The 65157-nt window shown below is 35.1% G+C and overlaps 3 protein-coding genes across 3 annotated transcripts; 2 read left to right on the top strand and 1 right to left on the bottom strand.

Moving 5' to 3' along the window:
* The first annotated feature begins 1211 nt into the window (after positions 1–1211).
* Positions 1212–30436, top strand: MS3_00008184 (uncharacterized protein). The gene is made up of 8 exons (XM_051216536.1): positions 1212–1435; positions 4495–4529; positions 11851–11964; positions 17263–17409; positions 20859–21012; positions 24058–24313; positions 25957–26197; positions 27916–30436. The coding sequence occupies exons 1-8, from the start codon at positions 1335–1337 to the stop codon at positions 28059–28061; spliced, it is 1194 nt and encodes a 397-aa protein (XP_051067133.1). The 5' UTR covers positions 1212–1334; the 3' UTR covers positions 28062–30436.
* A 7172-nt stretch (positions 30437–37608) lies between these two features.
* MS3_00008183 (uncharacterized protein) lies at positions 37609–61796 on the bottom strand. The gene is made up of 7 exons (XM_051216535.1): positions 61074–61796; positions 57160–57860; positions 52498–52698; positions 46823–46992; positions 45129–45698; positions 41381–41632; positions 37609–40036 (listed from the first exon to the last, which is right to left on the bottom strand). Exons 1-7 carry the CDS (start codon positions 61550–61552, stop codon positions 39731–39733), a joined length of 2679 nt encoding a protein of 892 aa, XP_051067132.1. The 5' UTR covers positions 61553–61796; the 3' UTR covers positions 37609–39730.
* A 111-nt stretch (positions 61797–61907) lies between these two features.
* MS3_00008181 (uncharacterized protein) lies at positions 61908–64707 on the top strand. Its single transcript, XM_051216533.1, has one exon. It carries the CDS (start codon positions 63410–63412, stop codon positions 64286–64288), a length of 879 nt encoding a protein of 292 aa, XP_051067131.1. The 5' UTR covers positions 61908–63409; the 3' UTR covers positions 64289–64707.
* Positions 64708–65157: the final 450 nt, after the last annotated feature.

Genomic DNA, 65157 nt, shown 5'->3' with positions numbered 1-65157 from the left:
GTTCTTCAAGTACCAACTAATGCTAATTGGTTAAGAATTAACCAATCAACATACAGCAACACAATTATCCATGGAATATGCTTTAATTCAATCTATATCCCCTGTTAACATATCTGATCATTAAACTTTCATGCAATAACTTACAAAATAAGTCCTACTAAGATTTCTAAGGTTTTCATATTTACTATTCAAGAAAGAATTTTGTTATCTCCTATTAAAATGGTTACAAATCTCGAGATGGTGGGGGAAGATTTGTAACTCAGGTGGATGATTTTGATGAAGTTTTGTTCTCTGAGCTGGATGATTTGGTTGTGGCGCTTTCATTGTTCTCCTTCTGAACGACATCATCATTAGCACAAACTTCAGATAGAAGTGAAATGTTCGAATTTCTCCATATGTGTTTCAAAGCTTATTCTGTACACCTTGACGTTGATTGGTTCTTATTGACCTTAAATTTGTCATGGTTTACTTCTTTGTTTTGATTGTATCTCACATTGGTTTGATTTTTGTTCCTATATTTGTGCATAATTTTCCTGATTGATTGATAAATTGTATCAATATCAATGTACTTGTTGATTGCTGATTACAAATCTCATATAGTTAATCACAGCCATTCAAATGAAATAGTTATACCCTATCAACTAAACTGACATAATAATGTTATACAAATTCTATTGGAAATAATTATGACATTAAGATCAAAGGTGAATGTTTGGTGAGATTCTAATTTATGGATGGCCTTTAAGCGACGTTAGACTAACCTTGAGTGTCCACTTAACAATCAGGACCAAATGAGAGTTGTGAACCTGTGTAAGGCATTAGAATTATAATTTACAGTTGATGATTAAGCTTAGAAATTAAATTTGGGGGGTTTTCATCAGGAGGCAACATCAGTTATAATACCGAATCTTTATTTATCTAAATGGATGAGTGAATTTCACGCCAAAATTCGAGACCTATTATCCTATACATGATTGGTCCGCCCATAAATTGTAGTCTCGCCGAATGTTTTTTTTGTTAGTTATTTGTTAACTTACAAATTTATTCCTCTTTGGCAACTAAATAAAATTTTCTCTCTATATTTCGTACTATTGAGAGTGGTATTAAAGGGAAAATAATCAAACTGCAAAATGATTGGCTCACTAAGATACATATATATGTACATATATATACATAACTGTATATATTATAAACTGACACTCTCTATGACCATTAAAACATGAAATGAATTCATTGTCAATTCTTACTACTTATTAATATCTTTATCAGTAGTATAAATTTGAAGACAAAATTTATTAGACTCATATTGAAAAACAAAAAACAAAACAAAAATTATGAATAAACATACTGATAATTATCATTATGGTTATGAACAAGAAAAAGATCAGTTAGAAACGATTACAAATCAATTAAATGTTTCATCAAATTATGAAAGGTAATTCATATTTCAATAGAATTGTTCTATACTACTTACAAATGTAATCGATACTTTTATTTGATATGACTGGATAATTTTTTCTGGTTAGCGTTTTTTTTAGCGAGTTCGTTTTCTACGGGATGGGGTCGCTAACCTCATGCCAAACCCTCCTCTTTAATCCGGGCTTGATACCGGCAGTAGCCCTTGGAGGGACTCCAGGCGGAGTTATTTGATATGATTACGCAATTTTATTAGTAATGAAAAAAAACAACCTGCAATATACACTAAATTCCTATTATTAGGATGATGGGTGAGATTATAATGTATGAACAACCTTTGCACAATGTCAGACTGACTTTGAGAGTGTTCATTTAGTAACTAGGACCAAATGAGGATTATGAATCAGTGTTTTCATTACGAACTGACATTAGTTATTGATGCTAAAAGTCTATTTAACCAAATAGATGAATGAATTTTGCATCAAACTCTGAGACCATTTATTTTATACCTGATTGATTCATTTATAAAATTATAGTCTCTCCGGATTATGTTCCCTAATTCATCATTGGCATAGGGTATCATAGATAGATAAGTAAGTGTTAACTGACAAAAATGTTTGTTTCCTACGGTACATTTAATAATCTTAGTGATAGATTATAATGATACATTGATTGAAGAAATAGATTTTAATATACAAAGTATTAAATATGATTTCATTGTATTGTGGTGTATGCTACTGATATCGACAGAGATAAGTAGTATATATCATCAATCAAAAGTGAGATGTCTGGAGGCAAAAGATCAAAGAGAAGAGAATGAGAACAAAGAGTGATTGGTATAAAAATGAAGGGACATGCTACAAATGAAGTTTTTACTGTATGATTCGAAGTTTTTACTACGAGAACAGCTGGACAATGTGTTTTGTGAAGTAATTGTTTGGGCTTATAGTATTACGGACAGTAATTAGGCCTTGTTTTTCGTTAGTCGTTAAATAGTATATGATAACTCTCATAATCCCCATATTCACATGACTGTTTGTCAATGGAAAGTTTTTACAGACATTCTGTTTGTATCGATGGTGAACTCTTAAAGTATAAGTCAAGTTGACAGATAACTTTAAAAGTCATCTTTACATCAATTCACTGTTCATTATCGATGATATGTACAATATTGGAGATTCTTAACTAAACTATGAAAATGAATAACATCCAATTCTAGTAAATGTTAATTAAAATACAACTTACTCTATGATAACTTTCATGACTACGAAGTTGATCAGTTTTCAGTTCCTTCGAGATTGTAACCGTACTTGTTATAACTTGTGACCGCCGATTAGAGGGCAGTAAATTATCGATCGGACCAATGTCGCATAAAACCCATACGAGCAGTCTAGAGTACTTATCGGTTCAGCTTCCTACTTAGCCCAGCTATTTAAGTCCAGAGCACCAACCTCAGCCTCTGCAATATGAATCATATGGAGTTTATATACCACTCAAACAGACCACAACACGTACCACAAAATAGAAAACAACATTTGTACACGATTTGGCCCAAAGTGGCTGTGAATGTGGGAAGTAGTAAGAATAGTATAATAACAGTTCATAGATCAAAATAAAGCTCATAATAAGAGGGACATGAATATGAATAGTCTAGTTATTGAACAATTATACGATAAAAATATACGTATAGTACTAGTCCATAAATGGATCCCAAAAGTTACCATTCATTATGCTTATCGGGACCTAACAATACTTCACCATTAATCTATGTGAACTACTATGAAACCATTGTGTAAGTAATCAGTTCTTAACAACCGCTTATCATCACTAAACCTTATACGTATTGTATCTATCAAATAGTGAGATATTTTCATCTTGACTATACAAAGTATTTGAATAATTAATCAAAGATAAGATCAAAGACATTTGAGATGATTTCACTTTTACGTAAATTTTAAAATAGAATATATCAAATCATTACTTTTAATTCATATAAGTAGTTTATTCCTTACTTTAAATTTAAAGTGATCAGAGGTATTTCCTGAAATTCTAAAGCGAAGCCGTGACCAATGTAGTTCAACCGGGTCTGTTGTGAGATAGTAATTCACTGAAGACAATGATGAACGGTGGCGTAATTTCGTGAATTGGTTGAAGTTAGACATTGGCACCGTTGAGTGCCAGCTCAGTGTTCTAGAGGTTAGGTGTTCGTGCGCGAGGCCGTTAGGTCCTGGGTTGAGATCGCGCAAATGGAATCATGGATGAGCACTGCTGAGGAGTTCCACACTATAACGAAACAGCTATCCAGTGCTTCCAGGTTCTCCATGGTAGTCTGTCTTCAATCAACTCATGAATTCAACAATTAAATTACTATAATATCCAAAAAACTTCCTTTCTAATAATGATACTAATGAAGGTTATTTTATTACTGAATTTTATACATGGAAGGATTATCTACGGTGAGAATCAGAATGAAAAAAACATTCTACTGTTTCATAAGTATTCCAAAACAAATTGGGACAAGGATGTTTGTTAATGATTTAAACTATCTACACTCTAGACAAAACCCTTATAAAGAATATCTACATATTATTTGATGCATAGTGACTGATTCACTCGAGGGATATTATCATAGTCTTTATGAGATACTAAGAAATGTGTATTCAGTCAATCGGGATTCATTCATCTCTGATTGACAATCATTTTCAATAGTTGTGATCATGAGTCATTTGAAGTTACACCACCACAGAAAATCTTGAAGCATTGGACAGTCGTTTCGTCCTATTGTGGTACTCTTCAGCCGTACACATCCGCAATCCCACTCATGGTCTAGCTTCAATTGACTCATGATCTTAACTAGTGAAATTACTACAATTTCCACAAAAAACCCTTCTGATCCTAATCATTTTGAAACAGGTTTTATTTCCAGATAATAAGAGCACAGTTATCAGAGTATAACTAAATGTATTAAACCCTAATCTCTATAAACTAATGGCCAGATAAATTATTCAATGATCTGTGTTCTAAAAGAAGATACGGTACTGCCTAAATTCTTTATTTTACTTTCCTTTAAATATCTAGATTACCTTCTCCTTTACCAGTTCAATCATCATTAAGTAAGTCCCTCTTTTTCTAGTTTGATTTTTATAATTATCAGTATGGGGTTGTGGAGATTATTAATTTTTTGATTAACATCATGAATCAATTGATGTTAGACCACCATTGTCCTATTGTGGGACTCCTCAGAAATTTGTATCGACGATCCTGCTCACGGGATTCGAACCCAAGACCTTCACTTTCATATGAGAACGCTTAACCTCTAGACCACTGAGCAAGTATCCAACGATGTTATTCGTACTTAGAAAAGATAATTAGATTTAATTACAAATATCATTTGTTTTATTAATTTCATCTAATACAGTTTACTCAATGGTAAACTATGTTTTTTGTTTAAACACAAAAGTTGGTTCAAAAGAAATAAGAAATGGAAACATAGTTCCTTGTGTTATATTGTTGTGAATATCTAAGTTTAATTGACCTATGATCTTGAGTAAGCTTTCATCTATTGTTTGAGGTGGATAACTGTCTCCAACCGACATGGATTGGTCTAGGTTAGATCGACTCATGAATTTAACTATTAAACTTATTACAATCTTCATAAATTCTCATTTTGATAATAATCATGTACACATTAGTGACTAGCTTTAAGATAGATTTCTTGGAGTTCTAGTGAGAAACCATAACCACTGAAGTTGAATCTGTGTCGAGTGAAGATAGTTATTCACTTCAGACAATAGGTAAATGATTGTGGATGATCATGGATCAACTAAAGTTAGACATTAACATCGTTGAATACCAGTTCAATGGTCTAGAGGTTCAGTGTTCTAGAGCAAGTCTTACATGCAGGATCTTGGATACGCACTAGTGTGAAGTCCTATATTAGGATGAAACAGCCATTCAGTGCTTTCAAAGTTACTATGATGGTCTAACTTTAATTGAATCATGAATTCTACTATAAAACTATGGTTATATCAATTAACAATCCTTTTTCACAATCATGAATTAGAAACTGTCATGTACTATCCCTTTAACTCAATGAAGTGTGTTGTATTTAAGATAAGAATAGATGTTTTCTTTCAAATTTGTCTTCACTATTGTTAAATGTAACTGAATGACATCAATGGAATAAACTGGTTCTGATAAAGATAATCGATTACTAATGATCATGTTGTTATGGGGTTATATAGATTGTTTAATATCCATCAGAGAATTAACCAGAAAATGTACCCTGATTATAAACAAAGATGGATGGTGATTAGCAGTAGAATCCAAGATGCGCGTTTCACCCTGTTTGGGACTCGTCAGCTGAATGTACCTACATCTCAGAATTGTTATTCACTCCAGGTCTCGAACCCAGTACCATTCGTTAAGTGAATATTGGGATAATGTTTGAAGCGAACAGTATTGAGTTTGAGTCCCAGTGTAAACATCAACTCTGAGATGAAAGTACATCAATATGACAAGTTCCAAATAGCATGAAAAGCACATCTTGGATTCTACTACTAACCACTATTTCATAAGACAAAAAGAAAGGATTAATCACATATCAGTAACCTGTTACAGGCAAATGTCATGCATTTAATGTTCGTTGTACTTGATACACTGAACAGTTTAATCATTTTATTTAAGTAATTCAGTAGATTAAACATTTGAATTCAACTCAACTTCATTGTAACAAAATCTGTTTAAACAGATGGAATGTATTTCAGTAATCTACCGAGGAATAGGTTATAAATAAGATTTTTGGTATGGTTCCAATGATCTAATTGATCAATTAGATAAGATCATTGAGAATTTGTCTATTCAGATTACAATTGATTTATCATTAGTTTTCATAAGACTGATTTTTCTAATTAGAATGGAGAGTGTATATTCTAATGTATGTTCTTTTAATGGTTAACATCATGAGTCAATTGAAGCTAGACCACCATGGAAAACCTTGAAGCACTGGACGGCCGTTTTGTCCAATTGTGGGACTCCTCAGCAGTGAGCATCCATGACCTAGCCCCCTGCGAGATTTAAACCTAGGACCTACTGGTTTCGCGCGCCAGCACTTGGATGCGCATTGCTGAGGAGTCCCACAAACGGCCGTTCAGTGCTTCCAGGTTTTCCATGGTGGTCTAACTTCAACGGACTCATGATCTTAACCATTGAACTTACTATGATATCCATAAAACCCGTTTGATATATTCTTTTAGCTGGATAATTTGATTATAAAGCTTTCATTGTTATTCTGATGATCCATATCCAGTACAAACTTTAAATAGAACAATTAAAACTGCATGACTAAACCATCTAATTCAGAGAATAAAATTCTACCTGAACTATAATTCTTTTCCATCATCAACAGATGTAAATTTAGTATCTAATACTTAACAGATAGGAGGAATGGAGCTGATGAATGGGCAAACTTGAATGCCCTCTTCTTTCCTATAATGTTTACAATTGAGATCTAGTTTAGAATTATGTAACACTACAATAATAAGTCTTAACTATTTGGTTCTACTTATGTTGTTATGTTAATTCACATATACAACTACATTCAATACACCATTCAAATGAGATGAATTAATATTGATTGTTTTATTGTATTGTCCATGATAGATATAGCACGTCTTTTAAATTTAGATTTACCCGTATATAAGGTGGTAGTAACAACAAAACAAAAGTGTAAATGACGTAACTATTTTAAGGGAAATCTGTCTCTTTTTCAAACGTTATACCCTTTTCAATATTGATCGTCTTTATATATAATTCGAATAATATACGGGTGTTCGTATACTATTTACAGTAATCATTTCAGTAGTATGTAATGTTTATTATACATTTAACATCTTGTTAAGATTGAATATGACATCATAATGAATATGATTACTTTTGGTGGAGTTTTGTTCTCTGAACTGGATGATTTGGTTGTGGAGCTTTCATCGTTCTTCTGAACGACATCATCAGCACAAACTTCAGATAGAATTGAAGTGTTTGAATTTCTGCATATGCATTTCACAGCTTGTTCTGTACACCTCGACGTTGATTGGTTCTTATTGACCTTAAATTCGTCATTGTTTACTTCTTTGTTTTGGTTGTGCCTCCCATTGGTTTGATTTTTGTTCCTGATTGGTTGATAAATTGGATCGATTTCAATATACTTGTTGATTGCTGATTGACTTGAGTGCCAAGTTTCTAAAAATTCTTTGGTGTTTTTGGAATTTCCTTTGTCCAAGATTTCCACATTTTTCCAATCGAATAAGTGTCCGCAGTTGTCCACGTGTATTGATATAAGTGAGGAAGTATCATGATTACTCTTTTCTTTTTGTTTTGCTTATTCATTGTTATCTAATAACTGATTACAAGATCTGGGACTTTCAAGCAAATGATTAATTTCGGTCAGGACTTACTGTAATATTTGATGATTCCAACTATACAGAAACGGAGTTATTCTTGATGATGATGATGATGATGACGATAATGTCAAGCTTAAGATTCTAAATCAACTTGTGGTGTATGCTACTGATGTCAACAGATATATAAGTAGTATGTATCATCAATCGAAAGTGAAATACCTGTTGACTAAAGGTTAAGAGAATTGAAGAATAGAGAACGAGAACAAAGAATGATTGATGTGGAAACAAAAGAACAATGAAATCTGAGACGACTGACTGATATTTTACAAATGAGGAATTTACTGTATGATTCTGACATTTTACTAAGATGTTCCGTAATGTTATATTCAAATACATTCGATTGTCTCCATTTGTGTTATCGTTCACTACAAACCGACCAGTCATAACATAATATACATGAGTGTTACTCCGTTAACATCAATCAGTAGTAATGTCTAGAATATAACATTTCGTATTCTTTAGTCATTGAGATAGAATTCTGCAATATAGATTGCCTACGATATTTATCTACACTAAACGATTTTAGTCATTGAATGCTAATCCAGTGGTTTGAAGATTAAACGCTAATTGTGAAGCGTGGAGGTCAGGGATTCGATCCGTCATGTTTGCACACTGGTGAGAAGTCTCATACTAGGATGAATTATTTATTCAGTATTTTCTGATTCTCATTAGTTACTAACTGATGGAAGACCGTAAAATAGATAGTGCAGTAATGTTGTTGTTGGTTCAGTTGAAATTCCATTCGTATTAATATTCTTACAGGAATATACGTATTTCAGTATGCTAGTCTTTTATAAAATTCACATTATTCATTGTCTGATCAAAGGTAGTTATGACAAAACCCTGGTCGACATAGGTTTCGATCGGGTTAGGACTTGTCAAGAAGAGTACCTGGAATCTTGAATGAATTAATTCTCCTTCTTGTATTCGAACAAAGTTATCCAGTTTGGCATTTTGAGTTATTACTAATGAGGTATTGTGCCAGCTACTAACTTTGTTTCGGATTGAAATACTTACAATTGGTCAGTCAAAGAGTCATTACCAATGTTAAGTTAATCTAGTCTTCAAAAATTATAAAATCTTACCTCCGAGCACTTAACATCAAAACATTGTGCCGGAGATATCCAGTCACATAGACTAGTGACCAAACACTTTAACTTGATCCAAGACAGAGTTGGATGACGAATGCTGGTGGGTAGCTTGTGCTCCTCCACGAGGGGTAACAGGCGTAAGTAAGTAGGTATAGAGTCCGACCATCACTAGTGACTAAACAAATATGTATATTTAGTGGAGTATATGAATTGTTTATTTAGATCTACTCCCACAGTACTGAATATTCAATCCTTTTCAACACAACATATAGCTGTTATTAAATAAACCTTATTTAGAAGGTACTTCTCATAGTAGCATCTGGATTTAAAAGGATGACGGTAAATTAAATGCGGGTATGAAGAAGATTTTCATCATAGATTGAAGAAACATGAGATTATTGAAAATCAAGAAATAATTCAAAAAATCGTTTCTTTCAGTTTAAGACTTTTCTGAAGTACATATCTAAGATCTTCTGAAGGATCAAATCTAGTACCTTTGGATTTAGCGGTAAGCAATTTGAGATTGATACTATCGAGTTGGTATTTAATAGTCGACATCTCCTACTTCTACCGATATATATATATATATATATATATATATATATATATATAACTGGTCAGTTTAATGGCTGGCTTTTTGTTCAGTACGACGTAACAAGACTTGGTTTTCTTTGCGCATAAAGTACACTAGCAACAAACTGATTTTTTGCACATAAATGACAAGAGGTAAAAATCTATTCTCATATTTGTCTGATATTATTGCCAAAGAATATATTCACAAATAATGATTATTATCAAAACGAGAGATGACCATTTCGTTCCAGTATAGTACTCTTCATCAATGCGCATTCATGACCCTGCATGTGGGACTCGAACTCAGGACCTTTGTTCTCGCTAGTAGACACTTAACCTCCAGACCAACAAGTCGGAATCTAACGGCTTAAATGTCTCATTTCAATCGGTCCATGATCTCATACAACATCATATTCATCATACAAGTCCAGTGCATCCAGGTTTTCAATAGTGGTCTATCTCAGACCAATTCATGAATTCAACCGTCAAAATAATGCTTAATTTAAATGCTTTATTGATTTTCTTTCAACAAATAACTTACTTACTTACTCCTGTTTCTCTCAATGGAGCTTGGGCCACCGACCAGCATTCTCCAACCCAGTCTGTCCTCGGCCTTCCTTTTTAGTTCTATCCAATTGATGTTCATTTTTCTCATTTCTATCTCCATTTCTCGACGTAATGTGCTATGTGGTATTCCCCTTCTCCTTTGGCCTTGAGGATTCCATGTGATTGATTGCCTTGTGACTCAGTTTGGTGATTTCCTCAATGTGTATCTTATCCACTTCCAGCGCTTCTTCCTGATTTCTTCTTCCGCTGGATTTTGGTTTGTTCACACGTACAGCGAGTTGTTGATGATAGTGTCTGGTCAACGGATCTGAAGTATTTTGCGTAGACAGTTGTTAACAAACATTTGTATCTTGTGGATGATGGCTTTCGTAGTTCTCCAGGTTTCTGCCCCATACAGTAGAACTGTCTTGACATTTGTATTGAAAATTCAGACTTTGGTGTTGGTTGACAGACAGTTGTTTTGAGTTGCACATGTTCTTCAGTGGTAGATATGCTGCTCTTGCTTTGATGATCCTCACATTCACATCTGCTTCAGATCCACCGTGTTCATCAATGATGCTGTCCAGATATGTTAAGGTTTTTACATCTTTCAAATCTTCTCCGTCAAGTGTGATTCGAGTGCTGCATGCTGTGTTGTATCGGAGAATCTTGCTTTTCCATTTGTGTATGTTGAGACCTACGGCTGCTGAGGCTGCTTCTACATTTCTATAAATAGTTTGATAGAAATTAGGCACTGAGTATGTAGAAGATACTATATATATGTAAAAATTATGTTTGGAATATTTTCGGCGGCTGAAATTACAGTGATCTTAACTTCTCATTCATCAAGCTTGTCTGAGCTTCTTTGAAGTAAACTAATGAAAGTTGAAAGTATCTAAGAAAAAAAACGCATAACACTGGATAAACAAATCTGTAGACTTAAAGTTTAGAGACGAACCAATCCGATTTCTGATGATGCCTGTAGAGCTTGTACGCAACATTCGTTCATCCATATCTTTATGTGTCTGCGTGTGTGTGAGAATAATCAGCTACTTTCGATTGTTCAATAAACGTGAGACATCTAGTAATTTCAAGCATTTTTTTCTTTCAGTTAGTGGGTGAGTGTTGGTCATGAGAGCATAATTTTCACTGAAGATTTTAGCTGAGTGATCTAATGACATTTAGCCTTAAGTCATAAACTTTTTAAGCAAAGATGGATAATGAACAGTAGTGGAATCCAGTTTGACGCGCGTTTCGTCCTATTTGGGACTCGTCGACTGAACGTACCTGCATACTAGAGTTGATATTCACTTCGGGACTAGAACGCAGAACTGTTCGCTTAAAACGTCATCGCGTTATCCACTTAGCTACTGAGTCCTGACTTAAGGCATCCTAACAGGATGCACATATGCCAACATGAGGCCAATCAATTGCAGTCCTAAATAACAATCGAAAGATACAAGTAAAGCAACACCGAGTGAATTCAAACTTCATCCGATTGCACAAGTAGGTGGCTATCAGGACTCTGTAGCTAAGTGGATAATGCGATAGTGTTTGGAGTGAACGGTACTAGGTTCGAGTCCTTGAATGAGATACAGGTACATCCATCTGACAAGTCTCAAATAAAACTGAAACGCAAATCCTGGATTCCACCACTAACCACTATCCATCTTTACATAATAATATATAAGCTATTTCATGAAACTATTGACCATAAGAGAATACAATAACTATTGTAACTTATTTTGTTTCTTTTTAATGAATAGATGATCATTGTCATGAACATTCAACAGTTAGTTCAAATATAGATAAAAATGCTAGAAGAAAATTAATACTTGCCAGTGGTTTATGCTTATTTTTTATGACAGGTGAAATAATCGGTATGTTTTTTTAAAGATTTATCTATTTTACTACTTATGAACTCTATTTAAGTAATATGTTTAACTTTTCATGAAAAAATGAAAAAATATATATATGAATTTGTATAACCTTTTATGAATCAGTTTGATTGATAAGCAAAGATGGATAGCGGCTAGTAGTGGAATCCAGGATGTACGTCTCATTCTATTTGGGACTTGTAAACTCGGTGTACCTGTATCTCAATTTAGGACTCGAACCTATTACCTTTCAATTCAAACACCATCACGTTATCCACTTAGCTGTTGAGCTCTCATAGCCAATCTAAGATGTCTTATGATATTATATGATGAAAATTAGATTGGGATGTTCTAGAATAGTCACTTAAAACACTTAACAAATTATCAGTATAGGGTTTTGGAGATGATTAAGTTTTTGAATGAGATCATGAACCGTTGATGTGTTAGACCATCATCGAAAACCTGGAAGCATTGGATGACCGTTTCATTCTATTGTGAGACTCCTTAACAGTGCATATCCACGAACCTGCCCGCGGGATTCGAACTCAGGACCTTCAGTCGCGCGAGCGAGCTCTTAACCTCTAAACCACTGAGCCAGCATACAACGTTGTCAATCATTGGTGTTATCGTTGGACAATTCTTTATTTTTCTTCTCGAATTCGAAGTTATCTCAATAGCTCAGAGGAATCGAACCTATTAGATAAAGAGAAAGCAATAACATACAATGAATTCATTGTATTCTGTAACTAGTTTAAGATCTTACTTTATTCAAATTTGTGAACAAGATCAATTACATAGAGCTCATTAACAATTATATGACTAATGATTAATATTATTGAATAAGTAATGTGGAAATATAACTGATGAGGATTCCATATGGAGGGTTATTATTTATACTTTTACTGAGTGATTAGTAGACGCTTATGTTTGACATTGCACATGATCCATTGGGGTTAATCAGTTCCCTAAACACTACAGGTGCATCTTGTTGGCGTAGAACCAAACAACACAAAACCTAAATTCAGGGTTTTCTGATGACTACCTTCAACCAGCTCCTTAGTGAGAGCTTTACATTTATGTTCTTTTTGAATGGGTTGAGTTTGATTTCAATGATTTGATAGCGATGGCGTCGAGATAACGAAGTAAATTCAAACAAATTAGTTTGAGCAGTATTAGAATATCAACATTGTGCCTGCTATCATCCTAATCTTCTACATTTGGATCAAGAAAACAGAAGTAATATTGAGTAAGAATCACAGTGAATAGAACAATATAATTTTGTCTTTTCATCTTGTTATATCACTGAAGAATCTTATTTTTATGTCTTTTTAGTCTGTCAATATAACACCGGTTTATATGACATTGGCATTGCGTTATACCAATGATACATTAACCAGTAAAAGCAACCGAAAGTCATCTCTAAGTTCTTATTAGTCCTCTGAGATACTAACTTCTTGCCTAACTCGACCAGTTCAGTTCAGAACAAAAAGATCAACCTCCACTATATGAATCATGTATTTCAAACATACACACAAGCCGAAAGTGGCTGTTAGTATGGGATACTGTAGCTAATAAATAGGGGATAACTCAAGAATGGTAGCCAATAGGTCAAATGGAAGCTTATGATAAAAGGAATATAAATATACATATAATCTAGTTGCTTAATCATTATCCAATAAGATTATCTGTAATAATAGTCCATAAATAATTTCTAGCGGTTTCCATTCATTTATTCTTTAGTTTATTTATATATATGAACACATAAATATTGGTACAAAGGGGGCACCGAACACATATGCACCACAAAAGTCATTTGATTTGTGTGTGGAGTATAGTACTGCCCGGTTGACCAAACCAAACCAGGCGATTTTCTTAGGGGGGCCACACTCGAGGCCTTCGATCTAAAGTTCTGATCCACAAGACAATGTGTCAACGTTAGGAGATGCAGTCTCATGGTAGCCGGTGACCAACAATAGGTTCTGATGCCGTATGTTCCTTCAGGATAATGGTGCACCAATGGTGTACAAATAAGGTTCTTTAACTCCTCTAGGTGAACTCTCCATGTCCCGTAACCCAGTTCAAGTACCGGATATTAGTTTTTCGTCTATTCAATTTCGTGAACAACACTCGCGCCATGAGAAGTCAGTAAGTAGGACTTCCATGGAAGTGGTTGTATGCATGTAGCCATGTGAGAGCATTTGAAGAGAGAAAGCTGACCCTCCCCACCTTTAACCGTACTAAAGTATTTAGGGTGATCATTAATAACAAGACTAAATAGCCACCCAATACTTCCAATGATTATCTAACTAATATCCATTTATGATTTAAACTTTGAAAATTCATCAATGTCTACAACTTCCTCATTAAGTATAAATTACTTATTTTAAATAAGTAGTATCGTAGGAAGTAATATAATCATTTTGTTTATTCTGTCATCAAACCGGAACTTAGTAATTATGATAATTAATTTAAAATTTTATGTTTATTAAAATGATAATTATGATTAAATGAATTTCAATTCATTGGGTTTAAGACTACAATTGATCAGTCTCTCATCGGTATATGTACATCCTGTGCAGACTGCCTCGATATTGCCTTAATTCACAAGTATTATAAGCAGAGATGGATAACGGCTACCAGTGGAATCCAGTTTGACGCGCGTTTCGTCCTGTTTGAAACTCGTCAGCTGGGTGTACCTGCATCTCAGAGTTGAGTCCCAGAGTGAATATCAACTCTGAGATGCAGGTACACTCAACTGACGAGTCCCGAATAGAACGAAACGCACGTCAAACTGGATTCGACTACTAGCCACTATCTATCTTTGCTTATAAATGAATTTCAGTTAAGATATATGAAATAATCACATTCTAAATTCATTTGGTATTATTTGCTTGTATTATGGAATATGCTACTTGTGTTGATAGATATAAGTAGTATATGTATCATTAATCGAAAATGGAATGTTTAATAGCAGGTTAATAAGATCGAAGAATAAAGAACGAGAACAAAGAATGATTGGTGCAGAAATGAAGGAACAGTCAAGCCTGAGACAATTGATGAGCGTGTTACAAATGAAGTATTTACTGTATGCTTCTGAGATTTTACCAAGGCATTCTATAATTTCATGCTGAAATACATTGTTCCTCGCTTGTGTTCTTGTTCACTACAGCACTATTGTTGTTTAGGACTGCAATTGATCTGTCTCTTGTTAGTAGATGTGTATCTTGTGCGGATTGCTTCCATATTGCCTTAATTCACATGTTCTATAAACAAATACGGATGGTAGCTAGTAGTAGAATTCAGGACACGAGTCCCAAGCAGAGCGAAACTTAAGTCCTGGATTTCATTGCTAGCTACTTTATATATCTCTTCTTATAATAAAATTCCAGTGATGATGCAGTGAACGATGGAATTCAGTTGGAGAAGACCAATTTACGGAGTACAGTATATATTTCATCAGTTGTCTCTTACAAACTTCATCGTCACTTCTTTCCTGTTGTTATCACAATTTCTCTTTGTACACATTTCTGTTCTCTCTAATTCAATCATCTCAATCTCTTTCTGTCATGTATTCCATTTCGGATTGATGTTATATACTACTTATATCTGTCGACATAAGTAGCATACACAAGTGGTATTAAGTAGTCATTTTCAAGATTGTCAATATGGAGATGTGATTGTAGTAAGCATGACTGATTATTTGACGATACCATTGTTTAGAGAATATCGTTTATAAATTAAACATGAATAATAATTTAGACACAAGTTAACTGTGTCTAGACAGCCGTTTGAAAATTCGATGACAGAAGATAGCGATCGTTTAATAATGTGGGACTTCTCAGCAAAGCATATCAATGACTCTACTAAAAATAGCATCCAAGACCTTCAAACCAAGCCCAAAGCCCGTTACCTTTAAACCACTGTGTTGGAATTCAGCTGTTTGAATTGACTTATGGAATTATCCAGACCACAAATTTTCTAGATGTCAATGCTTAGATGACTAAATTTATGAAAACCAACTGCAAACCATATTCCTTTGTTATGACAGACTAGATACAGCTCAACTACATTGTTTGCAACATCTATGACAATCATGTTAAGTAAAATGGTTTCAAATCTTACAGTAAGAGTGATTCTTATCAAGAATACAGATACTTAACTACTTACTTACGCCTGTTACTCCTTGTGGAGGAGCATAAGCCACACACCAGCATTCTCTATCCAACCCTGTCCTGAACAATTCTTTCTAGTTATTATTCATGCTTTTCATATGTGATTCTATTTCCTGGTGTAATGTTTTCTTTGGTATTCCTCTTTCCCTCTTCCATTCACGAAATCAAGTTAGGGCTTGTCTCGTGATGCGGTTTGATGATTTCCTCAATGTATGTCTTATCCATTTCCAACGTCTATTCCTAATTCCTTCTTCTGCTGGAAGTTGGTGCTGATGTGTATCCAGTCAATGAATGTCGAGTTTCTTGCGTAGACAATGGTTTATGAATACTTGTACACTTTTCATGATCATTGTAGTAGTTTTTCGTGCTAAGACCAAACGCCAACCAGATTAAACAAATTAAGAAATACAGATACACCTGGTTATTTACAACCAGATATCAAGGAATCTAGTTAGAATATTGTTGAACATGAACCATTCAATCGTTTCCCTTTCATTAAAGATATTGTTTGAAGGATTCATTCAAATAAATACATATCAGAAAAGTTTTAGTGGATGTTATAATAATTTCAATAGTTGAGATCATGAATCAATTGGATCTAGACCACCATGGGATAACCTGGAAGCACTGTCTGGCGGCTGTTTTGTCCTATTGTGGGACTCACTAGTGACTGGTTTCAAGAGGTATTTCTTGGAGTTTTAGTGAGAAGCCGTGACCACTGGAGTTCAACCGAGTCTATTGTGAGATAGTGATTCATTGAAGACAATAGTGAATGTATCACTGAATTTCGTAGATTTATTGAAGTTAGACATTAACACCGTTGGATACCGAGTCACTGGTCTGAAAGTTAGGTGCTCACACGCAATACTGATAGGTCCTATGTTCAAATCTCACGAATCGTGATCATGGATGCACACTACCATTGACGAGTCTCACAATAGGATGAAACGATCATCCAGTACTTTCAAGTTACCAAATGATGATCTCACATCAATCGATTCATGATCTCAACTATTGAAACTAAATCCATACAACTTTCAGAATGTTTATTGTTGAACGATACCTATGAAATCACAATGATCATGTTTCCTTGTTTGGATTTTCTTTTTTTTTTAATATTTTTAAATAGGTGGTGCATTAGCTCATAGTTTGGCTATTATGACAGATGCTGCTCATTTATTAACGGATTTTGCCAGTTTCTTAATCAGTTTGTTAGCTTTATATTTAGCATCAAGACCATCTACAAAACGAATGAGTTTTGGATGGCATCGTGCTGGTAATTCGTTTTCTATTTCATATCATGTATACAAGGTATTTAAATGATCTAGATTATCATAATGGAATGGTGGGAAGGAAGAGGGAAGTGGTTATTGAATGTTATAGGGATATTCAATAAGTTCTTTGTTATCCATGTTTAATGATTACCGATCATAGAATTGATCATAAATTGAAATCAATCAAATAATCAATAGTGATCAGATTTTTTTCTATCATTATTTTATATTGATTTTCCGGTTAATCCTTCATGTATATTCATTACTCCGTCAGATGATAATTTATTATGGATAACCTTTGAGCGATGTTAGACTGATCTAGAGAGTGTTCACCTACTAAACCAGGACCAAATGAGGGTTACATTTGATGGTTAAGATTTTTATCCCGATTTAATATCAGTTATAATGCCGAAATTCCATTTAGCCAAATGAGTGAATGAATTTCACGCCAAAATTCAAGATCTATTGTCTTGAATCTGATTGGTTCACCCATAACCTATAGTCTCGTTGAAATCATGAACAGTGGAGTTCAACTATATCGAGAATTAACCATATTGATTGAGATCTTGAACTGATTGATTTTAGACTACAATTGAAAATCTGAAAGCACTGGACGGCTGTTTTGTCCTACTGTGGGACTCTTCAGCAGTGAACATCCATGACCCCGTGTCGGGTAGAGACAGGTATCTACCTTAGTACAATGGGAGATGGTCGCGCAATTTCGTGGATTGGTTGAAGTTAGACATTAACACTGTCGGATACTGGCTCAGAGGTCTAAAGGTTAAGCATTCGCGAGCTTGACCGGAGATCCTGGGTTCGAATCCTGAGGGAAGGATCGAGGATGTGCACTGCTGAGGAGTCCCACAATAGGACGAAACAGCCGTCCAGTGCTTGCAGGTTTTCAATCGTGGTCTAATATCAATCGGTCCATAATCTCAATCAGTAACTTAATAATCTCCACAACCCTATACTGATAATTTATCGTATATCAGAGGCAAACCGATAAAAGCTAGAACTGTAAAGAACTTATAGTGTCTAGTGCCGCATCATGTCCATGTGGCTTATTCTATTTTCTGAACAGACCAGTTTAGTCATTCTTCTTGATTCACATTTTGATTTGACTACATATTGGCTTATTAACCCTGATTGTTTTTAGATGGTTGTTATGTGTGTTAATTACTTACGCTAATCATTAGGCGTTTGTAACTTATTTATGTTTGACTATAAATATCGAGTAAGGAATGATTAAATCAATATGGCTCATATATCATCTCCACCTCGCATAATTTCCTTTCGATTCTTCATCCCTTTCTTTACTTCGTTTCCCTGATCGTCTTTTTGGATCAACAGTTGAAGTCAGGTACACATAAGCCACTAAACTGATGAGTCTAACAATGAACCTAACTCAGCAAACTACGTCAATGAAGAACTTTTCACACTTCATACAAATTCAGTGCAGTTTACTTTATGGAAGAACTGAATTCCATCTCTCTGGTATAAGAATATCGTGTTCATTGAAAGAATGGAACATCCTGTGTTCAATTATGTCTACGATCATAGATATGCACTAGTTAAAAGTTGTTCAGATGACTCTTTCTGGTTGAAATTATTTATTATCCAAGTATGTAAAGTGTTATAACGCTCGGTTGTCTTCGTCTACACGAATGGGGCGTTAATTTATCTTAGGACGAATATCTACATTAGATTCCATTCTAGTGTCTATTCTACAGGATTTCGATATGACTCGAATCAAGAAGAAGTGACTCGCCTGACTAGAAAATATGTATATTTCCACACAAAACCTACAATAATGATAATATGGGTAGGAGATTATGTAACTTATCTAGTACCAGTCAGACTAACTACTACTCTGACTAAGGATACAATCAGTCGTTATTATCCTCACCTACACATCATAGAAAGTGGAATTTGTAACTATGCTTATTCTATAACAAAGAGATATACTGGAATGAGTAAAATAATGCAAATGACAAGAAATTACCCCCCCCCTCGCAGTACCAATTAGCTAACCAAAACCCATACAATACCAATATCAAGTAACTGATGGTTAAAGGTAAATCGAGGGTGTTTTTGGAGTACAAATATACATGTAGTCATGATGAAGCATCCCTTTCAGTATTAGTAAATGTATATTGAATGAAGTGTTCAAAGGTGTTTAGGCATTATTCATATTTTTAAGCCCAGACAGTATAAATATGATACCTTGATCATTTACTTATCGTTTCTAAGGTTCTGTTAATGTTTACACTTTGGATCATAGAGATGAATCCAAAAAAAGGAATATTTATTTCACAGAAGATAATGATATATACAAGCTACAGTCAGATAGATTACAAGTGGTCTCAAATGAAAGATAGTCAACTACAACTTAGGACCAGGCACATATATGCATCGGTCCAAATTGCCATACCTCATTAGCACAACAAGATGGACACCGGATTCATAAAAGTAGTTAATTCAGAAGTGGTAATATATAAAAGAAAGATTGCATATGAGGATATAGTACACGAAGAAAGAATTAGTTAGTAGAATAAAAGATATGAAGCGATTTTAATCTCATAGTTTAAGGGAAGACAGAGAGAGTATACACCGACACCATTGTGATCGATTCTGAGCCATGTCACCAAGAATCTCTAACCATTGGTTACGATAGTCATGCAGACCTCAAACGAGTATTCTGCATCTATCAACATGGCTCAGACTATAAGTTAGTGATTTCAAGCACTGTAGCCACGTTTTGGTTTGACTGCCCCTAACTTTTTTCTAACTATTCCCAACACTAGTCAGCATTGTGCGTCCTGTTAATCGGTGTTCCGGCATGCGTAACACGTGGCCCAACCATCTCAGTCGATGAATATTCACAACCTCATCAACTGATTTACCATTATTCCCTAATACCTTGACATCCAACCTCGCTATTATTTACCCGATGATCCCAGCAGACGTCAGCAATATTTCTAAGGCATCTGTGGTCAAATACTAGTATAGATTACGAGCATCTTCTACTTTTAATGGTCACGTTTCGTAACCCTAAAGTAGAATAGAACGAACTGCTGCTCAGTATACTCGTCCTCTTATTGATAGACGGATATCTCGCCTCCACTATAAATTTATGTATTGACTTTAAGGTTTAGTAAATCACTTATCTGATCAAAGTTATCATTCATGTAATTTCTTGTCAGTCTAGCAACTTATAAATCTGAATGGATTCTTTTTTGATATTAAACCTTCTAACACATTCTTGATCTCTTTATACTTCACCGATGTATCAACGAACGTTACAACACATGCATAGTGATTGAATCAAACTAATCATAAACCGACTATTATGTAAGAGAGTTGAATTTTATTTATTTCATTGATTTATATTAATATAATGATTAGGATAGTCAAGTCTATATATTCTCATCTTATTTGATTACAATTCAAGAGGTTGTCGGTGCATTGGCTTCTGTTCTATTAATTTGGCTTGTTACTGGTATATTAGTCTATTTGGCTGTGATACGTATTATACATAATAATTATGAAATCAATGGTAAAATTATGCTTATTACATCAGCTACTGGTGTTGGAGTCAATATAATGTGAGTATTTGTTTACTATTGAATATCATAATCATTCTTATCTAATAAAATAATCTGCCAAATGGATCATCATCAAGGTTCAAGTCAATTTGTTAGTTATTGTCTGTGATGTTAGTGTAGTGAATGAGAACATAAGTGAAGAAAACCGAATGTGACCGAATGAACATCAAACTTACAGAACACCTTACTTACTACTTACTTAAGCCTGTTACCTCTAATGGAGCATAAGCCGCTAACCAGTATTCTTCAACCCACTCTTTGTCCTGGTCCTTCCTTTCCAGTTCTATCCAATTTTTGTTCATTCTTCTCATATCTGTCTCTCTTTCTCGGCGTATTCTGTTCTTTCGTCTACCTTTACTCTTTTGGTGTTGAGGATTCCAAGTAACTGCTTGCTTTGTGATACAATTGAGTGCTTTCCTCAATGTGTGTCCGATCCACTTCCAGAGCTTTCTCCTGATTCCTTCCTCCACTAGAATCTGGTTCATTCTCTTTTACAGTAAATTCTTCATTTGCAAAATATTAATCAGTTGTATCAGACTTGACTATTCCTTTATTTTCACATCAATCATTCTTTATTCTCATTGTCTTTTCTTTGATCTTCATAACCTTCTGCCTCCAAGCATTTCACTTTCGATTGGTGATACATACTACTTATATCTATTGACATCAGTAGCACATATCACAGTATAAATAAGAAAATAATAGTAATATCTTGTTTAACAAAGGTTTTTCTTACCTCATTGATCAATCACTTTCAAAAAAGTTACCTAAGTTCAGTTGGTATTGTTTGCTTGAATATTCCCATTGACGTGTTAAGACTGCAATTGATCAGTCTCTTATTGGCATATGTGCATCCTATATGCATTACCTCGATATTGCCTTAATTCACAAGCATGTTGAGCAAAGATGAATAGTGGATAGTAGTGGAATCCACTTTGACGCGTGCTTCGTCCTACTTGAGACTCGTCAGCTAGATGTACCTACATCCCACAGTTGATGTTCACTCCAGAACTCGAACCCGGTACCGTTCTCTACAAATACCATCGCGTTATCCACTTAGTTATACTGTTTTCTAAGAATTACTGATACAACTTAAGTGATCAAATCATAATGGAGCCCGACTCAAACCTACAATCCAATCTTTGTAATTCAAGCAACTTAGCAATTGATTTACCTCCGCATTGGTTAAAATGTATTATTGTTCAGTTGGGAAAAAAAGGAAACAGCTCATAGAATAACTCACTTTGATGATTACTATATGATGAAGGATATTAAATTTTGACAACAAATAGGTTCGTATAATCATTAGATCCATGCTCTTGAACTATGTACATAGTATTTGTGACATCAGCTTGCGGTGTGGCGTCGAGTCGTGGTTGACTATGATAACCACTAGAAGAAGGTTGGGTACCAGATATTAGAAGGCGATTGGAGGTTGTAGCGAGATATATTTGTTGGCGATCTTGTGCTATCGAAAGAATACCGAGACCGTACCAAAGGAGTACAAACGGAATCACTGAGCAAACGTAAGTGCGTGCAAGGTCATAATCAACGGAAGGAAAAATGTCTATTGTACAGGCAAACAAGCAAGTACAGTAAAATAATCACTGGTATAATTGGTTATACTAGTAATTGTTTCCATTAAACCAATCGCGTTCTCTTGATAAAAGTAGGTTACTACAAGCTGTAGAATAGATGTCGAACATCATCGGATATAACTGGAGTTGGAAATATCGATCATTGGATTTCACTTCAGTGAACTAAAGTGATTAGCGCTTTTAACAAAACTCATCATGGGTGAGATTAGTGATACACTCTGTAGACGGTTTTCATTCTAAGATAAGACAGCTGTCTGATTTCAATTTGTGATGAATATCCCATTTTAAAAAAACCATCCAACAGAAACTTTTAAACTGAGGAAGAGCCAATATCATGTTCTTATAATCAGTTTTACTAATTGAATTCCATTGATCAATTTAAGATGTAGCCCATTAGTCTGAATGACTATCAACATTAAAATGGATTTATCAAAATTGCACTATTAACACTTTTGTTTGAGATCATAATCCGGTTAATGTTAGTCCACCATGGAAAACCTGGAAGCACTAGACGGTCCTGTGTTCGAATCTCGCGAGTCGGGATCGTGGATACACACTGCTGAGGAGTCTTACAATAGGATGAAACAGCTATCCAGTAGTTTCAGGTTTTCAGTGTTGTTGGTAGATGCAGACTAATTAGTTGGAGTCTCAATCGCTATCGTAACCAATGATTTGAGACTCAGCGTGACATTGCTCAGAATCGATCACAATAGCGTAGGTGTATACACTCTCTTCCCTTAAACTATGAGATTAAAATCACTTCATATCTTTCTTTCTACAAACTGATTCTTTCTTCCTCTATTATATCCTTATATGCAATCTTTCTTTTATATACTACCACCACTGAAGTAACGATATAGCAACTCATGTGCAATTGAGTTGTTTCTCATTTAATTCAGTTAAGCCCTTTTGTTAACTTATTTAGCGGACAAAGTCATCCGTACTATAACAACTTATTATACCTTTATTATTGTTGTGCTTGTATGAAATATGTATGCTTGAACATTGCTTACCGTCTACACATATATTCATTCTGCTAGCTTTATTATTAACTGCCTAGTTGACTCGATGATCTATTCATTTCCCTATATGTATACATGTACATTTAACACTCGACACTCTACACTCTCGGTTCGCTGACTCATTCATTCGTCTCACTGCTTTGTGATCTGAGTTATCTGCTAATAAAACTGTAGTCGTTGCTTCTCTTTGTCTACTGATTTCAAACACCGTTAAAGATTATATGATAACGGTTACGAGGATGATTGGTCAACGAAACACAGCCACTACAACTATTTCGATGAATTCGGTATTGATCTTGTTGTGCTAATAAGGTATAACAACTTGGACCGATGTATATATATATGGCTAATCCTACATTGTAGCTGATTGACTGATTGAGTTCATTATCTCAATCTCTATAACCCTATATTTTTTCTACTTTCAGTATGTTATTCACATTACATAATCATGATCATAATCATAATTCATTAAATGAACATTCCCATCAAGATTTAAATTCATTTCCTGAAACTCATGTTAATCATTTAACTATCAATAATCATTCACATGAAATTAATCATGATATTCATAAAGAATTCAATCGTCCAAATATTACTGTACGTGCTGCATTTATTCATGTAATTGGAGATTTATTACAAAGTATTGGTGTAATGATTGCAGCAATGGTTATATATTTTCAAGTAATCAATAGTTTCTTTTTTTCTTTATTTGTTTCATGTTAATAATCTATTCATTATAAAGAAAGATTATGATGATGATTCCGATTGGATCGTATGCCTGTTACTTCTTGTGGAGGAGCATAAGCCACACATCAGCATTCTTCATCCAATCCTGTCTTGGACAATGCTTTCTAGTTATTATTCATTCTTTTCATATGTGATTCAATTTCATGATGTAATGTGTTCTTTGGTATTCCTCTTTCCTGCTTCCATTCACGATTTTAAGTTAGGGCTTGTCTCGTGATGCGGTTTGATGATGTATGTCCTATCCACTTCCAGCACTTGTTCCTCATTTCTTCCTCCACTGGATTCTGGTTTGTTCTCTCCCATAGTAGGTTGTTGCTGATAGTGTCTGGTCAACGGATCCGAAGTATTTTGCGTAGACAGCTGTCAATAAACACTTGTATCTTCTGAATGATGGCATTCGTAGTTCTCCAAGTTTCCACCCCATACAGAAGAACTGTCTTGACATTTGTATTGAAAAGTTCTGACCTTGTTGTTGGTTGACAGACAGTTGTTTTGAGTTCCAGATGTTCTTCAATTGTAAATATGCTGCTCTTGCTTTTCCGATTCGCGCCTTCACATCCACATCAGGTCCACCGTGTTCAACAATGATGCTGTCCAGATATGTAAAGAGTTTTACATCCTCTAAAGCTCCTCCGTCAAGTGTGAATCGATTGTTGCATGCTGTGTTGTATCGGAGAATCTTGCTTTTCCCTTTGTGTATATTGAGACCTACGACTGATCATCTTCTCCTGCATTTGTTGTCTCATGTGCGGTAGAAGAGGCAGATAATCTGCAAGGTATAGATCGTCCAGTTGTATCCTAGCTGTCCACTGTATCCCATGCTTCCCTCACCCCAGATGTTGATGTCTTTATAATCAAGTCGATCATCAAGAGAAACAAAAAGGTTAAGAGTAAGCAATCTTGCCTGACACCGATCTTTACATCAAACGAACTCCACTAGGCACCCCACTAAGTCTACTACTGGTCTAAAGTCCGGATAAAAGAGGAGGTTTCGGCGTAGGGTTAACAACCCCATCTCATAGAAAAGTAACTCACTAATCAGAAAAAAGCAATTCAAACCATGTTGAACTACGAATGTCACTTTAATATCGCTAAATTTTTTTATTAAAAGAGGTTTTGTGGAGATTTTAGTAATTTCAATTGTTGAGATCATGAGCCAATTGAATCTAGACCGCCATGGAAAACCTGGAAGCATTGTTTGACGGCCGTTTCGTCCTATTATGGGACTCTTCAGTGGCAGTGCACATCCACGACCCCACCTCACGGGATTCGAACCGAAGAACCTACTGGCCTCACGTGCAAGCACTTAACCACTAGACCATCGAGCCAGCATTCTACGGTGTTCATGTCTAACAGAAATCTTCGGGGTCGTAGATGCACACTGCGACTAAGAACTTCCACAATAGAACGAAACTCCCAACAAACAGTGCTTCCAGGTTCTCCATAATAGTCTAACTTCAACTGATTAATGATTTCAACTAGTGAAATGTTTTGTTTGTTTATATATACTCATATATATATACACTTTTGTTTATTTTCTCTTCTGTTATTCTACTTATATCTCTGATGGATAAAAGCCAAAATATAAAATTATTGATCCATTATGTACATTTCTCTTTTCAATATTGGTCCTTATTACTACCATTAATATATTACGTGATGCATTAAATGTCTTAATGGAGGCTACACCACGTGGATTAAATTTTAATGAAGTGAAAAATTCATTAATGAATATAAATGGTGTCAAAGAAATACATAATTTACATATGTGGAGTTTAACGACCAATAAAACAGCTGTTTCGGTACATTTAGCTATTGGTAAGTAGCAATAGAAAAAGGTAATGAATGAATGAATGAATGAATGAATGAATATGAAAACAATTCATTCTTAAATGTTTATTTAATATTTCTGTTATATTCGGTCGTCGCTGATTGTTGTGTCGGAAAAAAACGCTGATCACTTATACTTGGAACGAGGAACTCCGGCAATTCCTACGACGCGAAAGTAAGAACAAAAAGACTGGTATAAGTGAAGATTTATTAGCCCCAAAGCACTATGACGACGACGAATAAAACTCATAATGAGTAATTCAATCTAAAATTAACTTTTCTTTCCATCATATCAGTGTCTTATTATTCATTTCGAATAGTAACAGGTTTAGATTTACTTGATATTGTTTGTTTGAATCTTTCGATCGATGTATTAGGATTGCAATTGATCAATCTCTTATTGGTATATGTGCATCTTGTGAGTATTGCCTCGATATTGTCTTTATTCACAAGCTTTTTATAAGCAGTGATGGATAGTAGCTAGTAGTGGAATTCACTTTGACATGCGTTTCGTCCTATTTGGGATTCGTCAGCTGGATGTACCTGCATCTGAGCTGATGTTCACTCTGTGACTCGAACCCAATACCATTCGCTTCAAACGCCATCGCGTTATCCACTTAGTTACTGAGTCCTGATAGCCACTTGCTTGTGCTTGAGGTTTAAGACTGCAATTGATCAGTCTCTTATTGGTATATGTGCATCTTGTGAGTATTGCCTCGATATTGCCTTAAGTCACAAGCTTTTTAAGTTAAGATGGATAGTGGCTAGTAATGGAATCCAGTTTGACGCGTGTTTCATCCTATTTGTAACTCGTCAGATGGATGTACTTGTACCTCAGAGTTGATGCTCATTCCGGAACTCGAACCTTGTACCGGTCCATCACGTTATCCACTTAGCTACTGAGTCCTGAATGATTGTCAATTCTGAGATGCAGGTACATTCATCTGATGAATCTCAAATAGGATGAAACGTGCGTTTCCTGGATTCCACTGCTAGCCACCATATATCTTTACATATAGGTATAGGTTCATAATTATTAAAAACCATTATGAATCAACATCTTTCCCCACTTGATTCGGTTTGAGTATCCGGGCAGTATCACAGCTCACACACGAATTGAATGACTTGTATGCTGCATATGTATTCGATACCTATTTGTACCAATATTTATGTGCTCAAATAAATAAATAAAAATAAATAAATAAAAACTCGAAATCACTGGGTAGCCATTTTGTCTTAGTATGTGACTCGTCCACAGTACACATCCATATTTCTGTTACGGATTTAAAACACAGAAGTTTCAATCTTCATACTAAGATGAATAGACTATCCAATGCCCTATGGTTTTCTGTGTTATATCAAACCAATGTTGCACATGGACTACACGATCTTGAAGGAACATACGGCGTTCAAACTTATCCAATGCTCTATGGTTTTCTGTGTTATCCTCCCCTTTCCCTCCCCTTCCGGCATGTCAATATCATTTTTAATGTCCTGAGTTCGAATCCCGCGAGGCGGGGTCGTGGATGCGCACTGCCACTGAGGAGTCCCACAACATGACAAAACGGCCTTCCAGTGTTCCCAGGTTCTCCATGGTGGTCTAGCTCCAATTGACTCATGATCTCAACTGTTGAAATTGCTACAATCTCCACAAAACCCATTCTGATCCAAATTGTTCGTATTCTTTTTTGTTTGTTTCATATTAGAAAATGATTCAAATGCACAAGAAATATTAAAACAAGCAAATCATCTATTAAAACAACGTTATTTAGCACATGATGTTACAATACAATTAGAATTATATGTTAAAGAAATGGCTGATTGTTATCAATGTAAAGAACCATCAAAATAAGTAGTATATAAAAAAAGTAACTATATTCACAGTGATAATATTGTACTTCATCTATACACTTATATTTGAACGAATTAGATATTATATATTCGTTTATTCAAATGAATAATATCTGATATTATCTTCATTGTATTCAATAGTTTATTAGATAGTTTAATCTCTATGATGAAGCTGAATATATATTCAATATTTTTGTTTAGTAATTTGATCTACTTATAAGTAGTATAATCATTTTAACTCAAAAATTGCCATTTGAAGTAATTGATAGAGTAGATCTTACAATTGGTAGATTTTGTCTATAAACCTTATGATGAATTCAATGATAAACTTATATGATTTATAAAGACTGTTATACATAGAACTTCCTAAAGTTCTTCTTCTTATTATTATTACTAATTGAAGTAATCCATTCATGTGATTCAATGAAACAAGTAAACAAATTTAACTTCTCTATTTGTATTCATATTCATTGAAGATTATTGAATCATTTTCATGATTGAATTATATCCATCAATCTATTTAATGATTATGTAATAACTTTAATTTTCTTTTAACAAATCATAATAGACTACTTATTTATTTAGTTTGTTATATTACTTATTACATTAAGGTATTATATCTCTATATAGATAGATAGATAGACAGATAGAGATATAATAACTAAAGTATATTATGCATTTATGATGATTATGTTCCCTTTCACAATAATGATGTAACTGTTTCCAATCATTTGAAAAAGGAATCATATTGTTTTAATCAGGTTATTTAAGGTTATTATTTTATAAATGATTTCATATAAACACATTTCATTATAGATTAGAATCTTCTTTTTTTTTTAACTTTATTATAAAAATTACATGAAAAGAGAAGATGGTATAGTCAATCATTATTACATAATTATAGATAATTCGATTAGAATAAAATGGTGATTGAGGTCGTGCACAGACTAAATTGTGACACTAAGGATCATCGTCAAACAAGCAATTGAGTGGAATTCGTCAATGAACATCAACTTCATTGATTATGAAAAGGTGTTTGACAATGTAGATAGGAGAACATTATGAAAACTTCTTCGATACTATGGAGTTCCTAACTTACTTACTTACTTACCTACGCCTGTTACTCCCAATGGAGCATAGGCCGCCGACCAGTGTTCTCCAACCCACCCTGTCCTGGGTCTTCTTTTCTAGTTTCATCCAATTCTTGTCCATTTTTCTCATGTCTATTTCCATTTCTCGATGTAATGTGTTCTTTGGTCTTCCTCTTTTCCTTTGGCCTCGAGGATTCCATGTGAGGGCTTGTCTTGTGACGCAGTTGGGTGTTTTCCTCAATGTGTGTCCTATCCACTTCCAGCGCTTCTTCCTGATTTCTTCCTCCGCTGGGATCTGGTTTGTTCTCTCCCACAGTACGTTGTTGCTAATAGTGTCCGGCCAACGAATCTGAAGTATTTTGCGTAGACAATTGTTAATAAACACTTGTATTTTCTGGATGATGGCTTTCGTAGTTCTCCAGGTTTCTGTTCCATACAGTAGAACTGTTTTGACATTTGTATTGAAAATCCTGACCTTGATGTTGGTTGACAGTTGCTTTGAGTTCCAGATGTTCCTCAGTTGTAAATATGTTGCTCTTGCTTTGCCGATCCGCGTCTTCACATACGCATCAGACCCACCAAGTTCCTAAGAAGATTGTCAATGTTATCCGGAATTCATACAACGGACTACAGTGCAAAGTCTTACATGGAAGACAACTGACAGATGCATTCTAAATAAGGACTGAAGTCGCACAAGGCTGTCTACTTTCTGCCTTCCTCCTTTTTCTGGTGGTCGACTGGATTATGAAGACCTCGACATTTAAGGGAAAACACGGCATATAATGGACAGCTCAGAACCAAGTAGACAATTTTGACTTTCTAGATGACTTAGCCCTCATATCGCATACACACGAATGAATACAGATAAAGACAGCCAGTGTAACAGCAGTCCCTGCATCATCAGGCCTCAACATACACAACGGGAAAACCAAAGTACTCAAATACAACATGGAGAACAATCCAATCATATTTGATGACGAAACTATGGAAGGTGTGGAATCGTTCACATACCTGGGAAGAATTATCGATGAACGAGGAGGATCAGATGCAGACGTAAAGGCGAGGATTGGCAAAGCACTGGCCGCACTCCTACAATTGAAGAACATATGGAACTCATAATAAATATCTATCAACCAATATCAAAGTGAGAATCTTCAATACGAACGTCAAGACAGTTCTACTATACGGGGCTGAAACATGGAGAACTACCACGGCTATCATCGAAAGTGTATAAGTACTTATAAACAATTGTCTACTCAAGATACTCAATATCCGTTGACCGTATGCCATGATCAACAGCGTACAGTGAGAGAGGACAAGCCAGGTCCCATCTGAGGATGGAGTTAGGAAGAAGCACTGGAAGTGGATAGGACATTTATTACGAAAATAATCAAACTGCATCACGAGGCAAGCCCTGACCTGGAATGCTGAATGGAAGCGGAAAAGAGGAAGGTCATAGAACACATTACGTCGGGAAATAGAATCAGATATGGCCTATGCTCCTTCACGAGGAGTAATAGGCATATATCATGGTATAACATCCTCAAGATGGTGATTGGAAGTAGTCAATAGGAAACTCTGAATCTAGGTTCCCTTAAGATTATAGGTACAGCTTGTTGACATGTGCCAAGTAGTATGTAACGTGGATTTAGGGTTTCTTGTTCACTACCTTCAATCAACATCTTATTTTAACATAGTGTTCGTGACGTTAGATCCCCAGAACTCACTTGGAAGAGGTCTAAATCTTGTAATTTTATTTAGAAAATTTGAATTTCTTCGTATTCGAGGCAAAAGCGCTCATTTACACTTTCATGTCGTATTTCCTACTTGGGAGTATCTTAAAGGCCATTGATTCGTTGTGTCTTTTAGTATGCTATTTTGTAACACTTCCCAAGGAAAGTTTTGTGCTGTATATATACGTTTGGATTTGTGTCTGTTGTTATCGCTCTTGCTTTTGGCTTTTTGCGGAATATACTTCCCCATTCGGACTTCGATTTCTCTCTCTAGTTAACAAGGCTGGGACGCAATGAAATAGCTAGTTTATTGGTCTTTGGTCACAAGTCTTTGTTCCGTTCGCAGTCCAAGTGAACTCGTAACCGCTTCAAACCTAGAACATTGTGAACACAATGTTGAGTCACTATACTACAGCTTGATCGATAGGATTTGATCTACATTGAGAAGGATCTGATATATATGACAGTGATCACCATTCAGTGATCAATCAATTGTAAGTAATTATATTCTTTAGTTAGTAGCATTTAATGAAATCCATTAAGGGAGAATTAGTCCTAATGTTCGACTATTCAATCGAAAGAAATTTACATATGTGTCCTCATTGAGATGTAATCAGAACACTGAAAAACCAAAATACTATGTCACTTTCGATGAATAGTCCATTGGATAAAACATCTATATTGGAAATCACTATTTTTGGGAATTTAAGCTCAACTTATTCGTCAGTCGGAATACGATTTACACAATCTTAGCACTATGTCAAACCAATGACGTTCAATCAGTATGAGCAGCCTAGTGTCCTTATTGGTCCTATATCCGCCTAGCCCTGCCAGTTGAGTCCAGAACACCAATACGAGCTTCTATTATACGAATCATTTATTCCAAACATATTGGGTTTATATACCAGCCAAATAGACCGCATCACACCATAAAATAGGAAACAACATTTGTACAAGATCAAGCCAAAAGGTGTCTGTGAACGTGGGAGACGGTAGTTAATAAACTGAACATAACTTAAGAATAGTAAATCGTATTACAATAGTCTATAGGTTAAAATAAAGCTTATAATAAGAGGAATATAGATATACATAATCTAGTTACTGAATAGTCATGCAATATTAGTCCATTTACAGTTCATAGAAGTTACCCGTAATGTTTGCTATAATCCAGTGGTAAATACTAAGAATCCCTGGTACTTCTGTTCAAGAAGTGAGTATATCAATAATAATTGATCAATTCCCTTTTAATTGTCATGAAAAAGAAACATTTAAGGTTGTGACGACGGACCACCGGTGAACTCGAGGAAGCTGTAAGAGGCTCAGAAGGAGCCGAAGACGTCCCATCCAATCACCTTTCGGAAGAATGTTCTAGAATTCCAACGTGTAGCTTCCCGATTGCATAATGCTAATAACCCCCTGTATGCGGATTGGAAGACTGTAATGATGATTTCGTTCTCACTAAAAACTATAAATACCTGACAATTTTGTACTATGATTGACACTGTTTGGAATGGTATCCCTTTCATTAGTCTTCTGTCTTCTTATTGCGACTTGGAAGGGTTTTGGTGTTCTAGTGCTCAGTTATACGCGGTATATCGAGAAAATCAGCTTTTCAAGATATAACAAAGGTCCTTTACATAATGTCATACAAATGACAGAATATCATTTAAATACTATGTGGTTGGTGGCGGGGGGGGTAGGAGATATTCATTTACATAGTCTTAATCATTTGATTCATTCACTGTTCATGTCAGAAGGGTTTTGTGGATATTATGGTAATTTCAATGATTGATATCATGAATCAATTGAAGCTAGACCACCATGGAAAACTTGGAAGCACTGAAGGGCCGTTTCGTCCTGTTTTTATATATTTTACTCTTCAGAAATCATACCCAATTTAAATGATTATTGCAGTTGCTATTCAGATTTCTAAATTGTGGTTTATTGAAATCTTGTATTTTATAAGTCCGAGTAATAAAGATACTTGCGGTTAATCAACTTATCTTCTAGTGCTTATAATTGATATTGAAGAATGTGAATAATAGGGCTGTTTATAGACTGTCTAAAGATTACCGTAACGGAATTCGTAGTGCCGAAATGAATGTAACACTATAAAACTACATTACTTACTTACTTAATTACGCCTGTTACTCCCAATGGAGCATAGGTCGCAGACAAGCGTTCTCCAACCCACTCTGTCCTGGGCCTTCTTTTCTAATTCCACCCAATTCTTGTTCATTTTTCTCATGTCTATCTGCATTTCGCGGCGTAATGTGTTCTTTGGTCTTCCTCTTTTTCTTTGGCCCCAAGGATTCGATGTGAGGGATTGTCTTGTGAAACAGTTGGGTGATTTCCTCAATGTGTGTCCTATCCACTTCTAGAGCTTCTTCTTAATTTCTTCCTCCGCTGGGATCTGGTTTGTTCTCTCCCATAGTAGGTTGTCTCTGATAGTGTCCGGCCATGAAACTACATAAGATCCATTATAAAAAGATACCTCTAGAAAATTAGTATTCCTATTTCCTCTTCTTGGATTAAGAAACTATTTTGTCTTTAAATTTCATTACGAATATGTAATGTACTATCCTGCGTGTTAATTTTAATGAAGCGTCCAACTACACGTTTGACATATACTTGAATATAAGGTTCGCATACAACGATCTGTCTAAAAAACAGTTCTATTGTGTTAAGGAATACGGATAAGCTGTCTACAAACATCAACTCGTTAAGTATCTATGGAGATTAATGTATCTGTATGTTTGAAAAGAGAAAGGCTTTCTGTATTGATAACACACAAATTAATTGTAACATACGATAGCGTAAATGGCAGTTGGTAGTTGTCTTGCATCACATCTGAATCAGATCCACCGTGTTCATCAATGACGCTGCCCAGATATATAAAGGTTTTTGGTGAGACTCTAATTTATGGACGACGACCTGTGAACGAATCTTAAGTAATCTTGAGAACTATTAGCCAATCAGCAAACAGTCAGTATAGAGTAAAAATATGTTATACAAAACCAAGGAAATAAAGTGGATACACTTCTTATACGTGGTTTAAATACTTGTCAGGGTTAAAAAGAGGTTCAAAGGTTCTAAAATCGTAATGCATGCAGTAGAGGAAATCATCCATACTGCTACAGAATAGTCGGCCTCAGGAACCATGACAAGGTCGCAAAACTCTTTCACCCTCGAACACATAGCTTCAATATTGTTTATGTGCACTCCGGTTGTTGAGTGTACAAAATGCTACTTGTGGATAACGACACGATGCACATAACCAAGACTATGTAGGAGTCTGTACGTTCTCCAATCATCCGAATATATTGTAGTACTTGGCTGCATCCAGTGTTACTGGTGCTTTTATTATCCAGTTCGCAATAATTGTCATAATTTGCCTTAGTTAGGAATTATATATGGGGTTTTCATCACGAACTGACATCAGCTATAATGCCAGAAATCTATTTAGCCAAATAGATGAAAGGCTTTCGCGTTAAAACCCGAGATCTATCATCTTATACCTGATTGATTCGTCCACAAATGATAGTCTCGCCGTTTTATTTGTTGTAGCCACTCAATTATCACGCTTTGAACAAAATTCCCTATGAACCGATCGTGTGTTAGCGTTAAGCTCTGAAGTTGGCGCCGTAATCTTAAAATCTCTAAAACGCCTCTGTGATTGGCTCGTTCATAAATTAGTCTCGTCAGGTTTTTACATCCTCCAAAGTTTCTCCGTCAAGTGTGATTCGATTGATGCACTCTGTGTTGTATCAGAGAATTTCACTTTTCCCTTTGTTTATGTTGAGACCTACGTGTTTATATATTTGGAAAGAGAAAAGCTTTTTGTAATGAGAACACACAAATTAATTGAAACATACGATAGTGTAAATGGCAGTTGGTAAGTTGTGTTCCACATTAATGATAATTTATCAATAAACAAAAGGTGGAGAAGATTTGTAGCTCAGGTAGATGATTTTGATGAAGTTTTGTTCTCTGAGCTGGATGGTTTGGTCGTGGAGCTTTCATCGTTCTTCTGAATGACATCATCAGCACAAACTTCAGATAGAAGTGAAGTGTTCGAATTTCTCCATATGTGTTTCACAGCTTGTTCTGTGCACACAAAAATAATTAAATATTCAAGGAATTTATAGAACTGGGAATAACTATTACAATGGTTGATAGAAAGTGATTACAATCATACGTTATTGAACGTTATTGGTTTATGTAAATACTTTACCAGAAATCAATGTGCTTTACACTAGACCTTTAGAAATTATTAGGAATACAGTTGCTTACTGAATATTAAAAAGTAGTATGAAGAGATACACACAAAAAAACAAATAAGGGGAGGAGAGAATGAAGACAGGAAGTGTGGACGAACTTAACACTGTCAGTGAATTAAAATCTACTAAACCAATGAACAGAAGAAGGATAAATAGAGTAGTGTTTATGCAATTTTATTACAATTCTGATTGGTCAAAAATGTTATAAAATACACTGTATTATTGTTTTATGAGTAGATCTTAATCTCTAAGATACATTGCTGCAACTAAGACAACACAGAATTAATGTTTTGGACACAATCATCACCACACTGTGAAAAGAGAATTGTGTTTACAGATGCATTTGACTCGGTTGTTAAGCAGTTTTATTTAGTGGGAAAAGTTCTAGAAGACAAAATGCATAAAGACCGTCTTTTATAATCATTTAAAACTCGTAAATTGATAACTGTATGTCGTCATTCATCACCGTCATACAAATGTCGAAATTGTATAAACACTTTGAAATAGCTTTCAGATGAAGACAAAATTAGGAGGTGAGTAGGACATACAATGTGGAAGTCAAAAAACTGCATTATGAGGCAAACCTCAACTTGGAGTCCTGAAGGCTAAAGAAAAAGTGACAGACTAGAGAATATATTGCTCCGGGAATCGGAGACAGATACCAAAAGAAGGGATAACACTTGGCAAAAACTGGATCGGAGAGCCCAGGACAGAGTTAGTTAAGGAATATTGGTCGGAGGTCTGTACTCTCACGAGGGGTAACAGGCGTACGCAAGTAAGTAAGTGAACCTCACCGACTAAATTGAAGAACACGTTTCTGAAGTATTTAAGACAATGTTGAACCCTACTGTGCCCTGTATGATAAGAAAGCTTCCATATACAACTAACTTGGATTATCAGTTGAAAAAAACGACATGCAGTCTATTCAAAATTGTAGCTACAGATTCAGAGACGATTGAGTTTCCTAGGTACACCGCAAGTATCATATTTGCCATCGGCCACCCACATACATAGTATGATATATAAAATGAACATTTTCCTTGATCTGACCACCAGTCCTATAGTTAGATATGCCGGGAAATTTATCATGGGACTTTTCAACCCCTTGAGTTCGATTTCCAACTAATTGACCTTATCATGAGGGAATTATTCACGAACAGTTTCAGGCTTGAAGAGACGGTTGACTGTTTGTCAACTTATGCTTGTTACCGTGATATTTTGTATGCAGAATATGAATTCTTTCTTTAAGTTTAGTTGGTGCTTAAAATAAACGCATATCATGTTAAAGCATTTACAGATACGTAAACATGTCCCGGAAACGATTAAACATTTGAATGTTTGCTAGCAACGCTGTTAGTGAGATCTGATTAGGTCAATGGATTACATATAGCCCAGTATTGACTTTGGCTGAATATAATCCCCTACTTACTTTCATACATATTACTTAGGTGAAACCCCTTGTGCAACGATAGTAAGAAGCCAGAACCCCCAAATGCCCTAGTAAAGTTGAGGGTAGAAAGAGTCAGCTCTCCTACTTGAAACGTCCGCACATGGCCGCACATATACAGCCACTAACAGGGAAGTCCTACTCACTGCCTTCTCACGGCTGAGGTGTTGTTCACGAAATTGAGAGGACGAAAACCGAATGTCCAACGCTTTAATCGAGTTGATGGATATGGAGGATCCACGTAGAAGAGTTGGAAAACCCTCAATCCAAACCAATGGTGCACGTGGACTCCATAATCCTGAAGGAACAAATGATGTACGAACCTATTGTTAGGCACCTTCTACCATGATACTGCATCTATTACGTCGCTCCACTGCCTTGTGGATCAGACCTTTAGGTCGAAGGCTTCGGGTGTGGCCTTCCTAAGAAAATCATCTGCTTCGGTTTGGGCAACCGGGCAGTATCACAGCACACACTTTTGTGTGGTGCATATGCATTCGATGACCCTTTGTACCAATATTTATGCGTTCAAATAAATAAATGATAAATAGATACAATTACGCGTAAATCATCTCATAGGTAAAATGGACGATGAATATACAGACCATAGACAGGGAAACACAAATATAAGGAAAATGTATATGGTGTACAATATGACCAATAAGATTAGAATGGCTCATTTGTCAAATAGTGTTTCTGGTTTAGCACTTTTCAAACTGATGGATGAATGACCTAAGTGACGAGACTATAATTTGAGGACGAACCAATCAAATCTAAGACAGTAGGTCTTGGGTTTGACATGAAATTCATTCATCCATTTGACTGAATAGCATTTTGGCATTGTAGCTGACATCATGTCGTGATAAAAACTCTAAATACAATTCTTAACATCCAATCATGAATCGTAATCCTAATTCTTCAAACTAATTCATAACCCCCATTTAATCCTAGTAACTAGGTGAGAATTCTCAAGGTTATTATACAGTTACTCAAAGGATGTACATGTATTATAGTCTCACTATCTAGGTCACTTCATACAACAACTTGGAGGCTCATTATGATCACGTATAGCACTATATATGATCCCTAATATGGTTATATATGCGCAATGAAAAAACTATCCAATACCTACCTCATGAATAATTATCAATCCATGATAACTGTTATAACTTGTGGGTTTGTGCCCCTATCAATTTATAACGTAATGACACCGCCAATTCGAGAAACATTGAATTATCGACCGTACCAATGACGCACAAAACCCGTACGAGCAGCCTAGAGTCTTTATCGGTCTTGCTTCCTGCCTAGCCTTGCCTGTTAAGTCCAGAACACCAATCTCAGCCTCTGCGATATAAGTCAGTCAGCAACAACGTAGAACTTCGTATGTACGTACATCAGTTCGAGTTGCCATACCACATTAGCACAGAGATGCAGTTGTCAATTCAAATCCCATTGTGGTAGAGGTAGTAAGAGTATAAGTAGTAATCGGAAACATTAGGGTTTGAAGATCTTATTCAAGGAGTATAATACAGTGAAATATATTTGGAAAGAGAAAAAAGAGACATAAAGAATTCAGAAGATTAGAATCTGGGAGGACACTAAGAGTGGATGCACCTGCGCCATTGCAAACGATTTTCAGCTATGTCATTCAAGGTCTTTAACCATCGGTTGCTATCATCTCGCGGAGCCCAATCAGGTGGTCTATACCTACCAACATAGCTCAGTCCACTTGTCAGTGACTTTATAGATTTGTTCTATGTTCTGATCTGGCCACCCTTAGCCATCTCAACTGATGAATTTTCACTACTTCATCAATTGATTTGCCGTCCTTACCTACTCGGATCCGGTAAAGGGGTTTCGGAAACTGGGCATTCGTCGAGATTCTAAAGTCCTAGCTAAGGAAGCCTGTTGTCCTATTTGGCACAGTGTTCGAACGTTAAAAGCTCCTACACGTAGTCTAGAGCTTGGTTTCAGGAGACCGGGAATAACGTTCCGCGTATTTGAATCGTTTTCACAAGCGGCGCGAGGTGATAAAGGAACGTAAGAAGGGTTAGTTGTGAAGATAAGAGAGATATTAAGAGGTGTAAAAAGGATTTGATCGTGACCAACTTGTTCTCGTGTGCTCTTACGGGTATGATGGTTGATGTCACTTCCCGTTTGCCCACACCATGGAAGGGTATTTTCTCAAGGAACATGAAAAGGAAGTTGAATTAGTGTTGGTCTTAACGACCTAAGAGTGTGACCGCAGAGCCCAAGGGACAACTGCTTGAGGTCGATCACACACGGCCTTTTTTTAAGGTGTTAGCTCCATTCTTCATAAGGCCTTACCGTCGGAGACGGAAATCCGTGAGTTAAGGTGAGGTGTGTCATTTTTAGGGTCGACCTTTTCTAATCCCTTCCTTCCTTGTGAGAAGGCAGCATCGCTACAGATGCTGGTTGCCCGAGAGAAATACCTTACTACTGTCACATCCCTCTATAGTCAGTAGTACAACTTTTCCGTCAGATCTTAAGTTGCTGCTTTTAATCTTATCGTTCTCCAATCAACCTGCTTGGCATGGTAGAACCTATAGGAACATATGTTCCAGTCAATGTAACTTAGTTGGGCCATCACAATAGGCAAGCTCGACCACCACATCAAGGTAGTAACTATGGTTGGGCCACTTTCATTTAAACATTAGAAATCAATTCAACAATCAATCAAATCAAAACAAACACAATGAATGATGCATAAAATTTATTTTATTTTTATACTGAAATGAAATGAAACCAAAACAAAACAAACAGGCAAAAATATTTTCACATAGAAATGTTTTTGTGTTTTTTTCTTCATAAAAAAAACCAAAAAAAGAGAAAAGAAACACTCAATGTGTATCATTTTTAAAAAGTTTTTTCTCATTAAAAGATATACAAAAAAACAAACAAACAAACGATGATGATGATAAGGGTGGCACTCCCCCTCACTATGACTGATGGTTAGTAACTAATTCCTAGTTTCCTATTTCATTTCATTTACATAATGAATTAGGTGATCATGATTGTTTTTCATTAGGAAACCATAATTAGAAAGAAAAACAAAAAGAAAAGAAGAAAAGAAGAAAAAAAAGAGACAAAATTATAATTCATAATAATTCAATATCTGATCGACATTTTTGTTTTAAATAATTACGACTATGTATTAATTGATTATAACGTTGTTCACGTTGTTGTATTTCTGTATCTCCAGGGAATGCATAAAATGCTGGAAATATATGTAATTTATGTAATTTTGGTAAACGTATTATTCTATATAAGATACGATGAATTTCTAATTGTGTTGGTGGAATAAATGATTGAATACATAATACACGTAATGTACATATATTATCAATCCATTTATCCATATAATTTGTATCTATATTATCTTGTTCTAGATTTTCATTGAAACTCTATAAAATTCAAAGAGGAGAAATAAATTTATTGAATTAAAAGTTGATAATGATTGAGATGATAAAGATTTGTAACTAAAGTTTGTATTGATGATATTGTTTAAAGTAATGATGAAAATTCCACAATTAAACCATACAGTTCATGCTCTGGTATGGCCGAGAGTGGGGTGGGCCAGCCCCACCCTCTTGAAATGCTCTCACATGGCCACGAGTATATAGCTTCTACCAGGGAAGTCCTACTCATTGCCTTTTTGTGGCCACAGTGTTGTTAAAGAAAATGAGAGGACGAAAAGCGAATGTCCGGCGCTTTAACCGGATTCCAAACCACTGGTGCACATGGGGTCCAGTATCCTGAAGGAACAAATGGCGTATGAACCAATTTTTGATCACCGGCTACCATGGGATTACATCTCCTCACGATGTTCCATTGCCTTGTGGGTTAGACCTTTAGGTCAAAGGCTCCGGGTATGGCCCCCTAAGAAAACCACCTGCTCCGGTTTGGGAATCCTGACAGTATCCCAGCCCTCACACAAATCGAATGATTTATGTAGCGCATATCTATTTGGTGCCTTATTATATTCTATTCTTGTGTGATACCTCTTCTTTTAATTTGTGTTAAACTTTTGTATAAGTGCTATATTTTGAAACTTTTTCATCTTAAATTATTTTCTTATTTCCAAAATGTTATCTTGAATTCACCTTCGTGTTACAGGTTGATATACTTACTTGATGTGTTTGCTATGAACCAAGGCTCGATCCAATCAATATGAACGCTTATAACACATGAACAATCTATTTATTCAGAGGAAAACTACTGATACAGATTAATCTTAACTTAATGAACAATCTACTTACTTATAATAGCTTATATTCGTTTGCATCTTAATTTCTATGTGTCCTTTAGATTTGTATCATTGCTATGGGTTTTGCTATACACATTGGTGTTGTAATTTGATTCATACTCATTTATATCAAAGATATGAAGTCTTGAGATGATGAAGATTTGTAGCTCAGGTGGATGATTTTGATGGAGTTTTGTTCTTTGAGCTCAGAGAACAAAACTCTATCAAGATATGAAGTCTTTTTTTTTACTACCATTGAAGTAACTACTTCTATGAATTCGGTGTTCATCTTGTTGTGCTAAAGAGGTATAGCAACTTGGACCGATGCATATATGTGCTTGGTCCTATGTTGTAGCTGACTGACTGATATCAAAGATACATTTATCATGTGAGTGAATTAATATACTTCACTTTTCAACAAATTTAAACTCTATAGTGTTTATCCTTGATCTATATATCTGTCTATATCAGTGTATAAAATGAAATGAGAATATCTACTTACATGTGAAGGATCCATTCCAGCCATTAGACTGAGTAAATTAATTAATCGTTCAATTGATAAACATGTATAAGCTATTGATAGACAAACTAATCGACCTCTTGGTTTAAGACAAACATTTTGTACAAGTTCATAAAGTGTTTCTTTTGGTACAACTGATAAATTATTACGTGAAAGATTCAATTCATATAAACCATGTAATGGACGCCATTGATGTACTAAATAATGAATATCTTCAGATGAAAGACAACAATCCTGATAATAATAATAAAAATAATAAACAGAAATGATATATTTAACAAATGATTAATCATTCAAATAGAGAAGTAGTTTATTTGATTACATCTAAACGAACTTCTGTTCATTGTAGATCATTATTGTTAACTTATGTTATAACAAAATATTTTATTGATCTATAAAGGATCAAATACCCGACCGTTGTTGCTACCTTGACGTAGTGGTCAGGCTTGCCTATCGTGATGAAGCCGACCGAGCTATACTTGATGGAACAACCGTTCCTCAAAGTCCTACGACGTCATACAGGCACGTTGGTTGAAGAGTGGTAGGACTTAAAGCAACAAACCCAAAGTCCAAAGGCGAAGTCGTACTGCTGACTGTACACAGGTGTGACAGCAGTAAGGTGTTTCCTTCAGACAACCAACGTGACAGCGATGCTGCCTTCCCACAAGGAGGGGTTGGGTTAGAAAAGGTCGTGTATGTCGTGTATGACCGACCTCAAGCAGTTGTCCCTTGGGCACTGCGGTTACGCTTTCAGGTCACTAAGAACACCTGTAATCCAATTTCCCCTTTAGTTCGCTCCAGAAGGACTCTTCCACGGTGTGGGAAACCAGGAAGTGATAACCGGCCTCATACTTCTAACAGCACTCAAGACCACTGTATTCTAACAGCTGGATCAAATAAATGATCTTTTAGAATAGAGCAGCACTGGACTATTAATAAGTTCTAGTTTGATAGTCTTAAATAGTGTTCACCTATAATTGCCTAAATATTGATGTACTACTATAGTAAACAAGAATTCAGGTGGGGATAAGCAATTTATTTATAAGTGAATAAAAACTGTCCTCGTAAAAATACGAAAATCAAACATTAAATACTTCATTTGCATATCTTTTATCAATTGTCTCTTACGAAATTAATAGTTCCTTTATTTCTGTTGTTATTACAATTCTTATCTGTGTACATTACTGTTCTCGTTGATTCGATCTTTCTAACCTTCTGCTATCAGGCATCTCATTTCTGATTAGTGTTACATACTACTTATGTTGATAAACATAAGTAGCGTACATCAAACTACAAATTAGCAACCAGCCTCGAGTGAAACAGTAACTAATCAAAGATATCCTAATTGACAAATGGACTGAATTTGTTTTATTTCATAGATTAATCATTGTGCAGTAATTAATATAATATATATCTAGTCCTTAATGGTGATAGAATATACTTACAATTAAGTTTTAATGTCCAACTATTAGTCTAAGCTATTCGGGATCAGATGAACCTCGTTTGAATGTTATATAACTTGAGATAGTTATTATGATGTTTTAGAACTAGGTCTTGTGCTAGAGACAGCATTTGTCATCATCTACATGTCCTGAGAGAAATGATGAATCTTGATCGGAATCAAACTCGTGTTACTAACTATTCTAATCCTAATTGTCAGATACGAGGGTAATCATGATGCTGTAACAAATAGATGAAAACTGTACAAAAATAGTAATGATTAACACAATCAAGAACATCAATGCATACTCAATATACCTTCTAACCAATAAAAAAAGCATCGATAATATACTAACTGGAGATAATGACAGTTACAAAACTAACATAAGTTGTCGCATATAAATAAAAAGGCTCGCACATTTGTATTACATTGTACGGTATGTAGTAATAAATAGTTTAGAATAGCACATATCTATTCGACAGAAAAAAAAACAAGTGTGGGGTTATTCATCCTCCTTTTTTAATTTTTAATAAAAATCCAATGTCTAGCATCTTTCATCGTTTTCCCCGTTAAGTTATTAGGTAGAGGGGGGGGTATATTACTAACTAGGGATTTAATTTTATTCATTTACAGCTCCCTAGATGTAGACCTTAACTACTCCACTGTAGTAAACGCCTACTTGGTAGATGAAAAACAACGAAAAAAAAGTGAAGGTTGGAGATTGAAATGAGATCTTCAGAGTATACTCTTACAATCCAATATTCATGGATTAATTAAACGGTGAAATGATCGAAAATGCTAGATACCACACACACACACACACACACACATTGAACATAAAGGAGCTACAAATTCACGAACATGTTCCCTGAATCAAAGAAGACTGTGATAGATTTTCAATAATTCACAAAACTAGTCATTTTATATTCCCTCACAAACCCTATTTCTCTATTTGTTACCATTTTCAAGGTTATTAGAATGACTACTTTCTAACATTGTAAAATGTCATTTTCCCCCTCAACCAGTGAAAATCAATCTTACTTGTTATACAACAAACTATACAATAATCGTATGGTAAATGAAATAAATATTCTAGATTACGGCACATTAAACGATGCATTGAAAAGAATATTGCTTTATTGATGGGATGAAACAAGTAAATATTAACAAGAAATATTCATTTTAATCAGAGTTAGATAATGACTAGAAATGGAACTCAGGTATCGTACTGTATGAGACTCATCAGCTACGTTTACCTAGACCCTGGGTATTGGGTGTTCACACTCGTTCCATAAGCTAATAGACACCTAGACTCAGTAGCTAAGTGGATAAGTGTGTTGAACTGAAATGTACTAAGTTTGAGTCCCGATATGAACAACATGGATGTGAAGGTACATTCATGTGATGAGTCCCACATATAGGATTGCATTCTCATCACTGTTCAGTATGTATGTGTTTGATTATCCTTCCTTTTTAATTGACTGAACTACATTCAGTTTTTGTACTAAATGTATTAATTTATATTTTAGATGTAATTTTTCAAGATTACATTTCTATATTTTGATTAATAACTTTGCATAGAAACTGATTTGATAGATTTGCGGTGTATATTCCTAAAGACACATGTAGGCAAAAGTACAATCCGACTGCAATTATGGATTGCAATGGAACCATCGATTCAGTGTATACTCATTAGATAATCCAAATTTCATAGTGTCTTATAATATATAGGATGAGACATAGACTTCCCATGAATGATAAACCAGATAATCAACTTGTAAAAGAGATGGAGATGATACCTTACCTAACAACTTCAATTTGCATTAATAGTCATAAATAAATATCTTAATTGAACATGAATCATGTTACAGTCTGCATACATATATATTCCTCTTATTAACTTAAATGTTAGTTACTTAAATAGCTTGACAACCTATTCACTTGCTTATATACATGTGCTTCTTAAAAATCTTGTTCATTTGTTCGTTTGTATTGATTTACATTTTCTATTCATATTCACTTCATGTCCTTGATCATCATCTAGTGATCTGTACTGTGTAATTAACTACTTTATATTTGTCTTCTAAAATTTTCACACCATTGAAGAGCTAACCTAATAACAGTTATTAGGATGAATTGATATATGAACCATACAAGGTTGTAGCTAAACTACACTTTAGAGTTAAGCAGTTGATTTATAAATAATGCTGAATTATATCGTACTGTATTCAGAGTTAAATTATTCAGGTACAAAATGAGGATGGAAGAATTAGCAGTATTTTAAAATACCTGTAAATTTAAATACTCCAAAGGTTGACTTAAACCACCAAGTAAAGTTTTTAATTGTCCAGTTAAATGACATCTTGCTAGTCCAAGTCTTTGTAAATATCTTAATGATACAAGTGCTCGGTTTAATAGTCGACATGCAGCAACTGTTGAAGTGAATGCTGGTGTAGTAGAATTTTGTAATGTATTATTTGTTATTGTAGTCGAAGACATTGAAGAAGAAGTACTAGTGTTGTTAATGTTACTACTGTTAGCACCACTTGCATTGTTAGTGTTGGAAGTAGAAGAAGAAGACGATGAGGAGGAGGATCCAGAAGAAGAGGACAATGACACAGTATTTGATTGTTGAGATGAGTTTGATTGTAAACCGCCCGTATTCGATACTACAATAGTTGGTGGTAATGTCGATGGGGTCGGTGTATTCGGCACAACATCCGGAGGTGGAGGTATACAGGACGGTAGTGAACATGCTCTCAAATTACGTAAACTAATTAGCCAACCAACAGCAGATGGTAGAACAACAGCTATACTACTTCCAATTGTAGGATCTTCCAATTCGAATTGTGTAATTGACTAGATGTATGTGAAAAGAAAAAGATTTTCGGAAAAGTTAGTCATATATTTAATTTATTTATGATGCATGAACAATGAGCTAATCCGAAGTGACCGAATTAGAAGGTCACACTGCACTAATCAAACTCCTCTCAATAACACCTGCACGTGATTGGCTAAGAAATAGTATTATTTTCTAAGGGATAGGGCATATATATATGTGAATGCTTATGTATGGTAATTAGATTCGCTCAATAAACTTCCTTCCCCACTCTCAGTCTTCTCATTCTGTATAGGGATTTTGTGTATTAGTATCAGTTTGCAACATCGTACATTATAACAATACATCTTTTTGAATAATACATACATACATGTATGAAAAAAATATACTGAAACTCAAGATCTAGAAGATAAAAAGAAAGTTCTTAAAATATTGGGACCGATTCTGATACATCTCAACCAACATCTCCAATCATTAACCAAGATGATCGGCAGGACTCTTATAATGTGGTCTGCACCTATCAGTATGGCCTAAATAACCTTCAACACTGATACTACATTTTATTTTCCCCATTCCTAGTTTTCTTCCAACCAACTCCTACACCATATAACAAAAGGAATCAAGGTAGACGGTATTTGGTTGTACATAATATAAGTATCAATAAACTCGGTCAATAAAGATTGACATTCTCATCAACTGGTTTACGATTGTTGCCTAGTACCACCCTACGTATAACCTCAGCATCGCTCACTTGATTATTTCACCATACGCGAATAGTGATTTAAAAACATCTAAGATCAGAAATATGCAGAGCACTCATGTCTTATTTTTTTCAAGATAAGTAAAGAGATCAATGTACTCAACCATTTCACTTCCTCTGATAAGTCTAGGCGATGAAAGAGACAACATTTCGCATTTAAAGGGAAGGTAAGGCGAAGAAACAAACATGCTTGGATTATTATTCAAATCGTTCAACGAACTCTACATTATGCAAATGTCTTCATAGAATAAATTAAGAATGATAATGAATACATCACGATGCTATAACCATCTAGTTCAGTGAAAGCAATACATGAATGTTTAATTTAGAAAGAATTATATTCAAAACGATGTATCTAAATAAGTGTACAATGTATTAACTTACCAATGGATCAAATAATCTTATTAAACTATACGGTGGAAAATTAATTTCCGGTAATCGTTGTAATAATAAACGATTACATGAAAATCGAAATGGTGTTAATGTTTGCAATGATAAACCAAGAGCAACTTCATCCACTGTCATGTTACAATCTAAATGAATGGTAACTGTATCTACAAAGGAACAAAACAAAAAGTCATTAGTAATAATATTATCTGTGTGGGATTATAGAGATAAGTAAAATTTCATTGACATCAAGAACCGATCTAAGCTGGACAACTATGAAAAACATGAGAGCACTAAACAGCCGTTTTGTCCTACTTTGGGACTACTTAGTAGTGCACATACACTAATCATAGCATTAAACACTCATCACCACCTTAACTCTCTCTGACTATACCTTGTTTATTCACCAATCATAATGTTTCATGTGTACTATAAGCAATATGAAGTTTTAGTTCATCCGTCTTTGTTTATAATATTGGGTTTTGAAGACTTGGTTTTTTTATCCTCTGATTACTGTTTGACACGTTATTTATGTTGCTCTTTTCCCCTATTTAATAGACTATTAACTTTTGTTTTTGGTAAACTAACGGTGTTTTGACACGTTTTAGAAACAGATAAAGTTTATCAAGCCAAATAAATTACTTGTTCTGACTTTGGCCAAATTAAGATTCAGTGTTCGACAGCCTAGAGATTAGCATAGAATTACATATGTAGACAAGTACTTCTTACATCCAAGACCTTCCAATCAAAAATCAGACCCACAACCTCAGGTCTCGCAATCAAACGCTTAACTTCTAAACTACTCATTCGGGATTCAATGATGTATATATCAACCTACAATATCTCCCAGCGTTTTCAGGGCTACTCTGGATTTTTTCGAGGAATATTTTTGATCACCCCAACACCTTTCGTCTTTCACAAAATACTTGCCATATCGGTTATCCTCGTCATTACTACTACGCCTGTCATCTTAATATCAATTTTAATTCTTAGTTAAAATCACGAATTGATCTTAATCAAATCATCAATTGAAACCTGGAAGCACTGGATGACTGTTTCATCCGTATCCACAACCTTGGGTCCGAGAATCGAATCCGGGACATTCGGTTTCGCATAAGGACTCTCAACATCTAGCCCATTGAGCTGACATCCAATGGTATCGGTGTATAACTTTGATTAACTTACTTATTACGTCATTTTCTCATGTAATCCTTTTTCGCTGTTATTATTGATCAATAGTGTCTGGGTTCATTTAATAATACACAAGTACTACTGTATATTACGGTAAAGCCTCAAGGACATTTAATCGAAAACAATATTGTTTTCATACATATATTTGTCTTAGTTCATCACAATATGCACGCAAGGATGAATCGTAAAAAATGAGAGATACGGTGGTGAAATGTATGACATACGAACTGGAATCTTGATCGGTAGTTTAACGGGGTTACGTGAAAACAAACAAGATTGGACTCACTGCTTGTTATTGTAGTAAATAAAATATTGTCTAGTCTATACTTTGGTTCTCTATTATTGATTATGATTATAATCGCCATCCCCAGTCTTATTATCATGTAATAGCAACACACTGAGGAAAAGTGAAAATATTTTTTATTCCCCCTGTTATATCAGTTCAAGGGCGGCCTGCTTGAGCATCTGGGCTACCTGTTCCTACCATCTAGATATTTCAACAAGTTATCTATTTTTGTTTGTATTAATATATCATTATGTCTATTAATCGCATTTCTGAAAAGTGTACAACCTTTCGTTGTCAAAGTTACAAAAAACTCAATAAGAGACAATGTGGTTGCTGGCAATATACAGCGAAAAGAATGCACATTATTCAGATGTTCATTTACTGGACTGCTAACATCTAACTGGCGATCACTCAATATTTATCGCCAGGACCGACCAAGAAGAAACGGAAACTTGTTGAAATACTTTACGCTGAGAATTCTATACTGTACCAAAAATATATGATATTGAATAAAGCTGATAATAATCATAATCATAAAACTAGAAGATCATGTAATTAAAATCATGTGATGTTAGAAAATTGCAGTGATGAAGACTAATTTATCAAAGACGAAACTTTCAGTTGATGATATTGACTTTAAATCTTATTGGTTAGATTGTGTTCAATATCGATTTTGTTATGATAGTACTGTATATTCAAATTATAAAACAAAAATCACAATGCTACTACTACTAATAGTAGTAAATTGAATCGTGTCCAAAAATTGGAATAACCATATTTTTCCTTAGTGTTATTTTTTGTTGTTAACTAATAATTGTGTTTACATGCAATGAATATACAGCGAACACTCTTTATTATTTATTAATTATAGAACAGTAAGAAGCATCAATGTATTTTGTTCCCCAAAATTGTAGCATCATATACTTCAATGAAAATATTATTAACATAGTTTATGAGGTGAAGAGGAAAAAAAGTGCAAACATCTGGGTATATTATACAAATAGTAAACAAATGTAATTGAAAAAAATCGATTATTTCAGTTGCTTACCGAGTTTCCGAATATATATATATATATATATATATATATGTGTACATGTATAGATATAATTTGTCAGTATAGGGTTTTGGAGATTATTATGTTTTGGATTGAGATCATGAACCGATTGATGTTAGACCACCATTGAAAACCTGGAAGCATTGGATGGCCGTTTCGTCCCATTGTGTGAGACTCCTCAACAGTGCACATCCACGATCCCGCGGGCGGGACTCGAACCCAGGGACTTCATTGTCGCATGTGAACGCTTAACCTCTAGGCCACTGATCCAGTTTTCAACGGCGTTAATGTCTAACTTCAACTAATCCATGAAATTGCTCGACCATATTCCATTTTACTGAGGTAGATACCTGTCTCTACCTGACACAAATGAGCTCTACTGGTCACTAGTTAAAGAATCACTTTCTTTATACTCTCTCTCATTTTAAATATTGATTATTCTACTTTATATATTAAAACAACTTTTTAAAGGTGATGTGTTATATTTGCAAATTTCAATTTTTACAGTGAGTGCAAAACATTTTATAGTCTTGAAGTGTAGAAAATCTACAAAGTAGCTCTGTAAGTGAATAAGATGAATGTACTTATCTGTGTCATGTTCATCGTTAACCACCAAACGAGTATACATCACTCAACAGTTTGCTATGTTCTACTTTGTGATTGTGAAATGTAGTCCTTGAAATAAGAAGGGATTTGAAGATTTCTAATATTTGTCTCTGGAATGTCATCCGTGTATAATCAAAACGACCAAATGAGAGATCTTGATACTATAAGTAGGGTACTAGGCAAATATGGTAAACCAATTGGTGAGGTTGTCAATGTTGATCGACTAGGGTTATTGAGACATGCGTTATCTTTAACCGACCACCACCTAATATTTCAAAGATTGGAGGAAAACTAGGAATGGGGTTGACCGTTATTCTAAGCCACATTGTGAGATCCAGACTAACTGGTTACAGTTATTGAGATCACCGTAAACAATGGTTTTAGATGTTGGTTGACGTTACAATAACGCGAGTGAACTTGTGCCATCAATGACACTACTGCCATTTCAAGACTGGATGTCTCACCAATATTGGGTCAACTCTCAACACTAGATATTATACTTTAACTGACTCACATTATTTTGGACAACACAATGAGACTGCATCTCCTTACGTTGCTCCACTGCTTTGTGGATTAGACATTTAGATCGAAGGCTCGGAGTGTGGCCTCCTTAAGAAAACCACGTGATTCGGTCTGTGCACCCGGGTAGTATCACAGCTCACACACAAATAACTTATTCACTGAAATTTAAGCCTTTAATATATGGGGAGGATAACTTTAGATTATCTAAGATTACAATAGGAAATCATTATCTCCTGAGTAAGACAAGTTGGAATTTATGATTAACACATATTCCCGATATTAAGATAGTTGGGAGAAGTTAACCAAAAGTCCTATTTTCACATTCATCAACTAGGTGTTTTGTAAAGTTTCAGGTTACTAATATCTGTTGTTGGATTTGAAATTACACAATCCAATTTCACAGTCAGAGACATTCTAGTTGAATTATTCCAGTCACAATCCATCTCTTAGAGGAATGAGATATTTACACCAACCAATCAGTTGTTAGGATATGATCTCAATTTTTCAACTCTTTAGTCTTGATTTAATAATTGAATTCGTAAGTTAATTGAAGCTAATTTAATTTGGGAACTAATCTAAAAACGTATTATGGTGAAGCATTTTGTTTACGTTTCAGTGATTAAAGACAAACAACAGAAAGCTATACACTTCTCTAAATTGTACCACTTGACATGATCTAAAATTGCATCCGAAATTGTGTAGGAACTGATATGCTGACATTTTATTGCAGATAAACACAAAATCTAGAACATTCATTGTCAATTTCACTATCTATACTTTTAGCAGGAAGTTTCATAGTAGACAATTGAATTTGGGGGTTTGTTTCGTCGTTCTTACTGTTGTGTCTCGATAAGAATAATGAATGGTAATTTTTGGTATCCATTTATGGACCAATATTATGAGTATATTTTTATCGTATAATTGTTATGCAACTAAACTGTTTATATTCATACCCCTCTTATTATGAGCTTTATGTTGACCTATGAACTACTATTGTACGATTTACCATTTATGAATTATTCCCTGTCTGTTAATCGCTACCTCCCTCATTCACAGCCACTTCTGCCTAATTATTGTACAAATGTTATTTTCTATTTTATTGGTACGCTGTGGTTGGGTTGATTGGTATATAAACAGAGTATGCTTGAAATACAATGATTCATATCTCAGAGGCTGAGACTTGCGTTCTGAACTCAACTGACTGGGCTAGACAGGGAAGCAGGGCCAATCGGGACTCTAGGTCGTCCTTACGTGTTTTACGTGTCATTGATCCGATCGATAAGTCGCTGCCGTCAAATCTGCAGTCACACGTTACAACACTTACCCTACATGCTAACTTTCACAATTCACTATTCTAATGAGTTAACTCAAAACAACTGTCTACCAACGATCACCAAAGTCAAAATTTTCAATACAAATGTCAAGAGACTTCTACTGTATGGGGCGGAAACCTAGAGAATTAAGAAAGCCATCATCCAGAAGATACAAGTGTTTATGTTGGGATATTTCCACGTCATAACAGTTTATTAACAACTGTCTACGCAAAATACTTCGGATCCGTTGACCAGACACTATCTGCAACAACCTACTATGGGAGAGAACAAACCAGACTCCCGTGGAAGAAGAAATCAGGAAGAAGCGCTGGAAGTGGATAGGACACACGTTGAGGAAATCACCCAACTGCATCACAAGGCAATCCCTCATATGGAATCTTCACAGTCAAAAAAAAAGAGAGGAAGAACAAAGAACATATTACGTCGAGAAATGAAGACAGACATGAGAAAAATTGGATAGAACTGGAAAGGAAGGCCCAGGACAGGGTGGGTTGGAGAATGCTGGTCGGCGGCCTATGCTCCGTTGAGAGTAACAGGCGTAAGTAAGTAATGCGTTATCACAATATTTAAGTCAATCAATCAGTTAACCAGTTCACTGTGAAGTATTCACTCTACAAAAGTCACACTTATTAGCTAAATGTTTAAAAAAAAGAATAAAATTATATAACTTATTACTCACCAAATTGTTTCCCATGTCCAATATCAGCTTCATGAAATGCATAAATAGTAGATATTCTAGAAAAATAAGCTTCAAGACGTTTTCTTGGTATACCAATATGTAAACTAGCCATTAAATGTCTACGTACACTTTCAGAATTACGATTTTCTGGTTTCATCCATAAAATAGGCAATCGAGATAATTCAATACTTACACGACAATCTATTTTTTAAATGAATTGTAAAACAGCTTAATATAAAGATATAATATTCATATTGAACAGTATTAAACATTTTCTAACGGGAAAAGAACAGGTTAGAATGAACATTAACCCTATACTATATATCATGTAGTAATCAATCTTATTACCTATACAAAATAAGTAACTGATTAGTTAGTGAAATTCGGTTAGTATGTCAGTATATTTTGGGTCTGCCGTAGAATCGAGGGAGTACTGGTCCATTGGATTTCATTCGCCGTAACAGCACTATTCACCTCAACTGAACCAAAATTAGCAAAAGAAACTATATCCCTGCTGCTCAACAACGACACAAATCTCACTAAATACACGAAGCTTCTAATTCAAAGTCTACTAGAACTCATCGATTTATGCCTAACAACATATTTTCAATTCAACAACAAAATCTACGAACAAACGAAAAGGACACCAATGAGATCACCAATATCAAGACTGACCGCAGAGGCAGTGATGCAAAGACTAGAAGCCGCGATACTACCAGTGATCAAGCCAAAAATTTAGATTCGTTATGTAGACGGCACATTCGTCATCGTCAAAAAGAATGGGCTGGACAACACTTACAATCTGATAAACAACTTTTTCGATGACATCAAGTTCACGATGGAACAGGAGTCAAACATTAAACTATCATTCTTGGATATGTCAGTGTACATGGTTTTGAAATATGTTTATTTATATGAGGATTAATGACTATCTGAAAACACAATCAATGAAATAAGACAAGGATCTATGGCCTAATATTTGTTATAACCATCAAGCTGGAAATTATTCCAGTTCATTAAATCTATAAGGCATCAAATTCAGTTCAATTCATGGTAGAATAAGACATAACAAATTCTGAGTACAAAGTAGATTGTTTAATCAATATCGAATTTTCTGGTCCTTGAGTGAAGATCGAATTCAATTGACTAAGTTTCAATAGGTTTATTAATTTAAATAATTCAAAATTGCAGCACAGTTTGATTGATATTAGATGGTTGGATATGACTGCCAAAAATTATTATACATGGATTTCATGCAGGTTGGAACTCAACGAGAAAAATGTGCAATTCTGAACGAAATAATACTTACACTCAAAGAAGCCAAAACTTATTCAATCTCTCAAACTCCTATAGTTTCAACCTCTAGTTTGAAAGTTATCGCACTCTCCTCCTCCCTACTTTACTAAACTTCGATCCTTAACCGACTTACTTATATTTTCATATCCTTTTCGATTACATTTCATTTGGTTGTATAACTCATTTTTGTTTTCTTGTTGAAATTCTTCATGGGAATTCATTTCTGCTTTTTGAATAATAATAATTAGTATTATCAGTATGGGATTCGAACCCAGGGCCATGGTTCTATGGAGAATGCTTTACAATTAGAACCACTTGGCCCGTGGCTTTCGATAATACTTTAAATGAAGTCAATCTTTGATGAATACAGACTGTATGTTGAATATACTATTTAATGTCATTGTAGAGAATAAACGCATATATTTGCAACTGTACAGCTTTGAGAATTAATTTATCGTAAAATAGAATTCTTCTGTGAACCATTTCCCCTTGTTTGATATCCCAAAGTAAATGTTTCCCCATTTACATAAGGCAAATCTGCAATAGGTCGTGTTTTATAATAAAGTGACAGAAGTCGACAAATAAAGTAAATCACTACATACAACAAGACCTTAGGATCATATATTCCATCTTGCATCCTTGATACAACAACCCCATTCTTCTTTCTAACTCCGGGCTAATGCAAAAGACTAATTTTGCTACAAGGATTTACTAGGAGAGATAAATGAAAATTGATTTAACCAAGCAATAATTCCTTATAAATATATATTGACAATGTCCATGAACGTAGGTAGAAACAGTGATGAATCAGTGGGAAGTGTTTATCTGACCTTAGTGTAAATGAAGAATACATTATATGTAGAATTTTAGCGGTAAAATGGTAGAATTTCAAATTAACACAAAGAAAATGATGTGTGAGGACAACCATCCATTTTACAATGCAATTTCTGTCCTGTACTGCTGATAAAAGTCTAATTGTCACTATAGACTTCATTGTAGTTGTCTAAACCTACCTACATATGTCTTCTATGAATACATCTCTGTTCTATATGCTAACAGTTTGAATGAAAAAAGTCAACGAAGTGAAAATTATGGTTGGAAATGAAATCCTATGACAATTATACTCTTGTATACAACTTTCCTTTACTAAATCAACGGAAAAATGTTAGATATTGCGGTGAGACTATAATTTATGGACAGATCTTTGAGCGACGCCAAAATGACCATGGGAATGTCTACCTACTTAATAGGGCTAAATGAAGGTTATAAAGCAATTTGAAGAATAAAGGCAATGATTTACAGCTGATGGTAAGGGTTAGGATTTAGATTTATGGTTTTCATCACAAACTGACATCAGCTAAAATGCCAAGACGCTATTTGGACGAATGGGTAAGTGAATTTCGCGCCAAAATCCAAGACCTGTTGTCTTAAATTTGATTGGTTAGTCCATAAATGATAGTCTTGCCGATATTGCACACACATTGAATATTGTAAAGCAGATGCTCTACAAATTCAAGGATAACTATCTTAATCTAAAATAGTGTAGTGTTGGTTACTATGTTAAGCCCATATACTTTATTCTAGCTTCTGGATAAGTCAATTTATCCATTAATCTTGAGTCACATTTTGACCATGTTAATTATTCACTTGCCAACCTTGACTGTTTCTATATGAGCGTATGTGTTTCACCTCATATTTCATTCATCAAATGTTTGTAACTTATTTTTGTTTGACTATAAATATTGATTAATGCTTGATTAAATGGAGTTGGCTCACTACGTGCCTTCTCCACCGTGTATCGTTTCATTCCTTTGATCGTCTACTTGAATCAATGATTGTACAAAATATACGTATTCACGATGCTTTCTCATATTTGACTTATTTTAATTCCGTTATTGAATAAAGTGAGTTAAGCTGATCATTCTATACGAGGATAGTCAGGATATATGTATATTTTAACAATAATCATTAATACAATCTAATTGAAGTTAAATACAGGGGTTATTGAAGTGGTGAGCCCATCAGTCAGTCAGTCAGCTACAACGTAGGACCAGGCACATATATGCATCGGTCCAAGTTGCCACACCTCATTAGCACAACAACATGAACACTGAATTCATAGAGGTAGTTAATTCGATGGTGGTTATATATTAAAGAAAGATTGCATATAAGGATATAGTACAGGAAGAAAGAATTAGTTCGCAGAAAGAAAGATATGAAGTGATTTCAATCTCACAGTTTAAGGGAAGACAGAGAGTGTATACACCGACGCCATTGTGATCGATTCTGAGTCATGTCACCTAGAGTCTCCAACCATTGGTTACGATAGTCATGCGGACCCCAACCGAGTAGACTGCATCTAACAACATGGCTCAGACTAGAAGTCAGTGACTTTACGGACTGATGCCACGTTTTGGTTTGGCTGCCCCTAACTCTCTTCCAACCATCTCCAACACCGGTTAGCATTGCACTTCGTGGTAATCGGTGTTCAGGCATACGTAACACGTGGCCCAACCATCTCAGTCCATGAAGATTCATAACCTCATCAACTGATTCTCCATCATTCCCTAATACCCTGGTGTCTAACCTCACTATTACTTACCCGATGATCCCAGCAGACGCCAGCAATATTTCTAAGGCATCTGTGGTCAAATACTAGTATAGTTTACGTATATCTTCTTCTCTTAATGGCCATGTTTCGCTGCCGTAAATTAAAACAGAACGGACTGCCGCGCAGTATACTCGTCCTTTTATTGATAGACGGATATCTCGCCTTCGCCATAGGTGACGTACGTTGGCAAAAGCCAAACGAGCTTTTAGAATCCGTACTGAGATTTCGTCAGATACCAACCCATTAGGGCTGATCAGACTTCCAAGACAAGTGAAGTTATCAACGCGTTCGACTACTTCACTCCCTATCCTTAATTCAGGTGTTAACGCAGATCAGTTCTGAAGCAACAACTTGCATTTAGAGGGAGAGAAGCGCATTCCAAACATTCTGGCATTGTTGCTTAGTGCTATCAGAAGACTTTGTATTTTATCAGCGTCTTCACCAAACAGGACTATGTCATCTGCATATTCTAAGTGGACCTCCTGGAAGGAGATCAATACCCGAGAATTCAGTCGACGAGAATGTTATTTTCATCAGTAGGTCTATAATGAAGTTAAACAAAAATAGAGAAAGTGGACAGCCGATAAGTATGCCTGTGTTCTAGAACCTGACGAATAGTGAATATGTAGTGGTGAACCCATCAATCACGATCATTTGTCCAATTTAATTGAAATCAAAGTATAGTATCAATCGATTTTCAATTCATAAATATAATAAATCAATAAAATAATTATTATGTAATAATTCTATCTTACCTTCTTCAAATCCAGTAAAATCAACTGATTTTAATTTACAACCTGATTGTCTTGTTAAAAAGCCTAATATAAATCCATCTAATAAACTTGGTCCTTTAACTAATGTATTACGATTACCATATTCATTTTCAGGGCTTACTAATACAAATGTTGGTTTAGTCATATAATTTAAACTAAGTGGATATTCTTCATTTGGTATTAATTGTTTTATAATTAATTGTTCACATGGCCAATTTGCTATGATACCAGTTATTGCTGAACAATCTCTTTGTAATATTGCTTCAGATAATAAATTAATTAATACAGTAACTGGTAGATCATGACATGTTAATGGAGGTGTATTTGTACAATGATTATTAGTTTTATGTATATCCTTATTATTATTATTATCACCAGCATAATCATCATTATCATGATTATTATTTAATGAATGTTTTTGTTTAGGTTTTCTATTTTGAGATTTACAACGATCAGTTTTACATCGAGGTTCACGTGATGATACACTTGCTGATAGTCTTGGTTCTGAAGTTGATGTTTCTGTTGATGTAGTCGATGAAGTAGGAAAATTCTGTGTAGGATTTGATTGTAGATCACGAGAACTAAATAAGTAACTAACTATATTACGTAATGATGAACGTCGAGTAGGTAGCATACATGGCCAATCACGAATTAAACGTGCCATACAAATTTCTGCCAAACTTCTATATGAAAAATAAATAAATAAGCGTAACTTTAATAGAAAATAGATGAATTAGTAGCTTTTTTTTTCTAACACAGTGGTAATACCTCTTAACAGTGGATGACGGAGGTCTAAATCTCATTGAGAATATTTTAATAATTTCCTTAAGATTGATCATAAAGCTTGCTGGTAAAGGACATTAACTAGCTGGAAATCTAGACTCATTTCTTTCCAATTTTTGAATAATTCCTTGAATGATATTCGTTGATAATTAAAATTAATAGTTTAGATCATGAGCCATTTGAAGCTAGACCACCATGGAAAACCTGGAAGCACCGTTTAACGGCCATTTCGTCCTATTGTGGGACTCCTCAGTGGCAGTGTGCATCCACGACCCCGTCTCGCGTGATTCAAACCCAGGATCGATCAGTCTCGCACGCGATTCCTTTACCACTAGACAACTGAGCCGGTATCCAACGGTGTTAATGTCTAACTTCAACTAATCCACAAAATTGAGCGACACATCCACCATCGTCATCAGTGAGTTCAACCAGGTCAGTTGTGAGATAGTAACTAAACTATTGAAATTACTAAAATCTCCACAAAACTCCTGATTTAAATTAAATTAAAATTGAGCAAATCCGAAAATCTGAACAGTGTTGGATAGTGAATAACAAGGAAATACAGGAAGTGCGTTTCATCCTGTTTTGGACTATTAGTTAAATATATTTCAATGTTTAATCCAGTACATTTCGCTTCAAACGTTCAACATTTTATCCACTTGATTAACTAAATCCAAATAGTCACACGTTTTTGCGACGGGTTAAGTTTTTCTTCGTCTATAAGAGCTGTTTGAATCTTCTTATTGTTAATATTAAGGAATTAAGTCCTTGGTCTTATTCAAGGGTCAAAAAAGAAATGATTCAAGAAACCCTTACAAATAAATTAAACCTATAAATTTCTTATATTTTCTCACTGATGAATATACGTAATCTTCAAACATTATTTTGGATGTTTGAATATTTATTATTTATTTGAACAGATAAATATTGGTACAAGAGGGCACCGAATATGTATGCGCCACACATTTTCATTATCATTATATTTGTGTGTGGGCTATGATACTGCCCGGGTGCCCAGACCGAAACAAGTGGTTTTCTTAGGGGGGCACACCCTGAGCCTTTGACCTTAAGGTCTGACCCACAAGGCAGTGGAGCATCGTGAGGAGATGCAGTCCCATGACAGTCGGTGACCAATAATTGGTTCATACGCCATTTGTTCCCGCAGGATACTGGAGCCAGCCCATGTGCACCATTGGTTTGGGATCCGGTTAAAGCGCCAGACATTCGCTTCTCGTCCTCCCATTTTCGTAACCAACACCCCCGCCACGTGAAGGCAGTGAGTAGGACTTCCCTGGCAGAGGCTGTATACGCGTGGCCATGTTTGAATATCGTCGCACTTCTCTCAATTTGTTCCAGTAGGTAGTATCAATATGCTCTCATGTTTAATTTATGGCTTAAGACAGATCTCATGAACTTATTAATTGCTAAGAGTTACAAATAAATCATGATGCTACTATGACAAATACAATCTCATGATTAGATGATTGATCTTTAGTAGCAAACATTTTAGCGTTTAATATTTTTTCCCATATATATCCATGTATTGTCATGTCTCTAAACGGTTAGTTGACGTCCAGCATGGAATATCTAACACAATACCTGAATACAGCTTTGAATCATCTGTTGATATGATCAATTGATCAAGGCTCAAGTAAGTTTACCTTCTGACTTTTGACTAATTATTTCACTTAAATATCTTGTCCAAAAATATATTCTAAATACCAAGAGCTTTTACTTCATCTATGTCATATTGATAACTCATTCACTTTACGAAAATAACCAAAAACTGTGATTTCCTACTTGGATAGCTATTATGGATGAAACCTAGCATGTATTGATCCTGTCCCACCCAAAGCTCGAACTCAGTACCAACCGATTTAAGTCGGAGAACCACAGAAGTACTGTAAATATTGAACTAATAACCTATAGAAAGTCTGGTATTTGGATAGTTTCAATAAGGAAGCCAATATGTGAACACAAGTCTATTCAGATGATAAGGTTTAAATGAGACAAGACTTGTGTTTTGTATTCAGTATACTTATTCTACATATTTTGTAACAGACAATCTCGATATTTCCATTCAAGAAGATTTATATTCTGACGGAGCCTAAACAATTCAATCTTGAATACAAGTAGCAGGAAAGTCTAAACCCATTGGACAATAAAACATAAGAATTGGGACATGAACAATTTAATAAAAGTCACTAGAATGTAAGGTGCGTATAAGAAAAAAGTACAATAATGAACAGGAATTAGTGTATGGTAGTGAAATAACAATAATGGGAGAGACATTACAGTACAGCCACAGAGAATTCTTCCACTTAAAGAAGTTACGTCTTTTTTATAAAGAAAGTAAAAGATAGTTACACCAGGATCGCCACTGACTTCTATTCTGAGCTATATCTGATAACGTCTCTAATCACTGTGTTGCACCACCTCTAGGATCCCAACCAGGGAGTCGTGTAGGAAGAACAGAAACCAGTCCTGTACAGTTATCTTTCATACCGCAACACCATGTCATACACTGACCACCTCTCCGCTTTTTCCAACCAATCCCAGAGTCGGCTAATAATGCACGATGCGGAATTTTCAGGGACGACATTCGTAGAACATGTCCAAGCCACCGAAGTCGATGTCTCAAGATAGTAACATTAATTGAATTATCGTCACTGTACCCAAACACACGATTCCGAACCTCTGCATTACTAACATGGTGTTGCCACTGGATGTCAGCAATCCTTCAAAGACAACGATAATCAAACACAGAGAGTCGTCTAACATCCTCAACTCGGAAAAGCCAGGTTTCACGAGTATAGAGCAGAACTGCTCTCACAGACGATCTTTTACAGCCAGACTAACATCACGAATACACTATACGTGAATTGATCTCATCACTCATGCCACCACCAACACTTATACAGCTACCAATATACATGAACTTCTCGACTACTTCTATCTGCTCACTATCCAGGGTTAGTGCAAGATCAGTGTCTTATCAGTCATGTAAAAGTCTTTTGCACTTAGAAGGTGTAAATGTTAACCATTTTACATTCAAATGATCAGATAATATTTAAACAAATTCATAAAACTAGTTAATAGATTTCAAAACTTACCTAGGAGTACAAATAATTTCATTACCTTCAGGATTCCATTGTATTTCACCTGTATGTAAATCTCTTTCTAATAAATAACGACAATGTCCTACTGGTACCCATATACGATCTGGTCTTTTAAGTAATTGTTTAGTTGTAGCATAAATTGGTAATCGTCTATTATTCAATAAAAGCATAGAACTATGATGATGATGATGATGATGATGTGTTGAATTCCTATTTGTCATTTGTATAAATGAATGATTTATTCTATCATTTAAATGTCTATTTGTTCCACTTAATTGTATTGTATTATTATTATTATTATTATTATTTTGATTTAATGATGAATTCATTGTTGTATCACCATCTAATGATTTAGCTGTACGTCGTAGACGATAAATATGATCATTATTATTATTTGTATATTTCGGTGATGATCTACCACTTTCTTCACTATCTTTCCATGTATAATCTACAAGTGTTAAACAACTATGCATTATATTATTGAATAGATAGAGATCAAAAGTTTAAACGTTAATGAACATTCAAGTATTTATATAGATGGACATAATTAAATTATTGATTTTTTTTTCAAAATATTTTAAATGGGGGAATGTGAACGACATAACTATTCGTTCTTCATTCAATATTATTTACAGACATATCAGCTTAACCAATCAAATGAAGTCATGTGATCTCAAGATGCACAAAGGATTTATTGATCGTTTAAATAGGTAATAGGGAAATGAGGAAGGGGGGAACAATGACAGTAATTTTGGATATTTTTATGATAAAATAAAAAAGTAATGTGGAGAGTATGATCTTTAGAACTGTCGAAGATAAAAGTATCATAATCCTTTTGCTTTTAATTGTGCTATGTTTCTATGTGGGATTCATAATCGATCGGTGGGTATAAGTAAGAATGGGTGATTAACACGATCTCTACCAGTCGGGTTACCGCTGACATTAGTTCATGAGTCATTCGTCTCATTATCCAGGAGGCATGACGCGGATGTATGAGTCAGATTTTGCGTACAGGTGAAACACAATGGAATCCTGAAGGTAATGAGTTGGATCTTCTTTATACTACTTACTTACACCTGTTAATCTTCGTGGTGGAGCATGGGCCACCCATCAATATTGTTCATCCAACTCTGTCCCGGATCATCCTTTCCAGTTATTATTCGTAGTTTTCATGTCTGCTTCCAATTCTCAGTGTTGTATATTCTTTGGCCTTCCTTCTATTTCATTTCCCTTCAAGATTCCAAGTTAGTGGTATTATACTCTCTGAGCTGTATAACTTCATTGAGTAGCTTTCATCATCATCTTGGACAATATCATCAGCGACTTTACTTAATGTAACAGATTACCTATCCAGTTATTTCACATGAGTTCTATGAGTCCATTATCTTTGATTGGTTGTCTTTCTGGGTTTTTTTTGTACTGCATTCCTTTTGATTTTTATTTCTGGTTAATCTCTGACAATGTATCCGATTGAATTCTTCTTTGTAACTTAGGTTTACATTGATTTAAAGTTTGATCTGAATTGGATATTTCTAGGAATTATTTTTGAATTGAGGTTCTCTCAATTCACAGTTTCGTAGTTTAGTTAATCACGATACAAATGGTGATTAGAAACAAAAAGTGATAATGTTATATCCGAGTGGAGATTAAATTACAGGTAACTTCCAAGGACTATTCATGGACTAATATTCTATAAATATTCTTATTGTATAACTACGCAACAATTACACTATGGATATTTATATTCCTTTTATGATAAGCTTTATTTTGACCTATAATTTATTATTGTACGATTTACGGTCCTTAAGTTATGTTCAGTTTATTAACTACTGCCTCCTTCATTCACAGCCACTTTTTGGCTTATTTGTGTACAAATATTATTTCCTATTTTATGGTACGTTGCGGTCTGTATGATTGATATATAAACCAAGTATGCCTGAAATAAACGATCTGCTCTGATTCGGAAGCTGGTATTGTGTTCTGGACTCAAGTGGAAGGGCTCGTAGGACATAGGACCAATAAGGACGCTAAACTGCCCACACCGGTTGAACGTCATTGGTTGGCCTAGTGTGAAGATTCGTATAAGTCGTATTCGGATTGGTAGATAAGTCGTGTGATCGAAAAGTCAGACATCCAAGGTCATAACAATTGGCGACGGGGTGGAGAAAAGTTTTGAACCCTCAACTTCAAGGTCATAACGATTGGCGACGGGGATTTTGGCAACAACGAAAAAAAATAATAATACGACAAGTGGTGACTCAGATTTTGGAAATAAATTAGCTGTAATAATTGCCGGTGATTTTTGGAGCTAATATTATTGGCAAAAAAAAATGTCGATTTCTTTCGAACAGTTGCGGTTAATATTACAGCACCAGCAGAAGATGTTGGCCTTGCAACAACAGCTATTTGTAACAGTTTTGGGCAGACTTTGCATTCAAGCAGAAAATAAGAAATCTATATATCATGCAGATAATGGTGCAGTAATGGACATTTCAGAAGCATATCCTGTGCAGGATTCAAATCCCTCTATACCAGAAGGAAAACGTAATATTGGTAACGTGTCCAGCTCAGAGCAAGAAAATATTGTGCTAAATGCACATGAAGTTGTGACAATACCAGATGATCAGGAGCCAGATCCTGTAGATGATGCCCAGAGTCCAGAATCAAATGAAACACTACTGGTACTGTCTAGCTGCGAAAATAAACGTCAGCTCGAACAAAATTGTGGTCCACGTGCTATTAGTCGAGAAAGCTATGGTGACTCGTATTCAGAAAATAACTGGAGCAACACGATGAACCAAATTGTACCAGATGTTACTCAAAATCATCGGAAGACAGAATTTTATATTGAGTCAACTTATCCCATTTCTAATGACAGTGTGCCAGATATTGATTCTCAGAATAATGCATATGATTTTGATGAAACTTCTTATAACAATGAGGGAAATATGTCAGCTGAGTCGAATGATGGCCAAAAATCTAATTTAATTCTGTTGGACGTTGACTTTCTTAATGACTCGTTATCTGCTAACGAGATTCATAATGAATTTGAAAATAATGAACTCAGGTCAAAGGTCGTTCATCATCATCTAGTCATTTTTAGTGGCTTCTCCAGTCAATACGAGAAACATGGTTTAAATAAAGTCCTACTAGTTGTATTTTGGAGCCATAAGGACCCAACATTATTTCGAGGAGGAGGAGAATGTTGAGGAATTTAAAGTCACATATGATTCTTTTTTTTTTATAATCAGAATCTAAAGTTGGAATTTTCAAAAAAACAAAAAAAAGGGAGGTGTTATATCCGAGTGGAGATTAAATTACAGGTAACTTCCAAGGACTATTCATGGACTAATATTCTATAAATATTCTTATTGTATAACTACGCAACAATTACACTATGGATATTTATATTCCTTTTATGATAAGCTTTATTTTGACCTATAATTTATTATTGTACGATTTACGGTCCTTAAGTTATGTTCAGTTTATTAACTACTGCCTCCTTCATTCACAGCCACTTTTTGGCTTATTTGTGTACAAATATTATTTCCTATTTTATGGTACGTTGCGGTCTGTATGATTGATATATAAACCAAGTATGCCTGAAATAAACGATCTGCTCTGATTCGGAAGCTGGTATTGTGTTCTGGACTCAAGTGGAAGGGCTCGTAGGACATAGGACCAATAAGGACGCTAAACTGCCCACACCGGTTGAACGTCATTGGTTGGCCTAGTGTGAAGATTCGTATAAGTCGTATTCGGATTGGTAGATAAGTCGTGTGATCGAAAAGTCAGACATCCAAGGTCATAACAATTGGCGACGGGGTGGAGAAAAGTTTTGAACCCTCAACTTCAAGGTCATAACAATTGGCGACGGGGATTTTGGCAAAAACAAAATAATTGGGAGACGCAAGGTCATAACAGATAAGGAAATAAATTGTATCAAAACTATCCTGAATTCACTTGGTATTGTTTTGCTTGTATCTTCCCATTGAGGTTTTAAGACTGCAATTGATCAGTCTGTTATTGGCATATGTGCATCCTGTGAGGATTGCCTCGATATTGCCTTAATTCACAA

This window comes from Schistosoma haematobium, chromosome 4, assembly GCF_000699445.3.
Source record: "Schistosoma haematobium chromosome 4, whole genome shotgun sequence".
Lineage (NCBI taxonomy): Eukaryota > Metazoa > Platyhelminthes > Trematoda > Strigeidida > Schistosomatidae > Schistosoma > Schistosoma haematobium.
The sequence above is the reverse complement of the archived record's forward strand: the minus strand, read 5'-3'. Positions and strand labels throughout refer to the sequence as shown.

What these genes read in the sequence shown, in the direction of transcription:
- MS3_00008184 (XM_051216536.1), top strand. Translation starts at nt 1,335, where the DNA reads ATGAATAAACATACTGATAATTATCATTATGGTTATGAACAAGAAAAA. An exon ending in ACCAGTTCAATCATCATTAA is followed by an intron (nt 4,530 to 11,850) that starts GTAAGTCCCTCT and finishes TTTAATGAATAG; the next exon opens with ATGATCATTGTCATGAACAT. An exon ending in TATGACAGGTGAAATAATCG is followed by an intron (nt 11,965 to 17,262) that starts GTATGTTTTTTT and finishes ATTTTTAAATAG; the next exon opens with GTGGTGCATTAGCTCATAGT.
- MS3_00008183 (XM_051216535.1), bottom strand. Translation starts at nt 61,552, where the DNA reads ATGCATAGTTGTTTAACACTTGTAGATTATACATGGAAAGATAGTGAA. An exon ending in GAAATTATTTGTACTCCTAG is followed by an intron (nt 57,861 to 61,073) that starts GTAAGTTTTGAA and finishes TTTTTCATATAG; the next exon opens with AAGTTTGGCAGAAATTTGTA. An exon ending in TGGACATGGGAAACAATTTG is followed by an intron (nt 46,993 to 52,497) that starts GTGAGTAATAAG and finishes GTTCCTTTGTAG; the next exon opens with ATACAGTTACCATTCATTTA.
- MS3_00008181 (XM_051216533.1), top strand. Translation starts at nt 63,410, where the DNA reads ATGTCGATTTCTTTCGAACAGTTGCGGTTAATATTACAGCACCAGCAG.